Source organism: Wolffia australiana, chromosome 6 (assembly GCF_029677425.1).
Source record: "Wolffia australiana isolate 7733 chromosome 6, ASM2967742v1".
Lineage (NCBI taxonomy): Eukaryota > Viridiplantae > Streptophyta > Magnoliopsida > Alismatales > Araceae > Wolffia > Wolffia australiana.
In genome coordinates this window covers 4329764-4401370 of record NC_135840.1, presented here as the reverse complement: position 1 = coordinate 4401370, position 71607 = coordinate 4329764, and the positions used below count along the sequence as shown (strand labels likewise).

Here is a 71607-nt window from a genome sequence, read left to right as displayed (position 1 = left end):
TCCCTCTGAATTTTTATTACTTCATACTTTCTACAATGCTATACATTATCTTCATGGGGTTTAGTCCAATAAAGTTTGAGGTGTGAATAGTAATTCTTCACTGTCATCAAAATCAATCCCATAAAAATACTATGTTTAATTTTCTCTTTAACAATATTTTCACCATTCTACTTTAACAATTTCTAAGTGTATATTACTATTAGGAGAAAAATCTCTCCCTTAAACATCAATGAAAAACTTAATATAGACCTTTAATTTGGACAAGCCCTGAAAGTCTAATCTTATTTTCGCCACATGATGTTATTTTTAATACCCATTTTGCCATACATGTTATTTTTTATGATTAAGGCTACATGTAGTTTAGTGAAATTCCTAATAAGGTATTCTTAAGCATTTTCAAACTAACATATGGCAAGCTCCTAATCAACAGGTTTGACCAACATTGAGTGAACTCGAGTGTCAAATCCTTTATCGTCATGAAGGAATACAATATTTCACAATGTGGTCAAAGGGTAAAATATGTTGAGAAAGACTTGAAATGTATTCAGATCAATCAGACGTCACCTGGCTATTAAAATGCGGTACTCTGATAACACCAAATTGGATCAATAGAACTATGCTTATGTACTTCTTTTTCACCCCTTATTTAGATTTGTACTTGCATTATTCACCATTTAAGGATAAATGAGAAATTGATGATTCATTTCCTAGTATCTAATTTTTATATTTTATTGATTTTTCAGACTTACCCCACTTGACTCCTTAGAGTCAAGTGTATTTTGATAACATGAAAATTAACATGATTAATTAATGAATTTTATATTATATTTATGTGTTTTAGTGACTATATTTGCATGTTATCATATTAAAATAAAGATAGATCATTTAACCTTTCATTTTATTATTAATTCTGATTTTTATCATTTTTTATGGAATTTAACTTCATTTCAGTGAAGAAATATTTTTTACAGGGCTTTAAATACTTGGCTAAAGGTTGGTAAGTGTTTCCATGATTTTTCTGGAATTTTTCCATATTTTATATAATTTTTTGACCATTATATAGCCAAGAAATGATTTTTACTTATTTAAATAACACATATATTATTTATTTGGCATTTATAATATATTTAAATATTTACTAAGGAGTATCCACGTCATTCGCCCGAAATTCAGGCGAATTAATGGATATATTTATTTAAATAAGAATAAAGAGAGAGAGAGAGAGAGAGAATGAGTGGTTATTATTATATAATAAATAGAGAGAAGAGAGAGAGAAGAATAGTCAACATAAGCGGCTATGATTTAAAATATATAAAAGAAAGAAGAGAGAGAGAAGAATAGTCAACATAAGTGGCTATGATTTAAAATATTTAAAGAGAGAAGAGAGAGACGAATGGTCAAAGATTGCGGCTAAGAGAATAAAAAAATATTTAAAAAAAAAAAGACCTTTTGTCCTTTTATTTTGTTTTTATTATTTCAGGATGACATGGAGCATTCCTAGACGTTCAAATGACGAAATCACTTGCCAATGATTGCTGGCTGACGACGCGCACAACAACGTGTCAGGGCGTGATCCGAGAAAGCGGAAAACGAGAAATAATCATCCTAGCCAATCAAAACGCGCCATTTCCAAGCTTATTGGAGGAGAGATAAATAAATCCAACGGCTCAGATTTTTTCTCACTAAAACCTTGATATCTTGAGATCTACATGTCCGATTGGGCTTAAATTTTGAGGGTAGGTTCGTCTTTTCCCCCTCTACAATTCAAATGGTTGGATCTTTAAATGGAGGTATGGAAAAGGGCAAAAATCACTTTTGGATGCTCTCCCCTAAGCAATTGGCCAGGAAGGACACAGGAGGGATTCTTGAAGTCAACAGATCTTGCTTCTGCACTCAAAACTGTAAGTTTCTGATTTATATTTCAATCATCTTCTTGAACGATTCTAAAACGCCGAGGCATGGGTGAAATGTACATGCCCTAGAAGTCTGTTTTGAATGTGATTAGCACTTTGTTTTGATTCTGATTCAAGATCTGGATTTTTATCCTTAATTCTAGATCAATTTAAAACATTTCTGCTTCATTAGATTTTTTATTTAGGGTTGGAATTCATCTTTTCCCCAATTTCTTCACTTTCTCTCTCTAGGTTGATTTGCTTAGTTTCTCTCTCTAGATTTCGATTTTTATTGTTTAGGAATTTACTTTAATATATAAAAAATATAAAAATAAAATTTGAATCGAAAATTCATCTATCTTGAACTCCAATTTAAAATCCTTTTCTTGATTATTTAATTCCCAATTTTAATTCATAAAATTGTTTTAAAATTTATAATAATTGGGAAATTAATAATCTGAATTAATCTGAGCTTAAAATTATAATATTCCTATCTTGAATTTTCTGACCAAAATATTAAAAATCAAAATTAAGTTTTACTTAATTTTGATTAATTAAAGAATATTATTAAGGATAATTAAGATTTATTAATTACAAAATTAATTCATTCTTGAATTAATTTATATAAATTGGATAAAAATTCTCATTTTTTGCCTCCCTGTGGTTCGACCCCTTACTTGCTCTATATGCATATTTAGTGATTAAGGGAAATTATAAATTTTATTGCATAAGTCTAAAACCCAAAACAACGACATATTTTACGTGCATTTTTTTAGGCTTATCATATTTCACATCTTCTTGGAGTTTAATTTAAAAAACAGGACTTAGGTAAATAAAATAATGAATTTGGGATACAAATAGGAGGATAGGAGACACCAAGCCATCTCTTAGATAGTAAAAAGAGGCCTAATACACTAAAAGCCCACTCTAGAAGCCCATTCAAACCTCCTGAAGAACCGGGTCAACTAAAGGCAAGAATTTTGGAACTACCCCACGATTTGAATTTGAAATGTCTATTTTCAAATCTGGCAAAGAGGGAACGTGAATCCAGGCAGGAAATGAAGTAATCCTAGCCCTCCAAAACCCTTAGAATTAAATATTTTCTTCCCTCTCTTTGTATCTCATCTTGGATTTCTTTTCCAAATTTTTTTTGGAGGCCTAGTGAATCAGATTTATTTGATCCATTATTTTTATACTACTGTGTGGGTGAGAGATTACAAGGGTGATCAAGATTCATAATTCTCAGTGCAGGATTTTAAAAGTTCTAATCAAGAAAAGAAGGAAACATCCAAAGGTGGTTTTTCAAGATTGTAGATAAGGAATCTTGGTTCTGACACCTAGTGGTGAATATTATCTTAAGAAGGAGATAGAGATGGCATGAAGGAAAGAAGAGAATCAGGAGTAGGTAAATGGAAGGTATATTGAACCATCTTATGATATTTAATTGAATAATCAAAATATTTTCCCAAAAACTTAGTGAGACATTACTTATTATTTAATATTCTTAAATATCTACCTGGATGGAATAATCTATGTATCTATAAGTAGATACTAGTAGGCTCTGGGGGTGAACTATTCAAATGCTTTGGGGGCTCAAAAAAATCTTTTAGGTCCCAGTCGAAGGAGATCAATCATCATCATTCTAGAGAAGAATTTGAACCCGAGAATGGCGGAGCTTCAAAAAAAATATTTTCTTGGTATTCTTGTTACACCTTATTTCCAAGTGCTTTATTAGGGGACATTCTCAAAAACTTGGATAGAGCTCAGCATCACCTTGGGTTGGATACCCTTGATCAGCATTGAGGATTAGTATACTTTGTTTAAAAAAATAACTTAGTCTACCCTACCAAATTCTCTAGATAAGTAGACCATATCTCAAATAGTGGGCTAGATTGTGATAAATAAATTTTAAAGGACCTACTTCACCCTTACCCCTTACCTCTTATGTCTGCCTTATCCTCTTATGACTTTTCTTTCTCAAAAAAATGAATATGAAAAACCAGAACCAAATATTGGAGAGACTAAGCTTGGTTCAAGACCAAAGAATGAACAACCTAGATGGAGTTCAATCAAATGGTTAGTGAGAATGTATCTTTAAAATCAACTGAGAAATATTTTTCCAGAAAAATTGAACCCTCAGGATAACACTAAAATGGAGACCCACTTTCATGTCACAATGTCAGGATCAGTGCGGTAAGATGCAAGCTCCCATGCGCCACTATCAACAAAGACATGACTTTATTCCATTAAAGCCTTCCACTAGGCTACCTATAGTAATTCATGATAGATCTTAACCAATAATTCTTGAAATACACAGAAATAGCGAATGTATGGAAGGTGGGGTGGAGGTGGTCATAGAACACAAAGAGAGAGAAAGAGAGAGAAAGAGAGAGAAAGTCTAGGAGTGTGTACCCTTCTGTGCGGGTAATAGGGAGTTATAGATCATTGGTGGTAGATAATGAAGGCAGATCCACTGGCACCAAAGAGGAAATAGCTAGGACATGTGTTTGATGATAGTGGGGTTAATAAGATCAACACTAATGATAAAATAAAACTAGGGCTTGGCACATCCAGCAAATTATGGGACATGATGGGGTGAAAGATGATGGGTGATGGAATGACATGTCATGGGTAGTGCATCATCTCCTCCATTCCCTCGCACATTCCAGAATTTTAAAAAATTATATCGAAGTACATCACCATCATCAAAGTTGTCACATCACATATGTTGAATTGTACATGTTTACTTAAATATCCATAATTTTTTGTGCAGCAGAAATCAACGTAATCAAATAGGATTAAACTTTAAAACTTAATATAATAGCATCACCTTGTGTGGAATCAACTTCACATTGACTTTTCTCCGTGGAAGAGTGCCTTCAAGATGTTCATGTGTCCGGCCTCTAGACAGATCTACACAACCGTTAGAATGATGGATCTACTCTTAAACTTATTTATTTTTCCTTGAATATCTAGTTGAACTTCTCACTATCTTAACTCACACGAAGGGGGAGAAATCTTAGAAGGGACAAAAAAGGGGGACAGATCGAGTTGACAAAGGCAACTAAAATGGGCAGCCCCGTTATTTATGCTTAATTTATAAATTTTCACAGAATCCCTTATAACTTCAATATATCCATTAGTGTCCACAGATTTTGTGTGTGAAATTCTAGGACCATGTAACAGTCTAGTTAAATAAATTTAATGACTTAATAAATTTATTTTTAAATATTATATTGAAAAATAGATAAATTAATCAAACATCAATTCAACACAATTAATAGGTTAATTTTTGGGCCCATGGAATGCCAAGCTACACCTCATGCTTTAGAATATACAGAGTAGTGATTGAATTGTCCCATGGAAGCTTCGCAGACATTGGTTTCCTTATAGGTAATCCTTCGTTTATGTGAGACACCCAAGAAGTCTTTCGTCTCCCAGGTCTAAGGACCATTTATACGACCATGATATGGATCAAGCCGATAAATATTTAGTTAAAATACCATTCATGGATTCATAAATATCAATGTAGTGAACTCTTTCCCTAAAGAGCACCCACCACCTTTTCTTGGAGTTTCAACACTGATGGCTACAAGATCAGCTATACTTGTCATATAAGTAGGATCATATGGTAATATGCTAATAGGAATGATTGAAATACATGTTTAAAGACTAGTGATTACTATATGATAATCACCATTCACTGAGCCATTGCATGTTTTCAATGACTTATAAACATCACATGACACCAAAAAAAATTAAAGAATTTATTTTCGGGCAGTGACGCAGATCCTAGTCTTAGGTGATGACTTAGGCAAAGTCAATGCCCACCTTTGGGCAAAGCATTGGCTGAGTAAGGGTGGTGCTGACGTAGGACAAGGACCTCGTGCTCGGTACCACAACCGCTGTATGTTGCACATAGGGATTGATTATGGACGCCTTATGGTCTTCCTATCAAATTTCCCCTAGATGTTATTGATTATGGATGTGTGGACTGCCGAGAATTCGTGTGACCAACTCAATATCATAGTTCAATGGGTGGAAATTAAGTGGGAACTATGCGAGTGTGTGACTGAAATTCAAGAGTTTGCCAAAAAATATGACAATAGAAAGATAAATAATACTCAGATAAATTACTCCATGAATAGATGAATGAGCAAAATACACCAGAAATATGTAGAATTAAATCAGGATGTAAAATCCTTCTCACAATAGTGAATCATAGACGTGTGTCTTCACCTAGTAAAGGGATCATACAAAAAAATGATAAAAACTGGAAAATGGCATGCTTCCAAAACGAGAAACCCCATTATATTCCTCTTTTATTTTTATTTTTTAATCTTTTTGAATCTTTGAATTGTTTTAATTTTCAATTTTTTGAAAGGGTTGGCAGAAAAATATAGATAACTAATTTTTTTCTTTAAATTTATGATTTACTTCAAAAAGAATAAAGTACAAATAAAATATAATGTTCTTGATAAAATACATCCCATGCTTGTGAGAAAAGACAAAATAGAATGAGAATATGTAGAAAAAAAAGAGGGAGATAAGAAGGAATATCATGAAATAATGATATCACAAAGGGGAGGAGAAAAACTTGGGAGCAAAGCATGTTATAAGTAGCTAGGGCTAATGAGAGATATACATGTTAGTTTAGGACTAAGCAATAATGTGTAATTTGGCCTAAGATGGGCTTAGAAAAAAAGGGTGAAGATGATACATAAATAGGTTTCAAAGATAGCTTTAGGTGAATAAAATATCATTTATGATATGATTAAGACTTGAAGATATGACCAACCTTTACCCTAGTAAGAGTCTACTTAACGGAGACCCAAAACAACTGAGTATCAGCCAGTGGAAGCGATATGATCGGGTTATTCACTTGGCCCCCAACCTAGGAAAAATAGTACTTTGACTCTTAGATTTGATCTCAGTTACTCACCCTACCAGATATCCTAGCCACTTAGAAGCTGACCATGGACTCTAGAACCATGGCTCATAGCATCACTAGGTGCACTTGATGTGCTACAAGAGCCTAACTTCTATACGCATGCTTCCATGACTTGCACTAATTAAGTCTCCAAGGTGGGTTTTGACTAAACCACGAAGGAATATTTGTAGGGACTGAAAATAAATTAACCCCCCAATCCACCAACTTAAGTTGATGCGCATATTCCAAATTTAGAAACCATGGAATAATATTTTCTCACCCCCAACTTAAAATAGTGATTCCTTCTGCCCATTAAGCTTTGTCAAAATATAAAACTGTATCCTTAAATAATTTTGCTCGTTCAGCCTATAACCCCTTTTAAATACTGCTTTATTAAAATGAGGGTACTACAAAGAAAGTGTTGAGATTAAAGCAGTTATTTGATAGCCTTTTAAATTCACAGAAATGAAACTAAAGTAAATAATTTTCCTCTTAATAATTCAATATCATCGCAAAGATTTAGAATAAATAATAAGGAAAAAAGGCAACACTAACTAAAAGAAAACCACAACAATAATCATCTACGCCTTTAGGCGCTGAGTGAGGTTTTTAGGACCAACGTAGACGAAGATTCATCAATGATGGAGCAACGTTCTGTAGGAAACATTACAAAGTCATACAAACATTGGATGGCGCAACGTGTGACTTGAAGAGCAAAGATGAATAAACATTATGATTTGGGTATAGTTAAAATGAAAGATTAATATTTAAATGATAAAACAATAAATGATTACAGTATAAGATACCTTATATATTTTGATCATGAAAGTCCACAAAATATATTTCTCCATAGCTCCTTCTGAAAAAAAATTCCTTAACATATTTAATTAAAAAAATTAAAATTAATATCAAAAGACTTTTCATGCCAACCAGTAAAGAATATTCTCTAAAAATTTATTCTACTTCTCATAAAAATGTTTTTTGCATTCTTCATCCATTATTTCTGCCCCATAATCAGTCGTTGAGTTACAATTATTTTTGACACGTCTAAATCCTTTGACTCATCAAATTTCTCTACAAAAACCTTTTGTCTTCAACTTTACTCAAATGTTTATTACAATATTCATTCATAGACATACCATTTTGGACATCTAAAAATAACATCTGAAAATGATAAGTAGCATCAAAAAGACTGAAACCATTTTTATCATCAATTTCATAAAAAAAAAATTTGGTTAAAAACATCATTTTTCATAAAATTAATCCATATAAATGTCCTTTGGTTACCTAGAAATAGCATCTGAATCCTATACATATCATCAAAAGGACATAAAATATTTTTCTTCTTTCCCAAAAAAACTTCTTTGATTGAGATAATATAATTTGTGGTTTTTATGGGATTCTCTCAACTTCAAATAAATTTTATTTTCAACATCAAATATATGAAAATTGGAAGGAGCATTACAAGGTCATACATCACATTCAACCCGATTAAAATATTCCTCTTGTAATTAATATTATTTCCTGATTTTATTTTCATAAAATTTATAATTTATCAATTTCTCTGTATTCCTCAAAAATTTTGCCAATAAAGAAATTATTTGTTTTCAATAAATTTTCTAACTTTTTAGATGTCAATTATTTCATGAAATAAATTTCTAATAAAATTTACAAGTGCCCTCATTCTAAAAATACATGATTTATACTTGAAATCATCTTGTTACCACTTTAAATGATTTATAGCAACTATTGGTCACTTCCAAAAGAATCATCAACCTAAGAAATTCTATTTTTGTTTAATGCATCAATGTTGATTATTATTTCATAAATTTTATGCATTTAAAAATATGAACTTTGGACAGTATAATTTTGAGATTTTAATCATAAACTTTAATGCCATAAAATTTTAATGACTTTCAGAAGAATAATTAGCCAAATTTTAAATTTTCCTTAAACTAAACTAAATTTATAAGGTTTGTATGACGCATGCCATACATCATGATGATTGATTTTTTATCATATATATAATAATATATTCCATGTTTATTTTAGAAAAATATGACTTGTTTTTAAAAACATAAGGTAAAATGACATCTGAGAGTGATACAAGGGATAAAAGTTATACCCATTTCTAAATAAATTTAATTTTCCTATCCTGAATAATTGCATTCTTATATAAAACTAGTGTAACAAGTAGAGAGACTGTATAATCTCTGATGAACATAGTCCCTAGCAATGATAATATCTGATGAAGTCAAATAGTAGGGCTTTAATTTGTTGTTTATATTTGAATTAATAACTATATTTCTTATTTTTTAAAAATTATTTGACCTTGACTCAAAAATACTATGGCTAGCTAGTTATGCATAAGGGTTTTCTTCACATAGAATGGATGTTCGAAATTTATTGCCTTTAAAATGGGAATTACCGGATGAGAAGAGATGATTATAAAATGAGAAATGTGGCAAGATGGGAAGGAGGATAAGGATAGATATAGGTAATAATTAGTGACTATAAATGTTTATAAAAATTGAATAACCAAGGATAGATATATGATGGGTAAATTATATATGTATCGATGACATGTATGATGATAAGTAAGGTTAGATATATGTATGGATATGATGGATATATATGGATGAGTATAGAGATAGATGTTGAGAAGAAAATAAAGGCTTAAGCGCTAAGTGACTCATCGTCAGAATTAAGGTGATTTGTGATAGAAGGCTATCCCCTCCCCCTCTCTTTTGCCTACTGACTTTAATCAGTGTTGGACGCCAAGAAAACTTGATGGATGTAAAACTCAGTCTTTCAATAGGCCTGCCAGTATATGAGAAAATTCAAGATAATTTTTACATGGTTACTGGGGCTTTCAAAAAATCTCTGGGAAACTAGGATAGAGAGAGAGAGAGATTTAAAGACACCCTTAAAACTTCAACCTGAAACTTCTGCATCGTCACGTATTGTGTTCAAAGTTGGATATTCTCAGTTTTTGGATTTTATCTTTTCTCATCAATCCACAAGTCGGATCACCAGCATAGCAGCCAAATCCTTAGTATTTCCAAATATTATGCTTTGATTTATGCATTTTTGGTTGTCGATCTGATGTGTGTCTATAGGGATGTAATTAATCTTTCTATGTAATTTCCCTCAGAAAACCAGTGTTTGAGAAAATTCATGAGGTTTTTTTACATATTTACAGAGGTTTATTAAAGATATGAGGTACTAAGATAGAGAGAGATATAAAAATGCCCTTTAAATTTCAGCCCAAAACTCCTACATCGTCACATATCGTGTTCAAAGTTGGATATTATCCGCTTTTTGTATTTTTATCTTTTCTCATCAATTCACGTGTCAGATCACCAGCATGGCAACCAAATTCATAGGATTTCCATAGATTCTGCTTTGATTTCTGCATTTTGCCATCCATGTGATGTGTGCCTATAGGGATGTAATTCATCTTTCCATTGAATTTCACTTGGATAAAATTATGAGTGTAATTGTCTCTAGGGGGGCTATTGTATTAGAAGTATAATTAGTAGTAGAGTTAGAGGGGAAAATGCGGGCTAAGATAATAATACTAGAAAAGGATTTATATAGACTATAAATCAATATTGGTATAAATGTAGGACGAATAAGTATATTTGGATAAGCAATAACTTATCTGGGTGTTTTAAGATAACTGGAATTTTATAATACTATAAACAAAAAATAGAAGAATAAGATGGTAATTAAATCCACGTATGTAAGTAAACTTTAATGATTTTTAGTTTAATAAACATATAGAGGTAATAATGGAAATAATCAGAAAAAATAGGTAATCTCAAAATTTTAAGTGAAATCCCTCTTAGATAAAATTAATTTTAATGCAATTTATAACTCAATTTTGTAGGTTTATATTTTTTAGATTCATATAAATCTAACTTGGATGCAATTTTATTCCATATTGGGGGCCACCATTAGCTTCAGACCTCCCAATGTTGATGACGTATTTGATGAACTCAAATTTTGGGTAATAATTTTCCCATGTTATTTGATTTAATCAATAAAATTTTATAAACCTTGACTCATAAAATAATTTGACTAGTTAGTGATTAGCAAGGTTTGTCTCCACACAGAATGGATACTATGAATTTAGTGTCCTTTATATGGTGATTGGAAATGAGAAAGTATTTTATTAATTAATAATATGAGGACATGAGAAGTATAACTATTAAATATTTATACCTATGGAATAATTATATATCGTTAGGGATCAGTAGAATAATTAGGTGCAGCTAATGACGATGGTAGATATATTAGAAATGGGTGGGTGATGTTATGGATGAGATGGATGTGGATGGATATGGGTGGATGTGGATTGATGGATGTGATGAATAGATGTGGATGGATGTGGATTGATGGATGTGATGAATAGATGTGGATGTATGTGGATTGATGGATGTGATGAATAGATGTGGATGGATGTGGATGATGTTAAGAAGAAGACAATAAAGTAAGTGCAGGAAGAATAACTATATATCATTATGGTCCAGCACGAACAAGGTGATTTGAAAAATCAAGATATCCCCTCTACTTCCCTTTCACTTCTAATTTTAATTGACAAAGAACACCAAGAAGAATTAATGGATCATGAAACAACTTTGTTTCACCAAGCTGACTAGAGTAGTAGAAATTCCAACTTCATTTTATATGCATCAAGGAGTCTCCATATAAATCCAATCATATGAAAAGTAAAGCTACACTCAAGATTTTAGCCTGAAGCTTCTTCTGGGTCTTCATGTATTGTGATTTGAAGTCGAATCATTATCAGATCTCTAATTTTCTCTCTCCTCTGAGTTTCTCTCCCCCAATTGTCCGCATGGCACAAAAATTTCGAAAATGCAAAAAAATCATAATATACATTAAATAATTCCATATAATATTTTATAAGTATATGTTTTGACCTTAGAAAATATTATCACTTCAAATGAAGTGTTATAAATTCTAAAAATATATTTTTCAACATTTAAAATTATTGTCTTGATGAAAATGACGCCAAGAAAGTTTATAAAAATAGTCCAAAACTGAAAATCATTATAAAAGTAGACTTTCAATTTAAGCTTATTAACATGCATATGTAATTATTTATTGAAAATAAAAATACAAAAATCATTATATTATTCTATTAATTGGTGTGTTGTTCAGTTAAGCCAATGAATCTCCTTCTTTCGGTCATTACCTCACCATCTATCCTCCAAGTTGAACATTTGTTACACTCTCAACTAGAAAGACTTATGAAGGGTCAACAGGAAGGAAGAATGTCCTTTATTTTGAATTTCAAGAAGAAATTTCAATTCAAACATATGGTTTTATGGGATTTGCATGAAAAAGAGTCCAATGACTGTGCTTAAATTGCAGCAGTGTATCATCTTTTGAAATAGTGGTCATTGATCCTCATTTACATTGCCCCTTTGAGTCAGGCTTTGAGCTGGGTTGGCTTGGAGCCCATCGTCTTCTTATGGCTTCTTTCCTTAAACATGCATCCTGCGGGCCGTGATCAGCTTCTCTTTATTGGTCATTGGTCCGGCCTGCACTTCCATCTAAAATCTCAAAGGGGTTAATCCCATATGAAAGGATCTATAAAATATAGAACCAATAAAAATGATAAATCAAAATTTTAATTTTAAAATAAAAAACATCTCCCACACATGCGGGACCATCGGCACTTTTGGCCTAACTCTCTTGGGTGTGGTGCATACTCTCATGGTCTATTGTGGCATGCATACTGCCTATGCTTGAGCCAGCGATTGTGATTGTGGCTGTAGCAAGCTGTAACTTGCCAATTATTACCTACAATTGTTGTTGTGTCTTCTATTGGATGTTGTTGCAGCTGCATCTAGCTTTCCACTCATACTTGTTGCAATTTTAGTCTTGTATTATACTTCATTCTACCACATTTCGCTGTGCATTAAAAGAATATCACCAGCTCATGTATGGCCCATTATGGCATCACAATTTTTGAAACAATAATGAATGTAGGTCATCATCAGTGATATCTAATAAATTGTATTTCAATATGTAGTGGTGAAAAAATCAACTAGGGTTTGTCCAACTAATATCCGTCTGATATTCAATATCAGAAAACCGATATCCGATATCTGGAAAAAAACGGGACGGTGTCTGGTATCGAATATTGGATATTGAATATAGGGCGATATCCATCCTTTAGGTGTAAAAGGATATCGAAGACGGATATCAATTGGGTAAGGACGAGACGGATCTCAGATACCAGATATCGATTATTGATATTCGGATATCAAAACCGATATCCAGATATTTTTTATGAATCGCTGTAATGCCATAAATAAAAAAATATTAAATAAATATTTTCTTGAAAAATAAGAAGGTTCCATAGGAGCCGCCAAGGCAAGCAGCCAAGGCCGCACCCACAGCCACAACAAAGGCCGTAGAGCCAAGGCCGCAGCCGCAAGGCGACATCCGCAAGTGCAGCCAAGGCCGGCCCCTGAAGCAGCTCCAATGTAACACAACCAACGCCCAAGGTAGGTCTGTGATGTTTGTTTTAATTCATATGGTTATCAGCTTTCAAATTTATATATTGGTTGCGATTTTTGAAAAAGTCCATATGGGATTTGTAAAACACTGTTTTTCCAAAGAGGATCGGGCCGGGCCAGATCACGTTTGATAAGCCTGTGGGCCGACACACATACGAGTCATGTGTAAAAACATCTAGTGGGCTTCACAAAGCCTGAGCCCAAGCCCACGACATCACGGGCCTTACTTAAAACCAATGATATAATCTTGATCGTCAATTATTTTTGTGAAGATTGAACGGTCAAGATCATCTTCCAATTCTCTTTTCTTTTCTTCTACTTTTAGGTGACAACTCAGCGCGTAGTGCCAACGTGGACAAATCAGACGTGAGTAGTAGACAGTCGACGCTGATATGGTAAAGCTGACTATGCAGGGTCCATCGGAGCTAAAGAGGGTCCACAGCTATGATTTAATCATAGCCGTTGATCCCTCTTACAGACGATCTGACAGTCGAGAATATTCTCGACCATCTTCTTCTTCCCGCCACCATTTCTATCACCGGAGTTTTCATCCCGGCGACCAGAAGGCAGATTTTTGCTGATTTGTCACCAGAGACGGCGTTGGAATTGTCCCGTACCAGTCAGGAAGGTCATTGGACCATTCCAGACCTATAAAAATGCTGTAAATAACTGGACGCCAACGCGCCAAAATCTTCAAACTGAAAATAAGGTAATTAGGTTACACATGATGGATATCAAAATTCAATAATCAACATCGATATCCGATGTCGTCATCCGCCACCTGAGATAGTAGCAGATGACGACATCGAGACAGATATCGATATTGGATATTGTTATTGTAGCAACCGATATCCGATATCGATATTTGATATCCGGATATCGAAAAAGATGGATACCGGAAATTCTCTTTTCGGTTTCCAATACAGCATCTGCCCCAATACCGTAATCTGATTACCAGTATCGGGATGGGCGAAAACTAAAATCAACCCATAAAAATACCTCAAATATTTTAAATTAATCTCACTTCATAAAATTCAAAAAAGAAATTATCCTGACTTAAAAGTCTCTAAAAATAAAATTTCAAACAATACTTTAAAGATATAGAAAAACTTAGCAAATTATTTTCTTTAAGAGTTTGATGTCCAAAATTTTGTATAAAACTGATATGTATATGAATCTAGCAAGTGATGTGTACCGCTCATCTCCATAGGGAACGATGATTGGAGCCTTAATATTCTATAGATGGTCACTAGAGATATTTGAAAAGATACATATAAAACAGAAGATTGTGGATGAGGGAAATGGAGAGTTAGTATTTAATAAGACTGAGATAAATATAATGAAAGGATGCAGATAGGAGATTGTGATGAAGGGTATAGTGAGAAATAAAGAAGAACAGTGTCACAAAGAGACTTTGTGGGGATAAAGAGGTAAATAATGGGATGAAAATAATATATTAAGATCAGGGTTTTAGGTTTAATCAAAGATGAACGGGGAAGGTGACATGAATATGATAGGGTGAGAGATTATGTTAATGCTAAAATGGGGTGTGAAGAAAGAATGATATATATACATATAATATATATATATATATATATCCTAAGAATGATGATGGATATCAGACAATGCGAGGCAAGAGAACTTACCCTTGGTATTAATTTTCTGCCAGGATCACATTACTTTGCTCATGGAGGCAATCCTCTACACTTCTCCATTCCTCCTATCTAATCACCTGAGACACTAAGAAACTCTTGATGTATCTTGAAATCATACTCTCTTTCAATCAGCCCACCCAAGTAGGAAGACAGTTAAAAAAAATTAAAAAGATTGGCACTTCATCTTATAGATCGGAGGGCATGGATGAAAGAGAGAAACAGAAGAAACTGCCATCATAACTTCAGATTGATTGGCCTTTTGTATCATAGTTGTCGTCATTGCATCATGTCTAGGATTTCCCTCAACTTCTCAAAACTTACTCCAATCAGTGGCTGTGATTTGTATTTTTTTCTAGATTGGAGGATTTGATTTCGCCACATATCCTAGCACAAAAAAGACAAAATATAATAAACTTAAATAATTATTGAACATTTGACATGGCAATGCATCAACGTGTGCTGCATCTCACATTATTCCATGTGGGGAACAGAGAGAAGCCCCTGTTCATGTAAAATAAAACTAAACCCATGATTAGATTAGATGAATCATTACATGTGACATGCTGACATGTGCCACACATCAAGTCAGTGTGATTTTTCTATTAATCTAGTGTTACAGGCGCATGCCACATGTAATGACTGCAATATTTTACTTCTCAATAAATGAAGTAATTGTACTGTTAATATTATTTTTCTCGGACTGCCCATTTGCATTTGTTGCAATTTAAACCATACCTTAGACTCGTTGGTTGATAACACCCTAATTTCGGTCTTTATTTCATATTTATTCATGATTAAATGTATTTATGCAATTTCTAGACTTTTTGGGCCCTTTTGCACGTTTCGTTTGCAAAAGACCTACTGACAGCTTCGCCGCCACGGGCCGGCGAGATCCTAAATCGGAGGAGAGAGTGCGCCAGGGGGCATATACGCCAATTACTTTTGGGCGCGCAAAAGCAATTAAAATGCGCCAGCCAATGAGAGAGCGACACGTCATTGTTTGTTTAAAAAACTAGCATTGAATGAAATAGGTTAAGTTGTTTGTTTCTTTCTCCATTCTAGTTCTAGTCTTCTATAAATCATGCTGCTTGGCGGCACAAGAAAATTATAAAAATTTAGTTTTTATTTTTTTAAAGTCTCAATTTACCATTTTAGTTCTGAAAATCAACCCAACTCATTTTAAGAACCTCTTTCAACCTCTCTAAATGATTTCTTGATCCTTAATTTCTCACCTAATTAGGGTGACTTGATTCACAACGACAAAGGGCTACAAATTTTGCGTAATTTTCCCCTATTTTCAGCTTATCAATTGCGCGCGCCAGCTGATGCTACTAAAAGAATTTTTACGTAAATGAAAAATATGCAGCCAAAGGTTAGAATGACAGGAAAGAAGAGCGCGATGCAAGCTGCAAGGGAGGGCAAAAAGATAGAGAGAGACAGACCAGACATCTCTACACCCCCTCGTTTGGACATCAAACACGAACAATGAGGACCATTTACACAGCACCTTCATTTGAGGAATATTTATTACTCAGAGAAGAAAGATACAAAAAAAGCCTCATGGAGATGTTGAGGAGGGTAGATTTCAATAGAGAGAATTAAAGAAACGGAAGAGGAACTCTAGAATATTAGAGCCTAGTAGGGAAAGTGTGTGGAGGAGAGGCCTTTGTTCTCTTCCCAAACTCAATCAAATTTTTTTAGGGAGGGAGGTAAAGTTAGTTAGTGTAGTGAGTGGGGATTATGATGGTATTCATATCACTCCTAGTGGCCAATCACCAATGCCTGTGTTGATATTAATGGATGTCGATTTAAATCTGATTTTTTCATCTTAGAGGAACAACAAAGCAAGCACCTTTGTTTTTTTTTCTTAGATTAGCAAGATTATGATAGGAAGCGTGTGATAGACGAGAGTTATTAGAAAAATTCCTTAGAAAAAAATTAAGAGAAAGCTAGCTGACCTGTAGTGGAAGTGGACACTTTAAGGGCAGGGACTAGGAAATCTCTAAGAGGAAAATAACAAAAATATTGACGATGACAATCTATCCTCAAAACATCCTTGAAAACAAGGTTCCATACACATCTACTACTTCAACTCATCAAACTCCCTCATGTTCATTTCCAAACCATCATTGCATTCCCGACTAAATCTGACTAATAAGAACAGTATCAAGGTATTACAAGAGGAAAAGTGCAAAAAGAAGGAGAGAAGGAGGGATGAGTTTTGGATAATAAAAAAATTAAAATAAAGATATTTGCTGATATTAACAAAAGAACAACAAATAATAGAATAAGGACAAATGCTGGCATGAAGAGGATGTTTGTAGACAAGAGGAATCATCAAGGGGGCAAATAAATACATGAGAAAATGAAATGGACTCTAGGCAATCAACTATAAGGTCGACGTTAAGGTCATTCTGATGAACCCTTTAGAAATTATCACACGTAAGGTTATATGGATCCTAATCCATACTAGTACATTTTGCTCGCTTTGTTTTTTTGTTTGTTTCAGGGAATGGGGCCTCGTCCACAGCTCAGCTCTCACGGGAAGAATGCAGCATGACATATTCAATTTTTTACATCTATCATCTAAACAACAAGCCTCAAGTCCATCCCCACTGTTGCAATTTCTCTTCCCTCAATTTTTTTTTTCGTTACTAGTTCATTTTATATGGACGTTGACTCATGTGATTAATTTTTTAAAGATACTACATGAATTGAAGATTCCCCATTTCAATCAGCTCAAAATAGCGATCCCACTTATGTATTTCTCCCACACCAGCTACCTTTCATCAAAAAAAAATAGCAGTCATTCTCCGAGTCTCCTATGCACGGAATCCACCACTTCATTCACCTTGTTGTTCCACCGCCGCCGCCATCATCATCAACTTCCACCACCCACCTTCCTTTTCTACCGAGGATATGCTTATCTCCCATGTCGTCACTCTCCTTTCCACGGTATCACTCCCTCACGATACTGCCTCTTCTTTTTTTCTGCTGTTTCTCTCTCTGCTGCATCATCTAAATCTTTGATATACACAAAAAAAGAAGCGAAAAAGGAGTTTAGAAGAAGACAAAGAGAAAGGAGGGGTTTGAGTTGCCATTTCTGGTTTTGACTTTCAATTCAGGGGGCAATGGTCTCTATATTCTCTATCATTCCCTCTTCCTTAAAAATCTTGGGAGTAGGTTATCCAAGGTAGCACACACCGTTTGGACCACTAGGTGGCCGTCACCCGGGAGAGAGTGATCTTGCTCGCTAGAGAGTGTGGCCAGGAGAAAGAAACCCCACATTCCTGAAAAAGGTCGAGCTCAAAATGTCATTTAGTGTTTTAGTTCGGCTTGTGATTGATACATAACACTTCCCACACTTGTTGTCTAACGTTACACAAAAATAATGCTTCCAGTAAATTTCTGATTTTCCTATTTTCTGTTAATTAAGAGAAAAAATGTATTTATGCAATTTCTAGACTTTTGGGGCCTTTTTGCAACGTTTTTGCAAAAAAAGAAACAGCAACTCTCTCTCACACGGCAGCGTAGATCCTATATTTAAAATCATTCAAGAAATCGGAGGAGAGAGAGCGCTAGTATATATAATACCACTTTTTCTTGCGTCCCAAAAGCAATTAAGGAGGATTCAAAATGGCGCCAGCCATGAGAAGCGACACGTCATTGTGTTTAAAAAAAAAACTAATAAATAAATCAATTTTAAATCCATGGATTCTGAAGTCCGATTGAGATGATTTTTTTATGGATTTCGTCTTGATTGATCCTCTTTCTATCTGTATTAGATCATTCTTCAGATCTAGCCTACATTGATTATTCAAACTTTTGTGCATTTTGAATGAAATAAAGTTAAGTTGGCTTGGCTTGAGCGGCATGTACAAGCCCTTATGATTGAGAGGAGAAATTGAGGAATTTTATTTGGGCTGGGCATTCAATTTAAAAAAAAAGAAAATTATAAAAATTTAAAATTCACTCTAATTAGGATCTAAAACACCAAAATTAAATCAAATTGAAATTCCTACTTGCCTCCCTTGGGCGACACTCATACTTATCTTATTGCATAAGCCAAAAATTCACAACGACAAGGGCTACAAATTTGCGTAATTTTCACCCCTATTTTCGGCTTATCATTGGTCTATCTCACCCATGATTAAAAAATTCAATATGTTACTCAATCACTAGTCATTATGGCATCTTGATTTGTGATTCCATAATGGCTTATTTTACTAATGACTAGTTGTGTTAATCAATACAGAAAGGAATGATTGGTCGCCATTCGACAAATCAAATGGCAACATGTGGCAGGGTGTGGATTTAAATAAGGAAAACATTAATTAATGCATAAAAATCACATAATACAAAAATATAAAAAATTTACATTTTCTGACTGAGAAAAATAATAGCTTCAAGAATTTTATGTTGTAAAATTCATAAATAATTACATAACAGTTAAAAAAATATTTTCTTTATTAATATGGTGTTGTAAAAATCCCTAAAATTACCCAAAGATACAAAAATATATATTATATTATTCGAAGTGTAATTTAATTAATTTAGTCTTGATAACATGCATAGATAATCATTTTAATGTGAATAAACATGTAAATGTAGTGATCTTAACCAAGTAATTATCGTATTTTGAATAGTACATATGAGAGTGTCGTGGGGATTGCAATGTGAAATGGAGATGACATTTGTTAGACATGTAACATCATATGATTTGGATGACATTGGCAAAGATGGGCCGAAGCAACATAGTGGTCCAAGACACAAGAGTCTCATTGACATGTATGTGACATCCTTGGGCCATTTCATAGTGTTGCGTGTTGAGACCATCATTGACATCACTCATATATGTATGATTCACACAAAAGAAGACAGAATAGAATAGTAAGACACCTTTCACAGATTGGATCCATGATGTCTTGATTCCCCAAAATAGTTTTGTCGAGTTGTTTAACTGTCTAGCCTCTATATATACATGCAATCATTGGCACATTAAATCTCTTCCATCTTGATGACCATTAGTGCTTCACCATTGTCTTTTCGTCATTCTTGTCACATGGGTAAGGCAGGGCACCTAAAGATAGAAGGGAGAAGAAGGATGGGCAGCTGAAGACCTCTTACCTAGATGAATTTTTTTTTTCTTTCTCCTATTGTTACTTATCATGATTTAAAAAAAACCCTAATCTTTAAGTATATCTTTTTACATCCAAAGGGCCATTTGTGTGTGACCCTTTAGGGTCATGTATTAGTGTAATTAATGGCTCCAATGGCCCAGTAACCTTTATTCACAACCTCATTACTTATCTACATCAAAATATAGATTAACTAATCAAAGATTTATTTAATCTAATAGATAAGTTGAGTTTCCAGCCCGTGGAGTGCCAAGCTATAACTCATTATCTAAAAGATACATATGAGTGTATTAATTCTCTCATGGAATTTTACTGAAATTGATTCATCATGTATGTATAATCCCCCATCCTATTGATGCTCCTGGGACAACTTAGGTTATGGTCTGCTGTCAAACTTTAATCTATTATCCCATTGTGTTCTGATGCATGAGTAATAAATACAGAAGTCATTTTGTATATTCCACAATCCTATGCCACGGACTTCATTGCATTATTTTCCACTTCTCTCACTCTTGGTTTCATCAACGATATTTATTTCAATTCATTTAATAAATGATATATCTATATGATCTTGAATATTTAAAATATGATAACATGGTATTGAGAATTGTCATCACAAGGAGCAGAAATTAGAATAGTAAGGTCTTTTAAATGGTAATTAGGGAATGAGAAGGGATATATTTTGATGGAAGTAGAAATAATTATGAAGTATAGTGAGATTAAAAGGTGATAAATAATAATAATGTAGATTATGAATTTATGTATGAAATGTGAAAGGATAGAGGTTCACGGAAAAAATCAGAAATGGTGAAAGGATGATAATGATGATAAGTAGAGATAGATGTGTGTGTGCATACTTATACATATTTATACATATATATATGTAAGGGATTTAGAGTAGAGGATGAAATCTAAGTCCAAGTAACTCCCTATATATCCTTATAGTCTACTAGGATCTAGGATATTTTATGCTGAAGGGAGAGCTCCATTTTATCTTTTGTTGAGAAACTTCAATCAATAATTGGCTCCAAAGAACTTGATGGATGGATCTCATACTCGCTTTCTTTCGCTAGGTATACCAATGTAGGAGAAAACTCAAAATGGGTTTTAGATATGTGTATGGGTTATTATAGGTCCAATGGTATGGATGGATAGATGAGAGATAGAGGGAGAGGAAGAGAGGCAAAGAAGCCTTCAAAATTTCAACCCAAATCTCATTCTGGATTATTAGATTCACGTTCTAAAGTTAGACATTTTGAGTTTTCAATCATTTCTCGCTCCTCAATCAATCCCTGTTCTGGATCAATAGTGTGACATAAAAATCCAATGATCATTTAAAGTTCATACTTTGATTCCCATATTTAACTAGATTTTGATTTATTCCAACTGTGAAAGGCTCTTACATAGCTTCTCATACCATCAAACTAAGTCAATAAGAATATGCTTCTATACTTGATATTGCCACTTATTTTTAGGTTTAATAATTCATTATTCACCATTATATTTTGAAATGTTTCACATTTGGTTTTTTCATTAAGGTGTACTTTCTATATTTTGCTTCTTTATGAAACAAACAACTTTTGATTCAGCGTCAGGAGAATTTTGTGCAAACTGAAATTAAATGGCAATAATGGAGAAGCTAAATCAAAGTCCTAGACCAGAAAAAGGAGCTCAATCCATGGCTTAAAACATAAAAAGAAATTCCCAATACATATGAATGTCATCCTTTGGTCCCATATAAACCTTCTTAAGAATTGACTCAAATTAAGGCAATAATCATGGAAAGTCTATTTTAAAATTTTGAATTATCGAGGACATGGATCAATGCTTTAAATCAACATATTATATCCCTCCAAACCCTGGAAACTAAAATTGAAGGGCTGGGAGAGTTGGGGTACTTCTACTTAAACTCTTTTCCCTTGCTTTGTATAGTTTCTTGTATTTATTCTCCTGACATGTTGTTGATGCCTGGGATATCAGATTTTTTATACTTTTTTTTTTTACGATAGTGTATGAAGTTGAGGAATACACAAAATTCTGAAACAATCATGGATTGGAATTTTGGGAAAGTGATAGATCATAATAAAATGACATATTCTTCTTGTATTCCATTTAGTTTATTTATTCAAGTGTATGATGGATATTACATGGAGATCAAGCCTATCATAATTCAATGTATCAAAATAAATATTTATTCAGTCTTAATCTCATGTGATGTTTATAGTGAAGTACTTGAATCCATGCAATGATCTATTGAATTATTATGAAATCATAATTCAATGATCATTATCCTTTAAACATGTATACTAAATAATCCTATTTGAAGGATACTCAGGATAGATATATAACTATTCATCAATAATAACACTATTTGATCCTATTTATAGTACAAGTATGGTTAACCATTGTCCATCAGTATAAAGAAACTAAGCACAGATGGCGGGTTCTCATAATGGAAAGAGTTAATAAAATTAATTTGAATGAATCCTTAAATATTATTTTACCTAGACTTTTACCAGGTTGATTCATGTCACAGTCGTAAAAATGGTCCTTAGGCCCAAGACACTGAAGACATGTTGTGGATGAATAGGAATATCTTGCATCCAACGTATGAATCCCTAATCACATGATTTAAATTTATCTTAGCTTAGATATGGAAAGAAGTACATGAAGGTGATTGAGTGGTCAAAGATGGCACAATTTTCCATCTTACATAGAGGGAGAGAGATAAATACATACTAATTCCTACAAAATTTTGGAATGATAATGGGGACTTAGATGTTTATGTCATTAAAAGATTTAGGTCAAAGTAGACAAAAGGCTCAGATTTTTTGAAAAGGGTGAGAAATAAATGTCAATGTCAGGTGTATAATTGAATATGCAAGAATCCTCCTCCATGATTGTTTTTAAAGAATATACATGATTGGGAGTTCACAAGGATGGAAATTTGGATGGAGTTATGAACTGCATAGAGATAATGGAAATTTCACTTTATGGGGTTGATGAATCAATCCAAATATTGATGTCTAGTTAATAAACTCCATTTGCCAGAATCATCTAAGCTAAAGCTAAAATTTCTTCATCTTCCTAAGTTCTTTAGGTTATTCATTAATAATCCATGTATGAAGTTAGATTTGGAGAATAAGTAATAACTAACCAAAATCACAAATAGACTGACATCTAAAAAGGATAGTCATGAATATCATAAGCTAGTAAATGCAACCAAAATTTTATACAATACATTGACATTAAATATTAATTAAAATGATCTAAGAATGATATTTAAATGGATTATCAATAAAATTGATTTAAAAACCTTGTATAGTCGTGAAAAAACTATATCTCTATACAACCTAATTTTATAATATGACAAATCGTCTCACATTGAAAGAACCTACTGATTCTACCCCGTTTTTTGGATTCTAGGTGCAATGATCACTTCACTTGAGAGTTCTTTGGTTCAAATCAAAAGATCTCGCCCATGAAGCTTTATACTTCCCTCATAAAAATTATCAAAAATGACCATGTTTTGCACGAGATATGAGGGACTGGCTCTTTCTTTTCAACGTTGTTCTAGGGTTTGAATTAAGTTTATGACCATGAAATCACTTGGACAAATCATATATCTTCATTTGGTGAGTCCAAGGGTGTTCTACTGGCACTTTGTGAATGTTTTGATTATTTTATTTTTTATGGACGCTCCTCGTATGAGAATGTCTTTTTAGTCTCATAAGCCATGGTAGTGAGATTCAGTTACATTCACAAGAAATTATAAATATAATTCATCTGGGGTTAAAGTCAAATCATTTTCATGATCAGCCATATATAACTCTTGTTTCTTCTTTTATGTTATTTTGGGAATTCAAATGGAAGCAGTCGAAAAGTCAAGGATGGAGTGAAGAATATTAGTTATTGGGTTTTATATATTAATCCCCCACTATTTGCGAAATATTTAATCCCATAAGAATTTCTTTTAAAAGGAGACCGATTTTTATATTCCACTTCTTTACAATACAGAAATGACCATGTTTGGCTCACTATTTTGTACTCTATTTATGTCATATCTGTCTCTATCTATGTTGAAGTAAAGTTCCCAAGTATACCATTCCTATGGCATTCTTTCAGCAGCATTCCCGAGGATATGATCACTATGGCATTCCATGCATGACATGTATATATTAATATACATATATAGTGGTATACATATCTAAGTTGCATTCTGAAGAATAATCATCTCATGTCCTGCACTCACATATATATATCTCTCTCTCATTCTTCCTCTTATATATATAAATATATATAGAAAGATAATTTCTAAGTCTCTCTCTCTCTTCCTCTCTCCCTCTCTTTATCTCTAAGTTCTCTCTCTCTCCCTCCCTCTCTCCCTCCCTCCCTCTCTCTCTTCCTCCCTCTATCTCCCTCCCTTTCTCTCACCCTCCTCTCTCTCTCTCCCTCTTGCCCTCCCTTTCTCTCTCCCTCTCTCTCCCCCTCCCTCTCTCCCCCTCTCTCCCCCCCTCTCTCTCTCTCCCTCTCTCTCTCCCTCCCTCTCTCTCCCCCTCCCTCTCTCTCTCTCTCTCTCCCCCTCCCTCTCTCTCCCCCTCTCTCCCTTCCCCTCTCTCACATTATCTCCCTCTTTCCCCTCCCTCTCTCTCTCTCTCTCACTTTCTCTCTCTCTCCTCGCTCTCTCTCTTTATGACCCAATTCATGTAAGCACTACCCCTTGAAAAAAATCTCTAATATACACTGTAAAAACCCATCCAACCCCCCCCCCCCTCTTCAAATCAAGAGCCTCATCTGCAGAGCTCCGCAAATGGCTACCTCTCTTCGTCCTCCGAAGAAGACCCTCTCCCTCTCCTTCTCTTCTTCTTCCTCCTCCTCCTCTCTCCCTTCAATCCCGCGTGCCCATTTCCCATCTCCTCTCCTCTCCTTCCGAAACTCCCCTCTCCTCTCATGGCAGCGTCGCCTCCACCACCAACACAAGCCCCGGCGACAAACCCATCTGCCCAAAGCCGCCTACGCCCCCGACGAACTCCCCGTAGACGAAGAATTCCTCGCCAAATTCGCCCCCAAAGAGAACGAATCCGAAGAAGAAGCCCGGCGCCGGAACTGGGTCGATCGCGGTTGGGCTCCTTGGGAAGAGATCCTCACTCCCGAGGGCGATTTCGCTAGAAAAAGCCTCAACGAAGGAGAAGAAGTGCCTCTGGAGTCTCCCGACGCCATTGAAGCGTTCAAGATGCTCAGCCCGGCTTATCGCCGCACTAAGGGGATCGATGGGGACGCTTATACGATTTGGCAGATTGAAAATCAATTGGGGAAGAACCCAGTTGAGAATTTGGGGGATACTTTGTGGGATGGGCCTCTGGTGCTGAGGACTGTGCCGCCCAGGGATTGGCCGCCGAGAGGGTGGAGCGTGGATGAGAAAGAGTTGGAATTTATTCGGGAAGCGCATAAGTTGGAGTGGGAGAGGGTGGATTTGGAGAAAGAATCGAGCACGGATATTGATTCGGCTTGTTTGGAGAGGTATAAGGTGTTCTTGAAGCAGTATAAGGAGTGGGCCGCCGCCAATCGGGAGAGATTGGAGGAGGAAGCCTACCAGGTTTGATTTGCAGTCGTCTGGTTCTTACTGTTTGTAAGTTTTTTGGGTTTTTTTTCCTCGTCTGAATTGAGGAGAGATGATGAAAGTGGGATCTTTTTTAATAAATTTGGCGTGGGTTTGAACTTTTTTCCTCGGATCGGCAAACTTTCACGAGTAGCGAGAGTTTCTTTCGGTCTAAAATGTTGAAGATGTGCAGCTATTTTCTCGGTCTTTATATAAAATATTTTTTCATTGATCTGGGCTGTTTTTGTTTTTACGTTCTAAATTGTTGGCTTAGAGTATTTTGCTTGTTTCTGATGGATCCGATAATGAAGTGCTTGACTCCGAAAATCTATAAATGTATGATTACCATTATTACTCCATTCCTCATTAAGAATTAAATGTCTCCGTCTAAGCGTTTGTATTTTGTATCCGTTCTGTTTTATTTTAATCATAACTTCTAATGGCTCGTGTAATTTTGAACTGCGTCATGCATTATTGTTCCGCAAGTACTACAAAGTTTGATTTCTTTTTTGTTATACTCGCCTGACTTCAGAACAATCCATTGAAATTTATGATATTTAATTAGAACTCAATCCGATTGAAAGATTTTGTCTGGGTGATGCTTTTATGCCGTTGATCAACTTTCCTTGATTGAGGACCAGAGAATAAAAGACCCATAGATCGGCATTATTAAAATTCAAGATGAGCTCTTGAACGGTATTTTATCACCTAAAATCTTTTCTTAACTTAGGATGTTACAGTTTTAAAACGTAATTATTATTTTTGCTTATTATTTTTTCATACTAAAATATTCACTCGCATCACTTTTACATACAAGCCCAGTCTGGATTCGTAGTGTTTTACAGGACATTTATGGCGGGAGTAATTTTCCCTAGTGGATTCTGTCAAGGGACTCTGCTATAATGCACTTCTTTTTATTCACGCATGGTTTGAAGATATTGGATTTTCTATTTTCGTTTTTTTTGCTTTTAAATGATAATCTGACCCTATGGATTTAGAATTGTACTCAGTTAATCGTCTAAACATTATTGTGAATGTCCTGCAGTTAGATCAAGATTACTACCCTGGACGAAGAAAAAGAGGCGAGGACTACAACGAAGAGATGGTAAAACGAATTTATTCTTTGGTTTTTTTTTGCTGTTATACTTGGTAAAATTTACGCTACTGATCATCCTGAATTTTTATTGCAGCTTGAACTTCCGTTTTTTTACCCGGGACAGGTAATTTTTCCTTGAAGACTTCTTAAAAACCTGGGTTTTTTCTGCACTCTCTAGAACCTTTGTTTCATCTGGATGCCGTTTGCAGATTTTTAGGAAGTCAATTTATTACTTTTAATTTGCGCATGAAATGAAAAAAAAAAAAAGAACAGAAATATTGGCTATTGCCATCGTTTTGGAGAAATCGGTCATCCTCATTTTGGTTCTTAGAAACAATTAGTGCGCAGACTTTTGATGAATCGTTGCTCTTGATGCAGATTTGCGTAGGAAAAGTGAAAACCGTCCATCTTCATCAAGGGGCATTTGTGGACGTTGGATGTGTTCATGACGGGTATTTCTTGGATCTTGAGTTGGCTCTTTTCCTGATTTTATGCTTAGAACTCGAGAAAAAACGAAGTAAAATCTTGGGAAGAGGGGATATGTATAGTCAATGAGTGTTAATTGTTTCGCACAAACAAGTTTATTCTTTGTTATATGTAGGGATATTATCGAACTCTTGCCTTTAATATACATATCTCTAATTTTGGCTCTCCCCCTCTTCACTCCCTCTCTTCCTGATTTCCGCTCTCTTCTGTTCTCCACCGCGCTCTCTCTCTATCTATCTATCTTTCTATCTCTCTCTCTATTTGTTTCTCTATCTGTCTCTCTATCTATCTATCTATCTCCTTCCACCTATAGAGTTTCAACATCATTTCTGATTCGTCCGTAATATCTCTACAAACGATACAAATTCTGTTGTAATCGTTTCATTCCAAAGGCGATCCCACAGTTATATGAAATTCAAGTTTTATAACATTTTCAGCTCTTTTTCTCTGACATATCCGTGGAATGTTGTTCTTGATCTGAACCTTGATAAATACTGGCAATAAAAAGCATTTTTTTGCTTTAATGTTCTCTGGTTTATTGCCTAATGTTAAATATTATTTCTATTATAATGTGCTTCTCTGAATTTTGTGTATAAATGTGAAGGCCTATTTTTATAATTTGTAGTTTTAATGCGTTCCTTGAAATCACTTAGGTGGGTCCCAATAAAAGGTAATGATTGGTACTGGATTCGGCATCACATTAAAGTTGGGATGCAAGTGATAGTTGAGATTCTGGTTCGTTCTTCTTATCTTTTAAACCCGTGTAAAAAAAATTACATTTTTCTGTGAAAGTTACCCTAAAATTCTGCATTGTCTCTCGCAGGCTAAGCGTGATCCATATCGGTTTCGATTCCCGCTTGAGATGCGCTTTGTTGATCCTAATATAGATCATCTTATGTGGGTACAACCTTGGTTTCGTTTAATCATCTTCAATGGAATATTTTCTTTCGTTTTTTCTCCAGTTCACAGAATCTATAGTGTAGGAAGATAAAGCTCTTGATTCTTGAAAATCATGCTTGAAATGAAATTGGTGATAGTTGTCTTCACTGTGAAATTATGATTTTATTATTTTTTTCATTTGCCCAGCCATTGTGGTTTAAAAAACTTTCAAAAAAATTTTGATGTTGACTTTTTTTTACTCACAGATTTAATAGATTTGACTATCCACCAATCTTCCATCGTGAAGAAGACAAAAATCCAGAAGAACTCTGGGTAAATCAGCTCAGTTACTATCTTTTTTTTAATTTAATCGCTTCAACAGTTTTATCTGTTTATGTTCGGGTTGATCACTGGTTTCGGGTGATCTTCCCTTTTTCTTAAAAAAAATATATTTATTTATTTTATTGGCGTTATGAACATCACCGTTATTTAGGCATTATCTTTGATTGATGAGATGAAATAAAAATTACCCAAAAGAGTTTGATTGATGAGCTAGAATTATAGATTTCGGACGATACAATTTCGATTGAATTTCAGATTATTCTCTAACATTATGAAAATTGAATCTTAATACGCAGAGGGATGCTGGAAGACCACCCATTCCTAGAAAAAATCCTGGGATTAAAATTGAAGAACAGCCATTGCTTTCAAATCATCCTTATGTCGACAAGGTACTTATTTATAACCTCTTTCTGCTGATTTCTGCGCGTAAAAAATTGTTAGAAAAACCAGAATTTGCGAAATGATCAATCTAAAAAACTTTTTATTCAATTCATGAGATGTGAGAACATCTCTTATTTTTCCCTTTTATTTTTGCCAGTTTTGAACTAAGCATATGCTTTTAAAATTATCCGGTGCAGCTCTGGCAATATCATGTTTCAGAGCAAATGATACTCGATGATATGGAAAAGAACCCGGAAAAATACAAGGACAAGAAATATATGGAGTCATTTTTTAATGCTCCTTACGACGAAGAAAATAGCGTTGAGCACACCCAAGCTTACTACAAGAATTCATGGATTCCGAAGACAATATTGGTGAAATTTTATTCTTTCGGTTCTAAAACTTAAATTCTCATGTTGCCAGCTACTTATATGTTTTTAAATTTTGGTGAAATTACAGAAAACTAATGTTAGGGAACTTGATCTGGATGCCGCTCTAGAAGAACGTCAGGTTTGCTGTGATACAGTGACAATAATCCCTAGGAAAATGGTAAATATAGTTCATTGAGTGAAATATTTGTTTTTTTTTCCGTTTCGCTTGGGTTTTCAGCTGAATAATAAGCTGAAGAAAGAAGCAAAGGAGAGAGGCGAGGAGTACGAAGTGGGAAAACTTCGACGGATGGTTGAGATGGATGAGTATGATCTTCTCCATTGGCGGCGGTCACTTGAGGAGAGAGAAGCTCTCATCAGAGACATTAGCGCGTATTCTCTCTCTTCCTTACTGCATATATGTATTTCTGGGCATATTTTCTTGTCCCAAATCATCATTATCATTGTCGTCATCATCATCATCATATCATCACTATCATCAAATTTTTCATAACCTGGTTAATCTCCATTGGCACCATTTCATAACACCATCACCACCATTGTCATTATCATCATCATTGCTACCATTCTCATCGTCAACAGCATTACTATATTGTTGCCATTGTCATCATATTAATCATCATAGTAATTGCCATTGTTCCTACCGATAAAAACCTCCATTGCCACCATTGACATCATCATCACCCAACCATCACCCAACCATCACCATCATTGCAACCATTCCTCATCATTGTCTCATTGTCACCATCATCCATGACCATGGCAAGCAATTGACATCAGTATTTCTGAGATGAATGATCTGGATGCAGTCGGCGGGCGGTGGATCTACCGGTGGAGGAGCCGGGGCGGTACGTGGACGAAAGCGTGCTGGGCAAAGACCGTTATGATCCGACTAACCCCTTGTACCGCTACGACTATTGGGGCGAGCCCAAGAACTCGGAGAAGAGCAAGCAGGAGCGCCTCACCGAGGATCACAACCGTGCCATTGTCGGCAAGTCCAAGCTTTGGTATGACATGTCATACGAGGAAGCCCTCACGCACCGCAGCAAAACCCGACAACCAGATCATCCTGCCCAAGATGATAATGATACTGAAGATGATGATGGGTATGGTGATGATCTGGACTTCGACTATAGCATTTTTGGCGATTCAGGTGCAACCATCGGCAAGCCATTTGTCAATGGCACCGAGTCACCGGGTGTCTCAGATGACGGCATTTTTGAGGACTAGATTTTGCAAAGACTGCCCTGACTCTACGATGATAAATGATGATGGAAAAAGAGTAGAATTAATCATCTCTCTCACCCTCTTATTTTTCTAGTAAGATCAAAAAGGACACCTGATTCTCCTCTGCATCCATCTCTCTCTACTTCCATGGATAAACTACGCAGTTTAGACATATTTTCTCTCCAGACATAGAAAAGATTAAGACATTACTTTGACTATAAAAGAAAGCGGGTTACCCCATCAGTACACTTGGCGGATACAAGAGGTTATTTTCTGCTTGCAAGTAGACGTGGTCTTTCTGTTCTTTTTGTGCAAATTTGTGCGAATTGTTCGTTCTGTTTGGTTTTCCGAACAGAACAAAAACAAATTCGAACAAAATGTTGCACAGACCCATGTGTAGTTCTTTTGTTCTCTTTGTGTGAATTTTGTTCTAGTTTTGTGCGAATGTGCGAATTTTGTTCATTTTTTAAGAAAAAAAGAACAGAACAAAGAACAAGGCCCTGTGTGGTTCTTTTGTGCGAATTTTTTGTTCGTTTAAAACGAACATAACAGAACAACCATGTCTACTTGCACGTAATGTTGGACTTTTGCAATGCGAATGATATCGACCCATTGGTCTCTCTAGATGGCCAAAATCAGCAGACTGAGAAAATTTCTCCCCCTAGATAATCCGTAGGGAGAGAAGAATTCTCTACCTCTTTACATCCATCTCACCAGAAACTAAAAATCAGTAGAGTAGAGAGAGAATGCACGCCTTGGGGGAAAATAAAATCCAGCTATCTCAAACCTATTGTATATTGCAACAGAATAGAGGGAATAACTTCTTTTTTTAAGGAAAGAACTTACCTCATGGATGCGATGAGTCTGTTGCCAAAAATCAAGAAATCCACAGAGAGAGATGACCAGCTTGTGGGGGGGATCAGTTCTTGGCCCTGACGGAGTTGCTCTCCTTAATCCTGGCTCGGTTGTCAAGCTTGACGAGGCGGCGGAGCTCATCATAGGAAAGAGTCTCAGGGTTCTTCCTCTGGAGCTCACTGAGGGGAGGGCGTTTGTCTAGAAGCCGCCATAGCCATTCTGGGTACTCTTCGTCTGGTAAGATCTTTGGGTCAGCCCCATCCTTTAAGATGTTTGCACCGACGACGGTGGTCTTCTTCACCTCCAAAGAGATGGTGGACGCCTTTGGGGCGTCGCCGCCACCCTTACCGCCTTTCTTTGCCTTGCTGCCACCCGCCGCGTAGCCTCTACTAGTAACCGCTGCCACTGCCGCTGTTGAACGGGTGAGAAACACCAGCTTTGAGAGTTTCACCAATCTCATCGCCATCCTTCCCTGCTTGTCTTCTCTTCCACTCTTCTGTTGCTCTGCATTTGTTTTGGACCTCATTAGACAGGATTCATAATAACAAGGCCACCGCATAAATGAAATAATAGTTTTCGCTTCTATCTAGAACATAAAGTTCGTGATTCCTTGTTAGTTGATGATCTCCATAATCTGCTTTCTTTGACAAGGTTTTTGATCTTCTCTGCCGTGCTATGCATGCTCTTTTCCTCAGTTTCTTTCAAGAGCAGCTTCCAAGTCTGATTCCTGGGGGTAATCTCTAGATTTACCATTTCCTCAAAGAGAAGGAACGCCCAGTCAGTTCTCCCGATTCGACAGAGCCCATGGATCAATAGAGAGTACGTTGCAAAGTCCAGACTTAATTGGTGCTTGTTGACCATCTGGTTGACTAGAAAGGAGAGTAGATCTACTTTATCGACCCCTCCTTTCAAACAAAGTTTAAATAGTGGACTGTAAGTCATCAAATCCGGAGTGCAAGAAGCACTTTCCATCTTCTCCAACACCTTCAATGCTTTCTCTTCGTCTGAGTAGTGGCAGAATAAAGATATCATAGTGTTGTAGGTTGAAATATCAGGCGCCACCCCATTAAGATTCATGTCCTTGTCAAATACACGGGCGGCTTCAGCGAGTCGACCAGCTCGGCCCAGCACGAAGATCAAGGAATTGAAAAATATTCTATCAGGTTTACATCCAGATGCATTCATCCTGTCCACAATTCTCTTTGCGGCTTCATAACCATGGATCTTTGCCACTGAATGCATGGCAATAGTGTATGTGACGACATTCGGGCTGCAACCCTCTTTATGCATCTTGTCAAGAACCTCATAAACCCTGTCAATGCTAGAGCCCTTGCAGTAAGCTTCGACCATTATCGAGTAAGTGATCACCGAGGGGCGGAGACCATAGCTTCTCATCTCGACAATCGTCCACTCGGCCTCGTCGGTTCGATTGATATTGCACCACCCATGGACAAATATGTTGAAAGTGTAAGCATCAGGTGGAATTCTGTGCTTAAGTTCCAAGTAAATCTCTCGTGCCGTCTCGACATGTCTCTCTTTGGAGAGGGTATCTAACAAGATGTTCATGGACTCGGTGTTCTTGTTCAGCCCAAGAAATTCCAACTGATGGAAGAACTCAATCGCTTTGTCCTTCATTCCAGCACCACTAAATCGCCTCATCACTTTTGCTGCTGTATCAAGAGTGATCAGTTCCTTCTCACGCATCTCACTTACCAACTCTGACATTCTATCAAACTGCTTCATCTTTCCCAGCAAATCCACCATTCTGTTGAACGAAGTTGAAGTATGATTGTATTCATTGCACAGAGCTGCCCACCTGAAAAAACCCATGGCGGATTTCCAGTCATCTCCAAACCCACGGAACAATCCTTCAACAAGGGAGGTTGACATCTGAATCTCAGAGCATCCATGGTCAAGTTCTAGCCGCTTCACTACATCGTCAATTGTGCCATGGCGTGATGAAGATATCACCAGACGGATTCTACGGGCGGCATCCTTCTCAGATTGATGGCTGGTTGAAGAAGCAGATCTCTCCAAAGAGAACAATGTCGAGAAGAGAAGTCTTCCAGGGCCTCTAAAAATCCCTTCGTTCCTCGCTAAGAAGAAAGACATCGAAATGAAGCAGGAACGTGCAGCGGAAGGAATTCGAACGGAGTAACAAACAATTTTCAATGCCAGGAAATTTCAATCGCCGCAAGTCTTGGATGCAAGAAACCAGCCCTACAGCTCTCGTCCGCTTCGCAACGATCGAGAAGAAGGAAACCCAAAAAAAACCCTCCAAAAATCAGCAAAAACAAGGCTTAATCGACTTCTCTACTGAGACGGGAAGCATGATTGGGCGGAGTATTGGTCATAAAAAGAAAAAAATTCGCAAGATTAGATCACAAATGGAGCAGCGAGTGCACCTTTCACGGATCAGACGACGGCGTGCAGGGAAATTTTCGAACTTGCGATCCGATCGGCGAGAGAAAGTTTGCTAGGTTTTCCTCCCAAGTCTCTCGATGAATATCGTTTGTTCTATCTTATAATATCATACAAGGAACAAAATTTCAAAAACCAATTAGCGGAAATTAAAGCCAATTTTCTCCTTACTTTTCTCTAATTAATTGTTTTCACAAGTAATTTTAGTTAGTGAACGCTAAGGTCTTGTCTCAGTCAGGGTTTAGCAAAACTCTAAACCTAGACCCGAAATTCAGTCTCCAAGTCATTGTTTTGAAAAAAAAATTAAGAACTCAGAGTTAATATTAAAATATGAACTTCTAATTTTGAGTTTGTTATATCTTATAATATAATGCAACAAACAAAATTTCAAAAACCATTCAGTGAAATTAAAGCCGATTTTCTCCGTTATTTTCTCTGATTAATCATTTTCGTTTGTAATTTTAGTTAGTGAAGGCCAAGTTCCAGTCTCAGACCAGGTTTAGCCAAACCCTAAACCTAGACCTGCAGTTCCATCCGATCTCGGCCTCAGTCTGGTCATGTTAACTAGCCAGCCTCAAAGTCATTGTTAGCTCAAAGTTTATCTTAAAATATGAACATCCAATTTTGCTCATGGAACCAATAGAATAAATCAAACAAAATCTTAGCATGATTTTTTATGAGGTGGAATAATGTCTTATAAGAATTAAGTCAATCTTGGAAACCATAATACGATTGTTAAAAATTAAGTTTATATTCACCTTTCAATGGATTCCACTAAACTTGGTCTTCCCATCAAGTTAATTACATTTCTCAAGCTGGATGGATCTTATAGACCTAATTAGGGAATGGGGGATAATATAAACTTATTTTTAAAATTTGCTTAAATGTGTTCAATATGCTTTTTAACTCCCTTAATTTTTTTCACACATCATTAATTTATCTCGAGTTTCAAGAATTTGGGGATATTGTAGACATAAATTTGCCAAATGTGCTTAATAATTATTCAATCACATGAAACTTTGGTTTAGTGTACTAGGGAAGAGGGTTGAGACGGTCATTTATCTCAAGAAGATTGTAAAGAGGGATCAAATCCAGATTTTTAATGTGGATAAACTCAAAAGACCTTTAAATTGTGTACAGTATGCTTATTAATTATTCAATCACATGAAACTTTGGTTCAGTGTATTTGGGATGAGGTTAAAATTGGTAATTGGCCTATAAACCCAAAAAAATAAACAAATATATGTAGTTCAATATAAGGATAAGTAGATGACTTTAAGTCATTTGTAGGGAACACCACGGTCTGACCACAGTTCAATCAGACCAAACTGAACTCCGTCGTCAGTTCACCTCTTCAGGGTGGACCAAGCATCAGAGGGGACCTAAGACTGTCAGTACAGTTATTTTATTATACTTTGTAATGTTCTAATTGATAAATGTACCCATCTCTCTCTCTCTTCCACTCTCTCTCCCTCTCTCTCCCTCTCTCTCTATCTGTCTATCTCTCTTTATCTATCTCTCTATCTATCTATCTCTCTCTCTTTACCTATCTATATCTATCTCTCTCTCTTTATCTATCTACCTATCTGTCTCTCGTCATCGTATTCTCTCCTTCTCTCAATTGCTCTGTCTCTCTTTCCCTCTCATTCTCTCAATCCACCTTTCACTCTTTCTCTCACTCTCTCCCTCTTGAGAATCACACTCATGTTTCCCTCCCATTCTATCCTCTCTTTCATTCACAATATATCCCTCTGTCAATCACCTTTCCCTTTCACTCTCTTACCTTCTCTAACTTCACCTTTCTTTCTCTCACTATCTTCCTCTCTCAATTGCACTCTATCTCTCTTTCTCTCTCACCTGACCCGAAGCCAACATCATAGTAGGTCTACTTTAAGTTGAAGGTGTAATTGTAATTGTCCAATATTCTGAAAGAAGATAGGATGGCCTGATTTTAAATGCCTAAAGTTTGTATTTTTTCTTGTGTAGGTATGATTGGTCAGGGCAGTTGATGTGGATGACAGTGTACACACTCGAGGATTTTGATTTGATAGTGGAGGATAATGCAGATGGCAGTCACTGATTGGGCAGTTGGGACATGGACGATGGTGACCTGATTTGTTAAGTAAGGTCCATCATCGTGATTTAACCACAGCTGTTCAACTCAATGTTAAGATGATTGCACAACCAAGGGTAGAGAAGCATGTATCCATCCCTAAACATTGCTCCCATAGCTGGACAATGGATTCTGGCTATGGAAAGGCTGCCCAATCCAATGGCTCTGAGAAAAATGTGTTGATGTTACCAACACAGACTACTCCTGAACCCTTAAAATGGCTTTTCTTATCACATTTCACCACCTTTCATTGCAAAGGGGAAATGCGCAGTGAACGATTTTTTATGTGGATTGAAGAGGTCTGGAAGGGTCTTAACAGCTTTCGCACAGGTTGAAACTTTCAGGGAAGTATCGAAGAAGCTATAAGAATATCCATGTTGTGCCAGCACAGAAAACTTAAACTAGGGAAGCACGCCCACGCATGGTGCAGCAAACAGTGCCCCTATTCTTATCTCAAGAGAATCAGGGAATTTTGGTTTTTTTATGTAACTTCTTTAGGCAGAAATTTAGTTTTTATTCTTATACCAGTACATCTATTGAGATTGAATTAATTATGGAGTCATAATTTGATCACATTTGATAAGACAACCTCTTTGGGGCATTTCGTCGAACACCTTAGGGCATGCTGAAATTGCATGAGTTCTTTCTTAATTTATCTTATATTTTATATTAAAAATACCACAAATAAATATCAAAATCTATTATTTCATATATAATATATGCCCCCATCATCTTTCATTAATACACATCATTAAGTTTGAAACCTTTTTTTATCGTGGCCAATCAGAGGCCTGGAAAAGAATAAAAGAAAAGAATTAAAAATAATAATAAATTTTACCATCTGCTCTTCCTTAAGAAGATTGGACGCCTGAGATTATATCGGAGCACTATAAAAGTGTGTTCTGATGCAGGCTTTGGGCCAAGTCGGCTCGAAGCCCAGTCAATATTTATTCCTATTTGTTTTAAGATCTTGGCCCGTTGGGCCACTATCCATCTCATCACCTGTCGGCCAGGTCCGATGCAGAGCTGAAATAAACAGTCAGATACAATCTCATATCCAAAGATGTTAGTAAAATGAGATCTATGTAAATCTGATTAGAATATGATAAATGAAGTAAAATGGCATCTCCCACGGGTGTGTGCGCTTGGGCCTCTATTGGCTCTCTATTAGGCTTTCTTGGGCTCAGTTTGTGTTTATGTGTGCTTGTTGGGTGATGCTACTTGTGGGTCGACTGCTTGCTGGCTGCTGGCAGGCTTGAGCATCATGTGCAGGCCTGCCTGTGGATGGCTTGAGTTATGATGCACTCCGGTGCAGCAGCCTCAAGTGCTTCATATTGCTACCTGTTTACTTGTTCTTCTTATTCTTATTTATCTTAAAATGATCCAAAAATGGCCTTAAGATGTGTATGTTTGCACAACTCATTTTGGGTTCATCGCAGGTCCCACACCCTCGCCTTCATCGCGGCTCATCCTCACATTCCTCCCATGTTCTATTAAACCTTAAATTATTAAACCCTAAATCAGATACTACTTAGGGATTTTTCCTATGTCATATTCTGAAAGAAAATAATTTTTTGATGTTTTTGAAGGTCCATCAAGGTTTTCTTAGCATCTTCAGTGCTCTGAGAAGTCAACAGAAAAGGAGGAGAGGTTGATCTCAATCACATACATTGGTTTGATCCATATCACCTTCCTCATCTCCCCCATTTCATTCCATCATCATCCATCATACATTGCACATCCTCTACGTCGTCACAATCCCACCCCTTGTTCTCTATCATCCATCGAAATCATAGACCCTAAATCACTATCTTCCTCTCATTCCCTACTTACTCATCTCCTACATACATCATTTTCCCCTTAGTCTTCATCTGTCTTTTTCCTACAATTCCTTTCATCCTATTCACATCACCCTATGTACATCTCTTCCTATGCAGCGTCACACCTGAGTTAAATACTTAGTACCTTCCCTTTAATCTCACAGCTTGCGTCGCATCACTACCTCTTACATTATAGTATCATTTTCTCATCCTACCTTTTACATTACCTCTTACATTACCTACATCTCTTCTTACATCTTACCACTATCTAGAGATAGACGACCCATACTCGTCCACTAGCTAGAACTATTACGTGAGTATTTGTTTACAATTTTTATTGATTAAATTCAAATCAACAATGACAAAATATAATACTAAATTTGAGTTTATCACCCATGATACAACACGAGATAACCAAACACAAGGAGATTAACTGTCATTTCATTAAAGACAAGCTTGAGTCCAAACTCATCGACAATGGTTTCCTACCAAGCAACAAGTAGTAGATCTCATCACTATAGGTCTTTCTCCAAATCAACGTGAAGCTCTCACATCCAAGTTGGGAATGCAAGACATTCATTCCTCAGCCTACGGGGAGGAGATATGGCTGTATTCTGTAACACATGAAAATAGTCTGAGGTCAAATAGTCCTTATCTGCTCATTGTACTACATATTGGGCTCAAGGTTATCAGGCCCAAAACTCATCTTGTATATTTTGACTTTAGGTTCTGCGAGGTGAGTTTACGAGCAGGTCATGAAGTGAAGATGAATCTTCTAAGAAGTCAATGAATCGATGAAGACTAAAGAAGAAGGTTACCCGTTAAGAAAGGGGCGCGGCGTGAATGGACTAAATGATGGAAGGTTACGAAGTCAATTCACAATATGCGAATGAAGAAATATTTTCGTCACCAAAACATCATCAGTCCATTTTTTTCATCCATCATGCGTCACGAATGACGGATGACAAATGAGGGATGACTAAAAGCTCTCCGTTCAGTCATCCGTCCGTCGTTCTGGACGATGACGGATGACAAATGAGGGATGACTAAAAGCTCTCCGTTCAGTCATCCGTCCGCCGTTCTGGACGATGACGGATGACGAAACATCATCCGCCCTACACCTTTAGTTGATACCGCTTCAATTAGGCACGGATTGATCTCATGCATATTGTGTTGCGCGGTGTGGTTCAAATTTTTTATGCTCACTTTGCACAGCCCCGGGAGCATAAATGTGTGTGACCTTGGGTGGAGAGAATGGTCAACACCACTTCGAATAGGCATGGTCCAATCCCGTGCCGAGTGCGTTTGCGCAGTTGATGGAGCGTACATATGCAGACACATCGTGTAGACCCTCAAGCTCTCTTGCTTTTCGTCACTCTATTTCTCTTTTTTTCTTGGCTCCCTATCATTGTGCTCGATTCTCATTTCTAGCTCTCTCTTGTCACTCTTGTTTCTCGTATATTGTTACTCATCTCTCGCATTTCCCAAGTTGTGTAGGGGTGTGGGGTGAGGTTTCACGTATTGATCTCGAGGTCAGAGATGGATGGCATTAGTCATTTGTGTTGGCAATTAAAAATTGTTTACAACCGTCCTCCATTCAAGTCATCATATGTTCTTCCCCTGGGATAGAAACATAATGAAATACAGATTATATGATGCATGGCTCACTGGAATGTTTTTAGTCTCATTCCCTCATCTTCACATTTAAATATTGGTACTATTGTCTGCCCGTGATATCAACCTCTTTGATATCCAGGGAAAAAATTTGGTGTTAGTTAATAAAATCATATATCAATATAGACATTAGTGACATAACATGTTATGTTCTATGGCCTTAATTTGGATGAAACAAAATCAATTCACATTTGAGAAGACTATGAACATGATCATGATGTCACTCAAAACCTATTAATCAAATCACTTGTGTATGAATCAGATACATATTTTATTGATTCCTCGAGTGAGACATGTTGGGTTATAGAGGCCTTGACATGGATGAAGACGAAGATTCCATGCATCAGAAGACACGTAACAGAATCATAACGGCATCATTAAAATGTTGAAATGAAGTACCTTTTCATGGATCACATACGTGATTTCTTAGATCACGGAGGGAGACGAGTCAAGTTGCTCAAGTGTGCAACTTCTTGACCTATCCATGCGATCCTCGGCACGTCAAATCTCCTCCTTCTTGTTGACGAGCCCTGTTTTTTTTTCATCGTCGTCGTTACGTCGTCCTGACCGCACCGGGGATGGTGAGGGGTTGTGGGGAGAAGGGAGAAGAATGGTAAAGGCCCTGAAAATTTTTCGCTTGGGTGAATTTCGTTCAGGGCCTTCCCTTATTTATACTTAGTGGGTATTTTTCATAAAACCCCAAAACTCAAGTGTATCTTCCGACGTCCAAAAGACTATTTGCGTGTGACCATATAGGCTCATGTATCAGTCTAGTTAACAACTCCATGAGCCTAGTAACCTTTATTGGCCTTCCAAATTAATTAAATATATCATCATATAGATTAACTAATGCCGTTGAACCCAATTGATAGGTTGAGACTTCAACATGTGAGGTGCCAAGCTACACCTCGTGCTCTAGAAGATACAAATGAGTGTGTATCGACTCATTCATGGAACATATTTGTCATAGGTTATCGTGTACGTATAATCCCTCATCCACTTGACGCTCCTTCGATGACTTAGGGTATGGTCAACTATCAAACCCAAATTGGTCATTTGAGTTTTTACTGATGCATTTGGAAATCATCAGAGAACTCTTCTCAGATATTTATTTACCTTGACCAAGGACTTCATCACATCGTCTTCCTTGAGATGTCACATCTTATACAGATGGTGGACGGTCCCATCTTGATCACTCTATCATCTTCATGAACTTCTTGATGTACTTGAACTAAGACCATTTAGAATCCCATGATTAGAGACTCGTTGGCCACAGTCAAAGTGCAACCGCGTGTCCACAAGATGTCTTTGGTGTCGCAAGTCTAAGGACTACTTACAAAACCGTAACGCTAATCAACCTGATTGACAGTCCGGTATAATAGCATTCAAGGATTCGTGCGAGTCAATTCAGTGAACTCTTCTCACTAAAGAGCACTCACTATCTATCCTTAGTGTCTCCACATGAATGGTTATGGGACCAACCATACTCATCATATGAGTGAGGCTAGATAATTTTATTCTGTCCAGATACTTTTATGTCATTCTCGCGTATCATTTGAATAGGAATATTTATAATGCATGCTCAAAGGCTAGTGATCTCAGTATTACGCATCATAATTCACTTAGTTTGATCATATATTCATGGACTTCATTATAAGAAGCACCACATGTGCACTATAATGATTATGTCGTATTAATGAATATGGAATGAGATGTAGAATGTGTGATTGGCTTGCTTGCCACATAGATTTCCATCAATTCTTACATCTGAAGGGGACATTAAAATATCTAGATATAATAACACTATCAATTCCTATTCACATTATGAGTATGATTGATCCCATAGCCATTATAGACTGAGTTCAGCTAATGGGTGATCTTTAGGAAAAGAGTTCACATAATGGATCTATATCGATATGGTATTATATTTAAACATCAATACGGTTGATTCATGTCATGGTTGTGTGAGTGGTTCTTAGACCTTGGATATCAAAGACATTTTGTGTATGACTGTTGTGTTTTAAATATGACTTACAAGTCCTTACTCATGTTACTCAAATTAGTCTTAACTCTAATTAGTATTTTCCAATATAGCACCCACCACACCATTACAGTCTTATCACGTTAGTAGGATCAACCAATGATATTATTTTTGAATTGTTTGATTGATGTAAAACCACTTTAGTAGGACATTTAGAATGCTTTTTTAAAGAGCATTGATTTCTATATTATGATCATGCCCTAGGCCTCAATAATCCTCACATAACTGTTTGATTAGCTTGAGATGCTTAAGTTGACGTTCACAGATGTATGTTACGGAGGAAACAATGGTACTATGTAAAATGTGCCAAAACACTCGACAATTATATGCTTTCGAATGAATACCCCAGTCTAGTAGCATTGTTACTCTCCAATCGCCAGTTTGAGGATCAAAGGTCCACAAGCGGTGTTGTCCTCGTTCGTTACTCGACAACCAGTTGACGCAAAAAGAAACATATGCTAGAACTGTTCTTTAAGGAACATGAAGGATAATTATTTCAACCTAGAACTTTAAATTTAAAATTATAGTTTTATTAAAATCCCAACAATATCTATAACCTGAAGCCCTAACACAATATTATTAAAATCACAGTTATAATACTCACAAAAGTCTACTTGGTCGTATTATATTATTATCAAAATGTTTTAAAAACCAAATCGGAGATCGGAAGTCTCGATACCCTACAAATGATATCCTATACTTGCATCCACGTGTAAAGATGTCGTGAGATGCCGATATCAGATCTAAGTCTGCCCAACTGATACCCGGATATCAGACATGGCAGGTATCATTTTTATCTTCAAAACCTGCATCGATCCTGATATCAGCATCCCGAGTGGGAATATTGGTTCTCGGTCTGACAACAATCGATATCCGACAACAGCATCCAAGGTCTTAACCACCTCATTTTTATGGTAATCTATCTCTTCAATCAAAACATTTCAAGGAGATTCCTATCTAGGGAATGACCGTCCGATATCTAGTATTAGACATTTGATATCCGATCCAGAAAAAATCAGGACTGTGTTTGATACCGGATATTGGATATCAAACAGATATTGACATCCCTGTGTAAAACAAATATCAGGACTGATATCAAATAGGTAAGGACGAGGCGAATATCAGATACCTGATATCGACTTTCAGTATCCGGATATCGGAACCGGTAGCCAGATATCTATATCCAATATCAAGAGAAATAATCAATAATGAACACGATTTTAGATGTTTAACGTTAACAATGCCCAAATCTTTTAATAATATTATTACCTCGTTTCATATATGTGCTTCAAAATTTTTGTTTTCTTCCATGTGGGATAATAGGATTTGTAGTTTAAATTCCGAGTCCTATTATCCCATATGGAAGACAACAAAATTTCTGAAGCATATATATTAAAAGAGGTAATAATTAACTTAAAAATTATGTTCTTGCCTCCGAATCCTATTCTCCCATATAAAACGAGCTGATAACATATTTAAAAATTCTCTCTAAACCATTGCAAGATGACAGCTTCAACGAATAAATGTATTTTTATAACCATCCCATGTTGGATAACAAAGTCCGAAATCATCATCCGTCCCGAGAGACGGAGGCGGATGACGACATCGAGACAGATAAAAAAATTGGATATCGGTACAGTAGCAACCGATATCGGCAATCGTTATCCGATGTCCATATAGGGTTAATATCACGGTACAGCCCAAACCAGGTCCAAAGTCTGCGAGTTAACCTTAGCTTTTTTTTTTGGCATGGTATATCCCAAACTCACTAAGTCATCTGCGATATATCCCGGTGATGACGTGGAGTCCATCGTGGCTACCAGGTGGATCTCCGGCCAGATTTTGACCTGGCGGAACCCACTTGGCAGCCACGTTGGATTCCACGTCATCATCGGGATATGTCGACCTGCCAAGGATTTTCCGATAAGAGAGAGAGAGGCTTTCTAGAGAGAGAGAGAGAGAGGAGGAGAGAGGGCATGCTAGAGAGAGAGGTTCTAGAGAGAGAAAGAGAGGTGTTCTACAGAGAGAAAGGGAGGTGTTCTAGAGAGAGAAAGGGAGGTGTTCTAGAGAGAGAAAGAGAGGTGTTCTAGAGAACAATGTCTTTCTCTCTCTAGAACCTCTCTCTCTCCTTCTCTCTCTAGCACGCCTCTCTCTCTCTCTCTAGAATGCCTCTCTCTCTCTCTCTTATCGGAAAACCCTTGGCAGGTTCTAGAGAGAAAGAGAGGTGGCCTAGAGAGAGAAAGATAGAGGTTCTAGAGAGAGAAAGAGAGGTGTTCTAGAGAGATAAAGAGAGGTGTTCTAGAGAACAACGCCTCTCTCTAGAACACCTCTCTTTCTCTCTCTAGAACCTCTCTCTCTAGCACGCCCTCTCTCTCCTTCCCTCTCTCTCTAGAACACCTCTCTTTCTCTCTCTAGAACACCTCTCTTTCTCTCTCTAGAACCTCTCTCTCTAGCACGCCCTCTCTCTCCTTCCCTCTCTCTCTAGAACACCTCTCTTTCTCTCTCTAGAACCTCTCTCTCTAGCACGCCCTCTCTCTCCTTCTCTCTCTCTCTCAAGAATGCCTCTCTCTCTTATCGGAAAACCCTTGGCAGGTTGACATATCCCGGTGATGACGTGGAATCCAGCATGGCTGCCAGGTGTGTTCCGCCAGGTCAAAATCTGGCCGGAGATCCACCTGGTAGCCACGATGGACTCCACGTCATCACCGGGATATATCGCAGATGACTTAGTGAGTTTGGGATATACCATGCCAAAAAAAAAAGCTAAGGTTAACTCGCAGACTTTGGACCTGGTTTGGGCTGTACCGTGATATTAACCCGTCCATATATCAGTAAAAACATATATCAGAAATGTGATTTCTGATATCCAAATCAGCATCCGTCCCGCTACAGTAATCCGATGTCAGTATCGGATAACAATGTCGAGATGGATAACAATATAGGATATCGGTATTGTAGCAACCGATATCGGCAATCGTTATCCGATGTCCAGATATCGGTAAAAACATATATTGGAAATGTGATTTCCGATATCCAAATCAGCATCCGTCCCACTACAGTAATCCGATGTCGGTATCGAATAACAATGTCGAGACGGATAACAATATACGAGATCGGTACTGTAGCAGCCGATATTGGAAACCGTTATCAGATGTCCACATATTGGTAAAAACATAAATCGAAAATCTGATTTCCGATATCCAAATCAGCATCTGTCCCGCTACCGTAATCCGATGTCGGTATCGGATAATAATGTTGAGATGGATAACAATATAGGATATCGGTACAGTAGCAACTGATATCTGATATCGTTATCTGATATCCAACTCAACATCCGTCTGGATACCATAATCCAATGTCGGTATCGGGAGGGGGGAACACTAGATTTCACCAATTGGGGGGGGGAGGAGGAGGTGCAGGGAACGAACGGTCCATCTTTTTCAAAATTTGATGAATCGGAGTACTTGAGAATAATGGACGGTGGATATGGATTCTGGTTTGATCGGACGGCCAGATATAAAGGGGGAGGATTGAACTAAAAATCGACGATTCCGTCTCGAAGAAGCGTTGCTGTTGCCGCCATAGGATAAGGCGAGGAAGCTGAAGAAGAGCTCGAGAGCGATGGCGAATTCGCTGGCGACGAGCTGCGCCACGTCCCCGGCGGCCGGAGCCTTCGTCTCGTCGCGGAAGATTGCGCAAAGTAGAAGCTTGTCGAGCCTCCCCTCGTCTTCTTCTTCGTCTTCATCTGTGCTCAGGTGCGCTTGATTTCACGGTTTGATGATCCGAAGAGTGCGGATTTTAGGTTTTTTTTTCTGTTTTAGTAGAGGATTGAGGTTTTGATTGTTCAGAAAATGCGCCTCGATTCGTCGTTGCTGGACGGTTCCAAGGGCTGTGTTCCCTGTTTGATGATCCAGAGAGTGCGGATTTTTTAGGTTTTTTTTGGTTTTAGTAGAGGATTGAGGTTTTGATTGTTCAGAAAATGCGTCTCGATTCGTCGTTGCTGGACGGTTCCTAGGGCTGTGTATGGCGATGGCTTCTTAGCGTCCGAGCGGCGCAAGGGAATTTGGTCTATCAGGTTTGCTGATCTTGTTTCTTTCTTTTTTCGCGGTGTTGTTCTCTGTTTCTGATTCTTTTGTTGGCAGGGATGATGTGCAAATGCCTTCGTCGCCGTACTTCCCTGTGGACGCGCAGGCTGGCCAGGGGCCTCCGCCGATGGTGCAGGAGCGGTTTCAGAGCGTTATAAGTCAGCTCTTTCAGCACGTAATGATCGGGAATCGAGTTTTTTTGCAGAGTTCTTGTTTGTTTCTACATTTTGCCTTCTGAATTATTAACCCTTGTTGTTTCTCTTTCGATTTTTTATGTGTCTTACAGAGAATTATTCGCTGTGGAGGTGCGGTCGATGACGATATGGCTAACATCATCGTTGCCCAGCTGCTCTATCTTGATGCCATTGATCCCAACAAGGTTTTTGCTCTATACTTTGTGTCCCCATGGAGCAATATGTTCCTCTTCTTTTTCGTTTATTTTTTTGATCTGTGCGTGATGAATTAGGAGGTAGAGATTACTGGGACTGCAGAGCCTATAGAAATTGATTGGGGGTATTAGAATGTTTATTCAAAAAAAAATAGAGGTATTAGAATGAAGATGATTACCTGGAAAGCTCATTGCACATATCAATTAGCTGACGGAAGAAGACATGCTTTTTTTATTCAGGAAAATGAAAAGTATTTGGATGTGTAAACGCATGAGTCATTGTATATGTTTTTAATCGGATTCATTCATGGAGACAGTCTTGAGATATTAAGACTTTTATTGTGCGTATAATTTATAAAATATTTTTTCACGTCTGGAGAACACATGTCCAGCAAAGGCTAAACCTTCGCTGAATTGCTGATATAAATCTATACCCCCAATGATATCGTTGATGTTTAGCCGATTAGGGGCATTTTAGTTAGTTGGTGTTTTTGTTCGGTTTAGGAAAACTACAAGAATTATACTTGTTGTTCTCCCGTTTATGGGGGCAGTTAAGAGTCGTTGTAAGATTAACCTCGTGGTTCACTGCCTCAATCCTATCTGTCTCGGTCGTGTTCTTCTGGATCACGTGGATCCTGGACATTGCCCAGTCATACGGTCCAGGACAGCATCATACTGGCCCCAAAGCGGGCAATCGCGCAACTCTATTCCTTCCAATCGGTTCTCTTTTAGTCCATGATGATCCCTGTCGTGGCTATCGTCAACCCTAGTACATATTCAGGTGGCTTGTCCCCGGTCAATCCCTGCCTCCTTCGTTCAACCTCTCCTCTGATCATTCCCGTTCTTCTCTACAACCCTGGGAACATCTACCTTTCCCCTCTATCCCCCTCACCGATACAAAACCTACATCAAGCTTGTATCACCTGTCTCACTCTTATTTCCTGTTTAAATGTGTATAATACTAAGCCCTGACCCGGCCTTTGGGTCGGTGCCATTGATCTCTGAATTCAACTAATTCTACACTTTTAATTGCAGCGATTTTTTTTATAGCATTATACACATCAATTCTTAATGGTAACCGGATGCGTTAATTTGACCTGATCTGCAACCCGGCCGGCCCCAATGAAGAAATAGGTTTAAGGGACCAACTGGGTCTGCTAACCTGACCTGACCCTCCAACCCTACCCCGAATTCATGCTCCGAATCAACCTAGAAACAGAGGTCATCTAGGTTCCGTAGTATTTATTTTTCATGTGATCATGGGGTTTTTTGCCAAATGTCGAATCCCTGAATCTTAAGCTATCAGACTTTGAACTCACGCTTTGAGTTGGGCTAAGGAAGGAGAAATCTAGGTCCCAAGGTTTATTTGTAATTTCTATATGATTGTGGAGCTCTACGATTAATTTTACCTCAATTTGACTGGTAGAAAGAATTAAAATAAACTGTGGATCGATGATTTTTTATTCTTGGGTAAATTTCTAGATGGTTATACTCGTGGGTGGGAACTGCCCAAAATTCTAATTGAAGATTGCTATAATCATCCTTTGAATGTGATTTCAAATCATGCAGGACATCGTCATGTACGTGAACTCTCCCGGAGGATCAGTGACAGCAGGTATGATCGATGCTATTCTTTTCCGAATTATTTGAAACTTTGGAGCAACGTTTCATACACTACCATTTATTAACGCAGGCATGGCCATTTTTGACACGATGAGGCACATAAGGCCTGACGTCTCCACGGTCTGTGTGGGTTTGGCTGCAAGGTAAGATATTTTCTCCCTAAACCATAAAACTATACTGTCCCCTAAACCAGGTTGTGTGCCATATTCTGACTCTTTAACTCTCTCCCCTTGTTTCCATGTCTCTTTACGTACAGTATGGGTGCCTTCCTTCTCAGTGCCGGAACAAAGGGTTAGTGTGTCATCCTCCCAGATCGTTGATCTTCATGAGATTAGATTCCAACCGTTCGATTTTTTATGCAGGAAAGAGGTTCAGTTTGCCCAACTCCAGAATCATGATCCATCAGCCTCTTGGTGGTGCGCAGGGTGGTCAAACTGACATCGACATTCAAGTCAGTATCTCCTAATCCCTTTCTGAGAACTTCTTTCTTTTCTATTTATTTCTATTTTTTCTCTATTCCTTTTTTCATTTTTCTCTGTTTATTTTTTTTAAACCTATGTTTTTATTTTTTTCTATTTCTTTTTATTACGTCCTCTAATCCAGTTTATTTTTTAATCTTTTTCCTTGTTTTTGTTTCTTTTTTGCCTTTTTATTTTTCATTTAGTTAGATTATATATGAATTATCCCTCACAACAATAAACGCTTTTCCCTATACATTTTCTTTCAATAATTTTTCGTTTGAAAAATAAGTAATTATTTCAAGACGGGCGTGTTGATAGATACGAGCATTGACTGAGCCATTTGGCGAGTAAAATAGATTTGATGGATTTAATTTTTTTGATCAATAACAGGTAAAATATTTAATTAAAAAAAAGTAAGTTAGTGAAATGATTTATCTTTGTCTGTATGCAGTAGCTTGATAAATGAAATTCCATGATGAATTCTATTTTCCAGATTATGAAATTCCAGATTATGCATCCCTGGGTGTTCAAAATCTCCTGTGAATTTCCAGCTTAAAGTATGTGAAAACAAAACTCATTTTTTGGATATCTTTATTTGGAGATCGTCGTCAGAAACGCTCAAGCAACGTATTCTTTTAAAAAGACCCACAAATTTAACGCTGTGTTATTCAGGTTGGGGGCAGGGCGTGTGTTTTTAATTGTCATAAAAATTAACAAAATTTATTTTTTAGTTCTTTCTTTTTTTTTGGGCACTTTGGCGGCTTATGCTGGACATCATTGCTTCCTTCTCAGGCAAATGAGATGCTCCACCACAAGGCCAATCTGAATGGGTACTTAGCCTACCACACAGGGCAGAGCCTGGAGAAGATCAACCAGGACACAGACAGGGATTTCTTCATGAGCGCCAAGGAGGCGACCGAGTACGGTCTCATCGACGGTGTCATCACGAATCCTCTCAAGGCCCTCCAGCCGCTGCCCGCGATCGAGCAGTAAAAACCCTAATCCGGTGCGAGAAGCCTTCGTCTTTTCGATGTTTTTTCCCCTCTATGCATCAGTGTCAGATGATTTTGCTGGTGCTTGGGGGAGTAATAGACGAGTTTCCTTAATTTGTTGTTTTTGAATTTGTGGAAAAGATAGATTTCTGTGTTTTTCGCTTTTACAGAGCTCAATTGGTATTTGTTCATGTGATTTGTCGCTATTTCTATCTTTCTCAGCTGGCTTTGCATGTGTTTGTGGTTGTTTAATATGAGTTGACAGAATTTCCTTGATTTATATATTTTTTTAATTTGTAGGAATGACATGGCACCGTTAAATTAGGGAGAAATTAATTTTCTGCTTGAAATTTCAATTATAGTTAATGGATCTTTGAAAAGGAACTGTGCCTGTCACTTGTTATAATATCATGCTCATATGTCTAGGGAATGTTGTGGTCCAGTCTCAGTCATGCTAAGGTCAGGTTTGGTCTGGTCTTGGTTTGGTCAGGTTGACTAGTTAGTATCAAAGTCAATGTTAGAAAAGTACAAGTCATCGGTCAGATAAAGATTAAGGCCGAAAGGTAAATACTAGAAAATCAACATGTAAAAACTTCACACGAATTTAGGCTGCAAAGATAATGATAATAGAATGTATTTAATTAAATCTTGGAAATCATATGTTTTTGTGATTTGGGCTCTCAGTCGAGAAGAAAAACGACACATAAAAGGTCGAGAGAGAGAGGAAGAGGGGGCGATCGAGAGAGAGAGAGACGGGGAGATGAAGGAATATTGTGAATTGAAGGAATATTGCCATCCATCTCTGACCTCGAGATCAATACGTGAAACCTCACCCCACACCCCTACACAACTTGGGAAATGCGAGAGATGAGTAACAATATACGAGAAACAAGAGTGACAAGAGAGAGCTAGAAATGAGAATCGAGCACAATGATAGGGAGCCAAGAAAAAAAGAGAAATAGAGTGACGAAAAGCAAGAGAGCTTGAGGGTCTACACGATGTGTCTGCATATGTACGCTCCATCAACTGCGCAAACGCACTCGGCACGGGATTGGACCATGCCTATTCGAAGTGGTGTTGACCATTCTCTCCACCCAAGGTCACACACATTTACGCTCCCGGGGCTGTGCAAAGTGAGCATAAAAATTTTGAACCACACCGCGCAACACAATATGCATGAGATCAATCCGTGCCTAATTGAAGCGGTATCAACTAAAGGTGTAGGGCGGATGATGTTTCGTCATCCGTCATCGTCCAGAACGACGGACGGATGACTGAACGGAGAGCTTTTAGTCATCCCTCATTTGTCATCCGTCATCGTCCAGAACGACGGACAGATGACTGAACGGAGAGCTTTTAGTCATCCCTCATTTGTCATCCGTCATTCGTGACGCATGATGGATGACAAAAATGGACTGATGATGTTTTGGTGACGAAAATATTCCTTCATCTCCCTGTCTCTCTCTCTCGATCGCCCCCTCTTCCTCTCTCTCTCTCGATCACTCCCTCTTCCTCCCTCTCAATCGCTCCCTCTCCCTCTCTTTTTCTAGATCACTCCCTCTTCATCTCTCTCTCTTGATCACTCCCTCTCATTCTCTCTCTCTCTCTCGATCACTCCCTCTCCATCTCTCTCTCTTGATCACTCCCTCTTCCTCTCTCTCTCGATCGTTCCCTCTCCCTCTCTCTCTTTCTATCGATCACCCTCTCCTTCTCTCTTCCTCTCTCTCTCGATCACTCACTCCTCCCTTCCTCTCTCTCTCGATCACTCCCTCTCCTTCTCCCTTCCTCCCTCTCTCTGTCTCTGGATCACTCGCTCTCCTTCTCCCCTCCTTCTCTCTCTCTCTCTCTCGATCACTCACTCTCCTCCCTTCCTCCATCTCTCTCTCTCTCAATCACTCCCTCTCCTTCTCCCTTCCTCTCTCTCTCTCTCTCTCTCGATCACTCCCTCTTCCTCCCTCTCTCGATCGTTCCCTCTCCTCTCTCTCTCCCTCTCTCTCAATCAACTTCGTCATCTATTGGTCTGTTATCCGTTCCGTTTTCTGTAACGGACGAATAACGGAACGGATAACGATGACAGACTTGTGACGATGACGAAACGGTTGGAAGAAAATTCTAAGGGCAGATAACAGAAGGGAGGTCTGTTCAATCCTGTTCCGTCCTTTCAAAAATCGTCATCCGTTATCGTCCAACAGCTCAAGTATTGACCATCCGATTCGGGCTTGATCATTACCGTTGCTTCGTGGTCAAGTAACGGAAAATGACGTCCACGTCAACCAGTCTCGTCTAACCCGCCGGTTTAGTCACCGGTTGACTCGGGCGTCCACGTCAACGGTAAACGTGTCGAAGAAGAAACCGGTTGTCGGACCGGCCGGTTCAGTCAGGCCGGGAGAAGAGCTGACCGGTTTAGCCGAACCGGGCTTTCCCGGCTATGGCGCGGAGCTTGCGGGGTATATAAAGCCAGGCCGATCGAAAATTTCAAGGAAACGCCCAAATTTTGCTACTTCCCTCCATCTGAACATCTCTCCCGCGTTCTTCCTCTCCAAATCGAGCGCGATCGTTCAAGAATCAGCTTCAAGTATCCATTCCGAAGCAGAGATTTAGCGCGGAGGTCGCCAATTTTTCATTCAAAGTGTTCCTCAGCATCTCCATTGTATTATCCCTTGGAACCCTAGCTCCAGATCTCCTAAACCTAGGGCGTCAGATCCGTAGTCTTCGATCCTTCCGTTAGTTGATTGATTTTTTCTTCTGTCTTTTCCTGCACTCAGCCGTAGAATTTTTTGATCGGAGTCGGCACCGCAGGAATTTTTTTGCTATTGAATTTTTTCAGGAGTATTATTTGAATCTTAGTTTTTGTAGAGTATTATTTTCTGCCTTGATAGGAATGACTCTCGATTATTCATCACGTACGATCTTTCCCGCTGGTTCTTTACCACCCGGCCTGCCGCCTGACGGCGGGGGATTCATACCTTGTTCGTTCCGGGAGGAGGATCTTATCTGGGAGTTCTTCACGGCTCCCGGGGATGGCTGGAAAAGGGAGAAAAGTGGAGGGATTGCGACCACAGCCGTGAAGGAAGAGGCTTTAATGTATGCATCGGAGCTGCTACCGCCTCCATGTCCAACTTCACCAGCTTGCGACGACATCGTCGACCTGCTCCCTGCCGATCCTTTCGGCATGGGATTGGCTGCAGATTCAGATACTTGGACAGCGGCCATCGCTGGCTGGATTGAAGATCTCGCCGCCACCATTGTTGACGACTTTGGTTACTATGAATATGGTGAAATCTACCCTTTTGGAGATAACCTCTTCAACAACCTAGTATTCACAAATTCTGGGAATTCCGCCATCAGTTCCGTACCCTGTTCTTCCGAGATTGAGAAGGGAAAAACAGATAAGTTGGAGATGCAGGGCGATCTTGTTAACTCAGAAAATTGTTGCCACGATGCGCTGATCTTTGCGCTGTCTTATTTGGACACCGCTGATCTTCTCTCAGTGGAGAGAGTGTGCAAGACTTTGCGTCAGGCAGTTCGAGGAGATCCTCTTCTGTGGAGGCATATCCATGTCAGGCCTCCCTTGAGCAAGAACATGACTGATGCAATACTCTTGCGCTTGACTGGAAGGGCCAGCGGAAGTCTGGAGTGCTTGAGCCTTGCTGAGTGCTCACAAGTTACTGATGCTGGTCTTAGATCTGTGCTTGAGAACAACCCGAAACTCAGAAAGGTAGTTTCTTTACCCATCTTGTTTTTTGAATTCGGAACTCAGTATAATAACATCCTTTTTCTTGCTACTCAACATAATCCTGATTCTTTTTCCGTGCTCTGTTATTTTTCTCTAGTCAAGTATCATTAATGAAAAAACAAATCCTGATTCTTTTTCCGTGCTCTGTTATTTTTCTCTAGTCAAGTATCATTAATGAAAAAACAATGAGCTAACAAAACCTTGGCACTTGAGCAGAAATACCAAGTATCTCTAGCACTTGAACAATGAGCTAAAAAAAGAGTTTCTAAATGCACCTATGAAACATAATTTTTTCATGACAGGTTTTTTTCCAACAAACTAAGAATTAAGAACCAAGCCAACTTTCGTTTTGCTTTATTTGATTCTTTTTCTTTTGAGTTTTACTCTTCTGAAAGAACTTTCTTCTTTGTAGTTTGAAAAAATGAACCAACTTCTGTATTATTTTAAATTAGCTGTTTTTGTGACTAACCATTTTATTTTCTTTTGCAGCTCAATGTGCCAGCATGTATGAGACTAAGTATAGGTGGCATTGTAGACGGCCTGAAACAATTCAATGGCTGCTCGTCTTGGCTATCGAGCCTGGGCATAGGCGGTCTCTATGGCATAACCCACGAGCACCTGCAAGCTCTTACGGGCCTGGTAAGCCCGGACGAAACTCAGCTGCAAAGGCCACGCAAGCCGCTCTTCTACCACCGTCGACGGCAGATCTCGTGCCACGACATCCCTGCTGTCGACGTGGAGCAATGCCCGCGATGCGGCCATGTTAGAGTTGTCTACGACTGCCCCGTCAGCGAATGCCGGAGCACGGGCCCAGGCCCGTGCCGCGCCTGCTCGATCTGCATTGCGAGATGCGACCTGTGTGGCAAGTGCATCCATGGCCATGATTATGAGGAGACCTTCTCACTTGACTGTGTCTGTCTCTCATGCATGGATGTCCATGCGCCTCCATCCCAGGAGCTGTCCATGGGGTAATCCTGCTATCTCTCTCTCCTGCATGGGCTCCATCTCTCTCTCTGGCATGGATCTGTGCCCATCCATTGTCCAGTTATCCTAACATCTCTCTCTCCTGCATGGGCTCTATGCCTCTATCTATCTCTCTTCCATGAACTTTGACTTCTGTGGCGTTGAGTAATAAAGGAGATGTTCGACTTTAGTCTTCTTATTGTAATTTGTTTGGACGCTTTTGTGATAAATGAAATGTGATGAGCGGTGTTTTGTTTATCGAGAGGTAATTCTTTGGGATAATGGTGACAATCTTGGTGGTCATTGGATCATTAGTGGTGCTAATTATGATGGCCGAAGTGGCCAACTCGCAGTTGGAAACTCCATCTATCCCTCTGAAACAATGGAGATCTTCTTCCATGAGTTAATCTCCTTTTTCCCCAAAAAAATAATCTTCTTTTTCCGGCTTGAATTTATGATTGGTGGATGAATGATGGATTGCCATCCATTTTGTCTCAATCTGTTATTTATCAAATTGGTGGATGGAAGACGTTACTCAGTTAATTTCTATCATTAGTTGTCACCTGATATGACTGATGATGGAAAATGGACTGACAATGGAGAGGAAAAGATTACACGCGACAGAGAGAGAGAGAGACAAACTTCCAGTAGGGAATGCCATGGTACAGTCTTTGTCTAAGTTTTAGCAAAAACCTAGACCTGAAGTTTGGTCCACTAGAGGACCAGATTGGTTAAATGGACTATTCAGTACCACAACAAATGTTAAGGCATCAAAGTTAAAGTTTAAAACAAGATCTAAGAACTAAAAATTGACATCAAAAGATAAACCTGCAACTTTTTCTTGGGTTCTGTGGAACCAATGCCATAAACCAAATAAAAATATACATTTCCACTATGCAGAATAATGAATTTTAAAAAATTATTAAATGAATCTGGTAAACCTTAATGTTCCCATTTCAACAGGATTGGGACAATGGATATTTATGACCTGAATAGAAAACAATATATATGTATGGCCTGTAAATGCATCAGTGACATGGAATCAACAAAGATGGCAAGAGAGATAGCGAAACAGAAGTGGAAAAATGAAAGAGTAAGAGGAAGAGAGAGTGTGAGTGGGAGAGAGTTAGAGTTAGAAAGAGAGTTAGAGGAAACGAGGGCAAAAAACTAATTTTATAAATATAATAATAATTGTACTCATGACCTTTGGTCTGGTCTGATGATTAGTGTGCCCTAAAGAGGCAGACCAGAAGTCTTGGTTTGGTCTGGTCTGAGCAAACTTCAGTTGGGTGCTGCGATCCCAACAAACTGATAATGGTCTGAACAGATGATTTAGTCTTGGAATGGACATGACGATGTAGTTTGAATGGATTGCCATTCAGTCCAGTCCTGTCCCCTCAGTTCGTAACCATCATTCGTCATCCATCCTCCATCCCTACTTGAAATAAAGGCTATATGAAAATTTTCTTTCGAGTAGGGAATGTCAAACATCATCCATTGTGTCATTCGTCACGGTGGTGGCGGTGTGATGTGCAACATGACCTTGACGGATGATATAGTGACGGATAACATGATGGTGACTGAGGGTTTCAGATGGGTGGCACGATGAAATGGCCGTCCCGGACGATGATGATGGCAGATTATTGTGGACATAGAGAGAATAGGGGGGAGAGAGAAAGAGAGACCAAGAGAGAGAGGAGGGAGAGGGAGATAGAGAGAGAGAAAGAGAGGGAGAAAGAGAGACTGAGAGCGAGAAGAGGGAGAGAAAGAGAAAGAGGGGCCCAAAGAGTGGGAGAAAAGAGATAGATAGATAGAGAGAAAGAGAGACAGAGAATGAGAAGATGGCGAGAGAGATGAGAGAACGAGAAACTGAGAGACAGAGGATAGGCAGTGACAGAAAGACAGAAGAGTGAGAGAGGAGACCAAGAGAGAGAGGATAGATAGAGACCAAAAGAAGAGGGAGAGAGGAGAGAAAGAGATAAAAAAAGAGTGAGAATGAGAGGGATAAGAGGGAGAGAGGAGACTGAGAGAGAGGAGGGAGAGAGTGAGGCTGAGAGAGATAAGATGGAGAGAGGAGGAGAGTGAGGCTGCGAGAGATAAGAGGAGGGAGAGGGAGACTGAGAAAGAAGAGGGAGAGGGAGAGAGAGAGATCTAGAACGGGAGCGAAAGAGGGAGAGCCCTAAATATCACAATAAACACAAGGACACTTTGGTTCGGTTTTACCAAATTTTGGTAAAAAATGGCAAACCCTACGTGTGCAGGGGACGGTGTTTGGTTACGAGAGGAGGATGTGACATGCTAGCCATTGATGTCAGACGAAATTGTGATGGGTTTTGTCAAAACCCAAGGACATTTGATGGGACGGGAGACGTTAAGAACGATGCGTCACACTCTAGTAGTGATTGTCTGTCTGATATCCTTCCTTGGACATCCGATATCTGATATTCGGTAGAAACTATGGCAGTTTCTGATATCAGATATTGGATATCGGACAGATATCAAATGTCCGTCCGACATCGGATATTGGGATGCATATGGTTTCGGATGTGGCGGATGCCAGGTACCAGGTATGGAATCCACTATCCAGATATCAGATACTGAAATTCGTAACCAAAAGATGGTATCCAGACAATGATACCCGATATCCAGATATCAACTTAGAATTAGAGGAATAGTGTCCCATATGGAAAAAACATCAAGTATACGACAATACAAATATGAGTGGTAAATGATTTGTTAAAAAAATCATATGCTGCACCAAATGCCAGGCCTAATAGATAAATGGGCTAGTAATGTGCTATGCGGTGAGAACACCCGAGCCCATTTTGCACTATGTGGGCTAGTAATGTATTAAGTATGATTTTAAAAGTGAAATAGAAATTGAAATCATCAAGAAAATTATAAAATACTAAAAAAATCAGTAAATATGCCTCACAGTAGCTTAGCTATGTATTAACAACTATTTAAAATATATTTTAAATTCATATATCAGATATCTAAAAAATAGATATCCGATGTTGATATCCGATATCTTCATCCAAACTTTGAGACGAGGGCGGATGTCAATATCAGGACGGATAACAGTGTATGATATTGGTACTGTAGCAACCGAAATCCGATATCTTCATCCAACGTTTGAGACAAAGATGGATGTCGATATCAGGATGGAGAACAGTATCGGATATTGGTACTGTAGCAACGAGATCCGATATCGTCATCCAAACTTTGAGACGAGGATGGATGCCGATATCAGGACGGATAACAGTGTCTGATATTGGTTCTGTAGCAACCGAAACCCGATATCTTCATCCAAACTTTGCGACGAGGGCGGATGCCAATATCGGGACGGATAACAGTGTTGGATATGGGTACTGTAGCAACCAAAATCCGATATCTTCATCCAAACTTTGAGACGAGGGCGGATGTCAATATCAGGACAGATAACAGTGTCTGATATTGGTACTGTAGCAACCAAAATCCGATATCTTCATCCAAACTTTGCGACGAGCGTGGATGCCAATATCGGGACGGATAACAGTGTTGGATATCGGTACTGTAGCAACCAAAATCCGATATCTTCATCCAAACTTTGCGACGAGGGCGGATGCCAATATCAGGACGGATAACAATGTCAGATATTGGTACTGTAGCAACCGAGATCTAATTTCGGGCGTCAGGATATCAATATGGATGGGTATCGCGAATCCCTTTTCCGAGATCCGGTTCGGCATCTGTCCCGATGTCATCTGTCGATATCGGGTTTAGAACAGGTGAACACTACACTTTAGTCATCCGTCCGGACATGTCAGAGATGCCCCGGCCACAACATGCCTTTCCCCACTTTTGAGTGATTATTAGGTCATTAGAGGAGATAATTACCCTGCTGACGTGGACTATCCTCAATTTCAAAAATAAGGATTTTGGAGTCCTCTTTCGTCGGTTAGTGAAGCCACGTAATCGCGCGTGACCGTACAGCTGGCCCGAAAATATAAATAATCGGCTTAGATTTTATTAAATGGGTTTGCGACTGATTTACTGTTTTCCTCTCCGCCGTTGCCGCCTTTTCTCGTCTGTTCTAATCTCTTTCTAGACAGATCATTAGATAGATTGATCGATCGATCGATAGATTGATAGATAGATTGAGATAGATCGATAGATAGATTGATTGATAGATCGATTGTTCTTCGACAAGGAAGTTACGATGTCGGAAAACGGAAACAGCCAGACAAAGGGAGAGATTCCGGAGGACGCCAACGAACGTAAGTGGTTGATCTCGTTTCAAAGCTATGATTCTTGTTTCCTTTTTGATTTACCTGCTGTAAAGTTCTTCCGGAGTAGACGTATCTGTGGAGTGATTTTGTGATTTCAGTGTTTCCGTTTTCGCTGTGTTTACCGTGATTTTTTTGTTCTTAGACTGTCCCGGGACGCAAGCGGAGACAGCGGGGAAGTCGGAGGCTTGTAAAGGTTGCCCCAATCAGGAGGCATGCGCCACTGCGCCTAAAGGACCGGATCCAGGTAACTCGGTCATGTTAGTTCCCTCTTTTCTAAACTCGTTGATAAACTTCTGAAGTTCTTGTTAATTTGACAATTTTGAAATTGTGTTTTTGTTGAACTTGGGGATGAGCTACTCGCTGAACTTTGTCTTCATCTATTTAATTTTTGTGTTGATAGTTTGGATATTTCACTTGTCCCGTTTCTATTTGACCTTGGGCCTCTGATTTTATGCTGTCCCATGGAGCTTTATTCTACCATGTATGTTATTTTGTTTTGAACTGCGGCGCACTTGTTTGATCTTGCTCGTCGATGTAGTAGTTCTCGGGGAGTAGAAAACCCTAAAATATATGTTGGTGCATCCTTGAAGATATTAATGTCAAGATCACGAGTGTTAAAAAAAAGATGGCAGTTGATCAGCTCATGTTCACTCTCAGCCATGTAAATCTTGCCAAATGTGTTAACATTGAAATGAGCTTCATACTTATTTTCATTGAGGTAACTTCGAGATTTGGGTTTACTAAATTATTTTCAAAGACTATTGGTCTTGAAAAAATCACATACCAATAGTCTTGGAAATAGTTTTGAAGGATAGGATTAAAATGACTAACCTATAGTCTTGAAAATATTTTAGTAAATCCAAATCTGATGACAAGTATTTTTATCCTTCAGTTTTTCTTTTTTTATTCATCTCTCGTTTGTACTATACGATCTTATTTGCTATCATAATCCTCAAATTTTCAATAAATCACCCAACTTCGATTTCTACCGTGTCAAGGTCACCATCCTTTTTTCTTGTTGATTCTCTCACTCGAGCCGGCAGAAAATATACCTAGATGAGCATGGTTGACATCTTCCCATCGACTAACCCAGATGAAAGATCATTGCCAATAAATCATAGTTGGAATAAAAAAGATCCACTATCGATTCCCGAAAGACTTGGGCTTTTTGAGGGTTTATTGCAAGGGTGTGTGGGAAAGCTCATTGTTGATATTTTCTTATCGCATTATCCTCAGACCTGGTGGCAATTAGTGAGCGGATGGCAACTGTGAAGCACAAAATCCTGGTTTTATCGGGGAAAGGCGGCGTGGGCAAGAGCACATTATCTGCCCAACTATCCTTTGCTCTTGCAGCACAGGGCCTGGAAGTGGGCCTCCTCGATATCGACATATGTGGGCCAAGCATACCTAAGATGCTCGGCCTGGAAGGTCAGGACATCCACCAGAGCAACCTGGGCTGGTCCCCCATCTACGTAGACTCCAACCTCGGCGTCATGTCCATCGGATTCATGCTCCCTCACCCCGACGAGGCCGTCATCTGGCGTGGACCGAGAAAGAATGGCCTGATCAAGCAGTTCCTAAAGGACGTCGACTGGGGCGAGCTCGACTACTTGGTGGTTGATTCCCCGCCTGGGACCTCCGACGAGCACATCTCCATCGCCCAGTACCTTCTGGCAACTGGCGTCGACGGCGCCGTCGTCGTCACCACGCCCCAGGAGGTCTCCATGGCCGACGTCCGCAAGGAGATCAACTTCTGCAAGAAGGTGGGCATCCGGGTCCTCGGCGTTGTCGAGAACATGAGCGGCAGTCTGAGGAAGCCCGTTGCGGAGCTAGAGTTTGTGCGGCCGGGCAGCGATGAGTTCATCCCCGGGGCTTTGGAGTATTTACGGGAGAGGGCGCCGGAGGTGCTGGGCTGGGAGGCTTGGGTTGGGGAGGTGTTTGACGGCAGCGGCGGCGGCGCGCAACGGATGTGCCAGGAGATGGGGGTGCCGTTCCTGGGGAAGGTTCCGTTGGACCCGAGCCTTTGCCGGGCTGCGGAGAAGGGAATGTCTTGTTTCGAGGACCGGAGCTGTAGCTCCAGCGCGGCGGCGCTACGGGCGATTGTGACTAAGGTGATTGCATCCACCTCTCCTCCCCAGTGAGAACACTGCCATCAATCCCTGGTAAGTCTAACACCATCTTTATCATTCTTATAGTTCCCATTCACATCATCATGATTCTCATCATCATGAGCTTCTACTCATTATCATTGACTGATAGGCTCCTAGGGGGTAGTTTAGTCATGTTAGCCCACAGGGGCATTTCAGTCATTTAGTGATTGTTGTATAAATTATAGTTCCGGATCGTCCCGGATGTGGACGGCGGACAGGACAGGACGAATTTCGTCTCGTCCGACGTCCAGAGTAAGTTCAGGGACAAAGGACGGGACAGTTTTTCGTCCAACGACAAAAAAACCGTCCCGTCTAATCATACCGGGACGATTTTTCGTCCGGTCTAGTCCTCTCGGGATGAATTTGGGTCCCGAAATTCGTCCCGGACGAAAAAAACCCATTTCATATTTTTAATATATTAATATAGATTTTCTAAGTTTTTAAGGGAAATATGGAGGAGAGAGAATACAAATGGACATATCTGCAATTAATTCTGAGTGGCGTCAGTTTGCACTCGCGAAAAAATACAGGGACCTCGATGCAAATTGTCATAGCGAGGCCAAGTGGCGAGATCTCAACCGTCGGATGTGAATCCGACGGTTTTTCGTCCACATCCGTCCGTCCATCGTCCGAGACCTCCGGACAGACATTTTTTTCGTCCCACGGAATGAAAACTGTTCCGTCCGGTGGTCCCCTGGACGAATTTTCGTCCAGAAATTCGTACATATCCTCGGACGGGAGGATTTTCTTGTATTTCCTTTAAATAGGGATGCCCTCCCTTTAGGAGGGCAGCCAAAAAGATAGAAGAAAGAAGTGTTATTGTCCCCCCTCTCTTTGTCTAGGTCTGGTTTCTCACTCTCCTTCAACGATCGCCGTCCTTCGTGGTCGTCTCTACTTTACCGTGTCTTCAGGCGGCTCTTCCCCGGCCGATCTCTAACCCCTCAGCTCGGCTTTCCATTCTACTCTCTACCTCGGGAATTTTTACCTCGCCTTGCCCGTCTACTCCCCTCCGATACAAGATCAGAGTCGGGATCGTAACATTGACATCATCATCATCTCCCTCATCGTCGTTTTCAGATTCATATATCAGAAGCTCATGATGACCTCATTATCATAGCCAGGTCCATGCTTCGGTCTCCTATTGTTTGATCCAATCAGGGGCTTGTCCCCCTGAAGAGGGATAATTATCAATATCATCAGCATTTTCATCATCATCGACCCCAGAATCTAGTGTTGGAATCCAGCGTCATCATCATCATCATCATGGTTATCTCATAATTATTCTTTTTTGTATTATCATCAGAATCACAATTATTTCATTTTCATGAGACTTACGAGCATCATCATCATCATCATCGAAATGAGATTCTTACTCTACCATTGTATATTTTTATTGGCGCTTCTTAATGTACTCCGTCTTTCATTCTTTCAGGGCATTCCTGAGAAGTAATTGGGGAGAGAGAGATGATGCAGTGAGTGAGAGAGATGAATGATGGTTCGTTAATACCATGATGGTTCTTTCCTCATGTGAGTCCAACATTTTGTTTAAACATCTTTTATTATGTGTCCTCTTAAAAAAATTAACTTATCCTCCCGATTCGGCTTTAATCATCCATGAACAACAATGGCTTTCTGTTAATAATCTTTTGATTAAGCTCGCTAATCCGTTTTTCTTCTTGGCAGTCAAAATTGAATCTCTCGCTCTACCCCTAACATGCATTGGTATCCATTCAGGAGAGAGAGATCCATGAATTTTTTCTCTCTCTAGCCATGCATCCGCAAACTTCGGTTGATGTCTAGAGAGAGAGAGAGAGTAGAGAGAGGTGGGTAACACGAGGGCCTGCTAAAAGTCACGTGTTCAATTATTACGGCGACGACAGGCGCCAAAGTCACGCGTTCTCTTCCTTACAAATAACTCGTCTCTTTCTCTCTCTATGTTTCCCTATCCGGGTTCCTATAAAAATACGAGAAGCGAGCATGTTTGAGATGGAGAGCAGAAGAGAGAGAGAGAGAGAGAGAGAGAGAGAGAGAGAGAGAGAGAGAGAGAGAGAGCTGACGAGAGTGAAAGAGATTTAGCTGAAGAGAGAGAGGGAGCGCTAAAGAGAGAGAAAGAGATTTAGCTGAAGAGAGAGAGGGAGCGCTGAAGAGAGAGAGAGGGAGAGAGAGCTGAAGAGAGAGAGGATGAGTTGAAGAGAGGGAGATAGAGAGAGAGCTCTAGAGAGAGAGCGAGAGCTCTAGAGAGAGAGCGAGAGCTGAAGAGAGAGAGAAGGGAGAGCTGAAGAGGGAGAGAGCGAGAGCGGAAGAGAGAGAGAGAGAGGGAGAGCTGAATAGAGAGAGAGAGAGCTGAAGGGAGAGAGAGCTGAAGAGGGAGAGGGAGAGAGAGAGAGGGAGGGGGAGAGAGAGAGGGAGGGGGGGGAGAGAGAGAGAGAGAGGGGGAGAGAGCGAGAGAGAGAGAGAGGGAGAGAGAGAGAGAGAGAGAGAGAGAGAGAGAGAGAGAGAGAGAGAGAGAGAGAGAGAGAGAGAGAGAGAGAGAGAGAGAGAGAGAGAGAGAGGGAGAGAGAGAGAGAGAGAGAGAGAGAGAGAGAGAGAGAGAGAGAGAGAGAGAGAGAGAGAGAGAGAGAGAGAGAGAGAGAGAGAGAGAGAGAGAGAGAGAGAGAGAGGGAGAGAGAGAAAGAGAGAGAGAGAGAGAGAGAGAGAGAGAGAGAGAGAGAGAGAGAGAGAGAGAGAGAGAGAGAGAGAGAGAGAGAGAGAGAGAGAGAGAGAGAGAGAGAGAGAGAGAGAGAGAGAGAGGGAGAGAGAGAGAGAGAGAAAGAGAGAGAGAGAGAGAGAGAGAGAGAGAGAGAGAGAGAGAGAGAGAGAGAGAGAGAGAGAGAGAGAGAGAGAGAGAGAGAGAGAGAGAGAGAGAGAGAGAGAGAGAAAGAGAGAGAGAGAGAGAGAGAGAGAGAGAGAGAGAGAGAGAGAGAGAGAGAGAGAGAGAGAGAGAGAGAGAGAGAGAGAGAGAGAGAGAGAGAGAGAGAGAGAGAGAGAGAGAGAGAGAGAGAGAGAGAGAGAGAGAGAGAGAGAGAGAGAGAGAGAGAGAGAGAGAGAGAGAGAGAGAGAGAGAGAGAGAGAGAGAGAGAGAGAGAGAGAGAGAGAGAGAGAGAGAGAGAGAGAGAGAGAGAGAGAGAGAGAGAGAGAGAGAGAGAGAGAGAGAGAGAGAGAGAGAGAGAGAGAGAGAGAGAGAGAGAGAGAGAGAGAGAGAGAGAGAGAGAGAGAGAGAGAGAGAGAGAGAGAGAGAGAGAGAGAGAGAGAGAGAGAGAGAGAGAGAGAGAGAATGGTGAAGAAGGGGAGGGGGGCGACGGAGCAGGCGGAGAAGAGAATGAAGAGAGAGAAAGCGAGGCTGAAGCACAGAAGGGCGGCGGTCACCAAGTTCAAGAGGAGCTGCTACGGCGAAGACAAGGGAGGCGCCTCCTCCGCCGTTTTCCTCCTCGCCTGCGTTGTCTTCTCTCCTCCTCCTCCGCCCTTCACCGATAATTCACCCATTCTCTCATCCTCCTCCTCCTCATCATCATCATCTCTCTCTCTACATCATCCTTCCACATTTAGACGTTAATATACTCCTTCCAATCTGTGTAAGCTTATCTCTCTCTCATTCTCCTGCTATGTCATGCTCTCTCTCTCTCTCTCTCTTCCCATTTCTCTCTCTAGTGTCGTGTTTTAACTAACTGGGATGAATGCTGAGTCTCTGTGCAAGCTTATCTCTCTCTCTCTCTCTCTCTCATTCTCCTTCTATCTCTCTCTCTCTCTCTTCCCATTTCTCTCTCTAATGTCGTGTTTATCTAACTCGGATGAATGTTGAGTCTCTGTGTAAGCTTATCTCTCTCTCTCTCTCTCTCTCTCATTCTCCTGCTATCTCTCTCTCTCTCTTCCCATTTCTCTCTCTAATGTCGTGTTTATCTAACTCGGATGATTGTTGAGTCTCTGTGTAAGCTTATCTCTCTCTCTCTCATTCTCCTGCTATCTCTCTCTTTCTCTCTCCCCATTTCTCTCTCTAATGTCGTGTTTAAACTAACTGGGATGAATGCTGAATCTCTGTGCAACGTTACCTCTCTCTCTCTCTCGTTCTCCTGATATATATCTCTCTCCCCATTTCTCTCTCTAATGTCGTGTTTTAACTAACTGGGATGAATGCAGAGTCCCTGTGCAAGCTTATCTCTCTCTCTCTCATTCTCCTGCTATCTCATGCTTTCTCTTTCTCTCTCTGATATCGTGTTTAAACTAAGTGGGATGAAAGCTTAGTCTCTGTATAAGCTTATCTCTCTCTCTCTCATCCTCCTGGTATCTCATACTCTCTTTCGCTGTTAGAAAACACCATTGTGGAAATGGACTAGACCACTAGAGAGCCTTAAAGATCTCTAGAGGGGCCAGATAGGAAGAAAGGGAAGAAGTAATACATAAGAGGAATCATAAATAAATAAATTTATTCTTTAGCATGTGTCTCTATGTATAGACATGGACATGAGCTTAACCTATGGAGATTCTTTGAAACAAGGACCACATCCCTAATGCTAGAATGATCAAGATGATGGCTTTAGAGAGAATGATACCGGGCCGCTATGCCACCATGACTTGTCATCATGAGATTATCTTGTCACTTTGTATCTTGAGTGGTAGTTAGGTATAATAAGCACTGGCAAACTCAAGCTTTGATCAAGATTGAGTTCAGATGTAATCTAGTTGAAGATTTAAATTATTGTCCTTTGTCCTGAGTGCATCAACGATTTGATCCGGACTCGGAAGAAGGGATACTTGCAATTCATTTTTTGGCTATATTTTATTTAAAGAAATGATTGTCAATCTCGATATGCTTGGTTCATACATGGAATATTGGATATTTGTGAGATTCGGTGCACCAAGATTATCACACCAAGGAACAATAATTTAATCACAAGGAAGATGGATTTCTTAAAGTAGATATTGTACCCACAGAAGTTCAACAATGGCATTTGCGACAGCTTTGTACATGCTTTGCATGCTCGACCTCGAAATCATGACTGTTTCTTGGATGCCCAACTAATCAAATTTGAGCAAAAAAAAACATAATTATCCACTAGAGGAACAATGATCAGCTGAGTCTCCTGCCTAGTCAGAGTTCCTAAAAACCTATAATGTGAGAATGATTTTCTATTGAAATGTAAATGATAGATGACTGTCCCCTTAATGTAGCATAGGAAATGCTTAATAGCAAGTCAAGGGGTTCATTGGGGATTGCATATGTATTTGTCAAACTTTATTAATAACATCGACAAGGTCTGGACCTGTGATCGTAAGATATTACAAAGTATCCAAAATTATGAGATACTGAATGATATCATATTTGTGTTTGTCAATGACGACTCCATTTTTATTGGAGTCTGTATGACATGGAGTGCTCACAGGTTTACAGTGAGCCATCTGAGCCATACTTAATAGTTTATTGGCATAAGAAGTTTGAGATAAGGTAATACATGAGTGATGAGGATGTACATCAATGTCTAAAAATGGCAAGCTAGGCCAAGGTGGCGAACAGTGAAAGTAATCTCGAGAGGCCTAATTACAGCTTTCATACCCCAGGGATCCAAACCAAGAACAATGATGATATAAACATATAAAATAATATAAATATGGCCAAGACCCGGGAGTTTATGAAAAATGGAAGAATCGGATTGAGAGCCAAGGAATCCAAGAGAGAAGAGAAAAGTGCTGAGTTTCTGAACCTGGCACAAAGAGCCTGCGTGAGCCCATAGAGCTATTTTTGAAGATAACATACATGGGAGTGGGTTTTATATGTCGAGTAGATGCATGTAAATAAAACCAAGAGGCTGACGCATGTAAATAACTTCATGAAGATGACCATGTAAAAATGCATTTTAAATGTTGAGTTGTTGAATGTCCCAATGATGTGAAGAGGTGAGTGCATGAAAAAACAGTCAGCTAGTTGCATGCTTATTTTCATTTGAGTGATAACTTTTAAATCTATTTTTACAACTTGTTTTCAATTATATGTATTTTAAGTATTTATACATATTTTTATAACATTATATTCTGAAAGAAAATATTTTTTGTGTGGAATATGATTTTCCTACATTATTCTACGTCATATTCATGAAGATGTGAATTTTCAAACTCACAAATATATTTATTTATAGTTTTGGATTTTTATTTAATTTATATGAACTTATTAAGGAGTTTTTGGGATTAATCCTCGATCGCACTACATAGCGCGATCTGAACAGTCGGACGGTGATTTATACAAACAATCCTTGTGGAGAAAATGGTTTATATGAATAAATTTTTTCCCACAATGATTTACTAATCATTGCCAAAAGTGCCATTATGGAATCTTAACTCACAATGCCATAAAGATCTTTGCTTGCTAATGGTTTTTCTTTTTTAATCATAGCAATGACGAGGCCCAATAAAAAGGAGTAATTTTATTTCTAATAAATGCTATGCGAAGGGTGAGGAAATACAAATTAGTAACTTTATTTATTTGTTCTTTTACTTTTTGACTGTTCAACAACGGTGGGGCCAATGCCATGTGTCATGAGAGACATGACGGCAGGTGTACACGTGATAAACATGCAAATGTGGTGCTGATGTGTCTAATAATTACTAGCGCTTTCTGAAAATCATGTGGACATGACGCCATTTCACACGTCTTCTCATTATTTTTATATTATTATTCATAATAATAACTTACTGTTATCCTTTTTTTATCTTCTATCGATGTCAGCCGTCAATAGATGATGGCTTTGGATCATCAAAGCCAATTATTGCATTTAATGCAATGATAAAGACAAACGTTGTGAAAGTGACATGGTGACAATGACGATGATGAGAGAGAAATCTTTAGATGGAATCAACGTCTAAAAACCATCCAACTTCATTGCTTGATATCCAATGATCTAGAAGGCCGATCAAGCTGAAAATTTGAGGGCAACTTCATCTTCTTTACTCTATCAATTGGTGTGGTTGGATCTATAAATTGAACCCAGGTCATTGCAAAAAATATATTTAAACTCACTTCCTCCTAGAGAGGCATATTGAAAGGGAGTCAGGCTTTTGACGGTCCATCAATGTTTTCTGTGTATTGAGTGTTTATAGAAGATCAATAGAGAAGAGGAGAAGCTAATCTGCACCAATAAATTTCCCTAATCCTGACGAAAAATAGGGATATGAAGTTTGTCTCTTGCCTTAGTTAGAACCATCATATACATTAGTTAGATCCATATCACCTTCCACATCACCTCCATTCCAATCCATCACGATGCATAATCACTATCACACACCCTTTACATCATCATGATAATGTCCAATGCCCTATAATCCATTTAAATCAGAAACCCTAAATCACCACCTTCCTCTCCTTCCATACTTATCTCCTACATCCACCATATTCGCCTTAAATCTATCTTACTCCCTCTATCCCATTCATCCCATTCATATCATTCTATTTATTTTCTTCGTACGTACCATCACACCTTAGTCAAATACATGGTACCTCTCCTCTCATCTCACCATTTCCATCGCATCATTATCCTATACATATATCTTTTACTACTTCCCCGAAAAACTATATGCATATAGTCAAATCCCTAAGATATTATCCACTAGCTAGAATTATTATATGAGTACTGGTTTAAAAATTTTATTGATTAAAATCAAATGAAAAACAACATAATTTTGACCATAAATTTTGACCAAATCAAGGGTACCGTCACTATGTATCTTAGTGCATGAGACCTATTTTCAGCCAATAATATTTGGTAAAGAGGGGTTATAATGAGGTCCCAACTATATTTTTTAAGGAGATCATGGTATTCATCCAGCATAGCTTGGTGCCATAGAGGATGAGAGAGAGCTTAAGCGACAAAGGTGGCTTAGAAGGAATGGTGGAAGACATACAACATGAGTGAGGAGATGAGGTAGGGATGGATGTTGGAGATGAGTGGACATTGATATCTGATGGTGCACAAAAATCACATGGCAAAGTGGAATCTTGAGAGTATGAGTCAGTGTTAGGCCCCAAACTACGTGTCATTCCTTGCCCAGAGGCCTGCATGCATATTGGGTGGGCGTGTTTGCGTGAGACTCACGATCTTTAATGATTGGGTCCTATTTAGTGCTACAACGCACTAAGGCTGGTGACGCCTTACCAGATCTTTCAGGCCATTGCCCACGTTGGTGGTGATACACTACGGATGGTGCGCGTGCCCATTCGCGCTTAGGCGGGACGGATCAGGTGAAGTTCGCGCGTGCTGGGCGCGCGGGCTGACAGGTGTGAGCGCATGGGCGCCAAGTGCTGCGCGCCAGCGTTAACACCACGACAGGGCACTATTGCTTCGCATGAGCGCTTAGGCATGAGCGCCAGGTGGCGTGCTGCGGGTGTCGCGTAGTGGCCGCGCGGGCAGCGCGCGCATCGCGTGTGCGGGGCACGAGGCGGGAGACATCCTGCCAAGAGACTAAGGCTATTGTCATGCAGTGAGCGCCGATACGGCATGGGGGTGCCTGGCATTCTTGCGGGTAGCGGTGGGCGTGCGGCGCACAGCTTGAGGAGCCGAGCACGATGGCGTTCGAGCGGATCGAGCGAAAGGTGCCAGCGCGGGTGCTGTGGCGTGTGTGATCGCCTAGAGGCAGGGCTAGCATGTGTGATTGCCAGGCCCCGGGGTGCCACGTAGTGGCTGCACAGGCAGCGCGCGCATTGCGTGTGCGGGGCGCTGGGTTGGGAGACATCTCGCCAGGAGACTTAGGCAAGTGGCGCACAGAGAGCGCCAAGGCAACATGGGGGCGCGCGGCGTCCCTACGGGTAGTGCCGAGCGCACATCGCTAGGCTTGAGCTGCTGAATGCGGTGGCGTTGCACAGAACACGTGCGATATGTGTCAGCGTGGGTGCTGGTGCATGTGTGATCGTCAAGGCAGGGGTGGCGTGTGTGATCGCCACGCCCGCGGGCGCGTGGCGCCTGGCCTAGGGGCACATGTGTAGCAGCAAAGTGGGCGTGCGCGTGGAGCGGCAGCCTAGAGGCGGAGAGGCGACACTACCCTGGTGCGATGTGCCTCATCTCGTTCGTTTGTATCACCCCTCGCCTTCTCCCATGTAATTGTCCCAACGACGATGTAACCTTTCTATGATATCAATGCAATGACCCTATTCCTCGATGGGGCTGCGTCCCCACCATCTCCTCTAACCCCCTTCTATGGGATCTTAAGCAATTACAAAGACTTCCGCTACAAGAGATCAAGGTTGGTCAGTGTTCTGCTCCACGCACTGAGGCCGGCACACGTCCGATTCGAGCAAGAGACATACCTCAGGATTTGACCGCGTGACACATAGTCATAAGTCATTGAAAGCGTTGCGAAAGAGGAAGATCAGATAATGAGCGGGTGGGAATGGAAGATTCAACAATTAAAATTTTCAATACTTAGATGACAATAAGGTCAGAATTTATAATTTTCAACCTAATTTATAAAATTACGCGGAAAATTTTAATTGTGGATATGTCCTTTCATCCCTTGTGAAGAGGACTCCTGATGATGGAACAATAATGGGACGAGTGGTCTTGTGATGAATGATGATAACATGATGACTTTAAATAAAATCGTGAGATGGGAGACATGAAAAAGTCCACATCAAGCTCGCACCTGCCACCACTTGTCATCCATCCCATCACGTGCAAGACTCATGTCTGGGATGTGCTATTCCCTACTTAAGTCTATTTTTTGTCTTTTTCTAGTTTTAGTTTCATTTGTTCTCTCTCTTCCTCACCATGAATCATCTATTTTCCCCAATTTTTCTAATGTAGTCCCATTCCCCTTTCCCTGGACCCCTGTTTGAAACTGCTCAACCATAGTGAACATGTACTTCTTTAATAAAATGGGACTATATACTTCAAAATTCAGTCAAATCACTATTTCTTAGAGTACGTACAAGATGATTTAATAAAAATGATGATGAATAACGTTTTCTGAATGAAGTCTTAATCAATAGGTGACTGGCTCAATGTACTACGCTAAAATTTGTATATATTTAAACAAATTTTATGATAGTAATAATTAGATTACAGTTTAAGGAATTGAATAGGAAACAATTTTCTCTCATGATAGGACCCTTTCTTTTTATAGGACTGGAAAGTAGACACTTCAAAACACATTTCTCATTTAAAATAGTTAATAGGAGTAAGCCATACCTAATGAATAATAATTCACTTTGTCGAATTGGATTTTGAAAAAAAAAGGGTTAAGAGTGAATATTAAACGTTGGCTTTTTTTTGATGATGAGAATTTTGTAGAGACATTTAAAATTTAAGAAAAGTTGCACTGAATAAACCTTTTGATGAAAGGCAAGATTGGTGGACACAAATAAAGTAGTTGAATTTGACGTGATTGTGGAGAAAGCATTGCGTCATATACATGATGTTTTTTATTTACATATATTCATAGGATTACAATCCTCGTAATCTAGACCGATCTCGTTTCTAAATATGAAGATAAATAACTATCTTGTTTGGTCTATGAGGATGAAGGTATGGCTGGAGATGCATGGGCAATGGGATTTAATTTGAGGTATTGTAGAGAAGAGAAGTAGAATAAGAAGCTTTTATCTGTTCTTCAAGGTAAGATAACAAAAGATACATGTAAGGCGCTAAAGAGCATGACTCTGTGAAGATAGCAAAGATTCAATCGAGTAAGTGGGAATTCAAGCTTCTGGTTATGGGAGAAGATGACCCAATACAAAAGTTTTTTGGGAAGCTCGTTTGGGCAGTGAATGAGATCCAAACCATGGGATAGACACTGGATAAAGAAGATGTCAGGTTATAAAGTCTTGATTTGAATGAAAAACATATATTGATTCACAGTGAAAGACTGTAGCGAAATTATATCAGCATCAACAAAATCATGAAACAAATTGATGTCGGACATCTTCGATGGCTTTGGCCGATGAGTAATTCACTAGGCGATGTAACTACGTGATGACGTGAATCCTAGGTGGATGTACGTGCAGGCCCCAACTCATGGGGATTTGCCAAGTTCCGGGCTCTGGGATGGGCAATCGAATGAGGATGATGGTGACCTTCTGACCCTCATCTGAGTGACCACGGCAACTACGGTGTCGAATGTAATAATTTAGTAAGGGCATGCATGTAACGGACGGGCTCGGCCCGTTCCTAGAGAAATACTCAACTCATAATTTTCTCAAAGTAATTCTCTCACCTAACCTAACCTGAGCGCGGTGGAGTGTGGTTGAAAGATATACTGAAAGAGGTAATTTAACAGACGAGCAAAGGGAATGACGTACCTCGTCAGTGGTGGCGTTCCTCATCAGAGAATCCGTCGGCACACGGGCTGGTGCAGGCAGATGTGGTGAGAAAGAGTGCCAAAGTTGCGGGTAAGGAGGCGGAGACGTGCGTAGGAGAGTGCGGCTGTTCTT

General features: G+C 39.1%; 6 protein-coding genes across 6 annotated transcripts; 4 read left to right on the top strand and 2 right to left on the bottom strand.

Annotated features, from left to right (window-relative positions):
* Positions 1-24942: 24942 nt before the first annotated feature.
* On the top strand, positions 24943-30696 carry PDE312 (Nucleic acid-binding, OB-fold-like protein). Its single transcript, XM_078577520.1, has 12 exons — positions 24943-25765; positions 26814-26873; positions 26959-26988; positions 27243-27316; positions 28004-28085; positions 28174-28247; positions 28496-28562; positions 28868-28960; positions 29150-29326; positions 29412-29462; positions 29562-29713; positions 30151-30696. Exons 1-12 carry the CDS (start codon positions 24980-24982, stop codon positions 30569-30571), a joined length of 2067 nt encoding a protein of 688 aa, XP_078433646.1. The 5' UTR covers positions 24943-24979; the 3' UTR covers positions 30572-30696.
* A 791-nt stretch (positions 30697-31487) lies between these two features.
* On the bottom strand, positions 31488-31889 carry LOC144704474 (large ribosomal subunit protein mL54-like). Its single transcript, XM_078576913.1, has one exon. The coding sequence runs from the start codon at positions 31887-31889 to the stop codon at positions 31488-31490; it is 402 nt and encodes a 133-aa protein (XP_078433039.1).
* A 44-nt stretch (positions 31890-31933) lies between these two features.
* On the bottom strand, positions 31934-33931 carry LOC144704934 (pentatricopeptide repeat-containing protein At3g04130, mitochondrial-like). Its single transcript, XM_078577522.1, has 2 exons — positions 33829-33931; positions 31934-33659 (listed from the first exon to the last, which is right to left on the bottom strand). Exon 2 carries the CDS (start codon positions 33533-33535, stop codon positions 32006-32008), a length of 1530 nt encoding a protein of 509 aa, XP_078433648.1. The 5' UTR covers positions 33536-33659; positions 33829-33931; the 3' UTR covers positions 31934-32005.
* An 11103-nt stretch (positions 33932-45034) lies between these two features.
* CLPP5 (nuclear encoded CLP protease 5) lies at positions 45035-49232 on the top strand. The gene is made up of 9 exons (XM_078576628.1): positions 45035-45247; positions 45469-45567; positions 45635-45752; positions 45864-45956; positions 47535-47580; positions 47659-47731; positions 47845-47879; positions 47951-48039; positions 48842-49232. Exons 1-9 carry the CDS (start codon positions 45114-45116, stop codon positions 49040-49042), a joined length of 888 nt encoding a protein of 295 aa, XP_078432754.1. The 5' UTR covers positions 45035-45113; the 3' UTR covers positions 49043-49232.
* Positions 49233-51528: 2296 nt separating this feature from the next.
* Positions 51529-53998, top strand: LOC144704483 (F-box protein SKIP14-like). The gene is made up of 2 exons (XM_078576923.1): positions 51529-52759; positions 53267-53998. The coding sequence occupies exons 1-2, from the start codon at positions 51923-51925 to the stop codon at positions 53747-53749; spliced, it is 1320 nt and encodes a 439-aa protein (XP_078433049.1). The 5' UTR covers positions 51529-51922; the 3' UTR covers positions 53750-53998.
* Positions 53999-57763: 3765 nt separating this feature from the next.
* On the top strand, positions 57764-61755 carry NBP35 (nucleotide binding protein 35). Its single transcript, XM_078576823.1, has 4 exons — positions 57764-57999; positions 58154-58255; positions 59248-60173; positions 61594-61755. The coding sequence occupies exons 1-3, from the start codon at positions 57942-57944 to the stop codon at positions 60150-60152; spliced, it is 1065 nt and encodes a 354-aa protein (XP_078432949.1). The 5' UTR covers positions 57764-57941; the 3' UTR covers positions 60153-60173; positions 61594-61755.
* Positions 61756-71607: the final 9852 nt, after the last annotated feature.

Excerpts from the sequence above, each read along its gene's own strand:
- PDE312 (XM_078577520.1), top strand. The coding sequence starts at position 24,980 with ATGGCTACCTCTCTTCGTCCTCCGAAGAAGACCCTCTCCCTCTCCTTC. Across the intron at positions 25,766-26,813 it reads TGGAGGAGGAAGCCTACCAG|TTAGATCAAGATTACTACCC; the intron begins GTTTGATTTGCA and ends AATGTCCTGCAG. Across the intron at positions 29,327-29,411 it reads GGATTCCGAAGACAATATTG|AAAACTAATGTTAGGGAACT; the intron begins GTGAAATTTTAT and ends GTGAAATTACAG.
- LOC144704474 (XM_078576913.1), bottom strand. The coding sequence starts at position 31,889 with ATGGCGATGAGATTGGTGAAACTCTCAAAGCTGGTGTTTCTCACCCGT.
- LOC144704934 (XM_078577522.1), bottom strand. The coding sequence starts at position 33,535 with ATGTCTTTCTTCTTAGCGAGGAACGAAGGGATTTTTAGAGGCCCTGGA.
- CLPP5 (XM_078576628.1), top strand. The coding sequence starts at position 45,114 with ATGGCGAATTCGCTGGCGACGAGCTGCGCCACGTCCCCGGCGGCCGGA. Across the intron at positions 45,957-47,534 it reads ATGCCATTGATCCCAACAAG|GACATCGTCATGTACGTGAA; the intron begins GTTTTTGCTCTA and ends CAAATCATGCAG. Across the intron at positions 47,732-47,844 it reads TGTGTGGGTTTGGCTGCAAG|TATGGGTGCCTTCCTTCTCA; the intron begins GTAAGATATTTT and ends CTTTACGTACAG.
- LOC144704483 (XM_078576923.1), top strand. The coding sequence starts at position 51,923 with ATGACTCTCGATTATTCATCACGTACGATCTTTCCCGCTGGTTCTTTA. Across the intron at positions 52,760-53,266 it reads ACAACCCGAAACTCAGAAAG|CTCAATGTGCCAGCATGTAT; the intron begins GTAGTTTCTTTA and ends TTTCTTTTGCAG.
- NBP35 (XM_078576823.1), top strand. The coding sequence starts at position 57,942 with ATGTCGGAAAACGGAAACAGCCAGACAAAGGGAGAGATTCCGGAGGAC. Across the intron at positions 58,000-58,153 it reads TCCGGAGGACGCCAACGAAC|ACTGTCCCGGGACGCAAGCG; the intron begins GTAAGTGGTTGA and ends TTTTGTTCTTAG. Across the intron at positions 58,256-59,247 it reads GCCTAAAGGACCGGATCCAG|ACCTGGTGGCAATTAGTGAG; the intron begins GTAACTCGGTCA and ends CATTATCCTCAG.